Raw genomic sequence first — 60,948 nt, 5'->3', positions numbered from 1 at the left:
GTGCCATAACCGTTTATATATGTTTCTAAAGAAGCGATAATAAACCTTGAGGGACATTATATCAGATAAAATATAAAGGATATTAAGGTAACATCTATATTTCGATATGCAATCCCCCCCCCTCCCCCACACACACACATCATGTATGAATGTATGAACACTGATCAGATGCAAAATTATTACTAGTAAAATTATTACATTTTTATACGCCCGTTTGAAAAACGGGACGTATTATGGGAACGCCCCTGGCGGGCGGGCGGCGCCCACAGACTTTGTCCGGAGCATATCTTCTACATGCATAGAGGGATTTTGATGAAACTTGGCACAGTTGTTCACCATCATGAGACGGAGTGTCATGCGCAAGAACCAGGTCCCTAGGTCTAAGGTCAAGGTCACACTTAGAGGTCAAAGGTCAAATTCAAGAATGACTTTGTCCGGAGCATATCTTCTTCATGCATGGAGGGATTTTGATGAATGTCAGCACAATTGTTTATCATCATGAGACGGAGTGTCATGCACAAAAACCAGACCCCTAGGTCTAAGGTCAAGGTCACACTTAAAGGTCAAAGGATACAAGATTGAAAACTTTGTCCGGAGCATTTCTTCTTCATGCATGGAGGGATTTTGATATAACTTGGCACAAATGTTCACCACCACAAGGCGGAGTGTCATGCGTGAGAACCAGGTCTCTAGGTCTAAGGTCAATGTCACACTTAAAGGTCAAAGGATACAAGAATGAAAACCTTGTCCGGAGCATTTCTTCTTCATGCATAGAGGGATTTTGATATAACTTGGCACAAATGTTCACCACCATGAGGTGGAGTGTCATGCGCGAGAACCAGGTCCCTAGGTCTAAGGTCAAGGTCACACTAAGAGGTCAAAGGATACAAGAATGAAAACCTTGTCTGGAGCATTTCTTCTTCATGCATAGAGGGATTTTGATATAACTTGGCACAAATGTTCACCACTACAAGGCGGAGTGTCATGCGCAAAAGCCAGGTCCCTAGGTCTAAGGTCAAGGTCACACTTAGAGGCCAAAGGTCAGATACAAGAATGACTTTGTCCGAAGCATTTCTTCTTCATGCATGGAGGGATTTTGATGTAACTTGTCACAATTATACACCATCATGAGACGAAGTGTCATGCGCAGTTCCCTTCTTTAGAATTACTTCCCTTTGTTGTTACTATAAATAGCTTATATTGTAACTTTTTCATTACTAGTCGTAGGGAAAATTGAGACCACTTTTCTGTAGTACAACATGCATGCTACATCCAATTTTGAGGTGTATTTTGACCAATCTCTACCTGGTAAAGATTTTTGTGTGGACTTGCAATTTTTTTTTGATTTGTTTTAAGATAAACTTCCCTTAGTTGTTACTATAAATAACTTATATTGTAACTTTTTTATAACTGACCGTAGGGAAAAACCAAGACCACCTTTCTGTGGTCCAACATAGATGTTACTTTCCAGTAAGGAGTTTTTTTTGTGGACTTAGAAAAACAAAAGACTTACAGTGATTACTAAACAACCACAAAATTAAAATTCCATTTGCAAATACAGGTGCTAGAGTAAAGAAATTTGCTGTGACGGGCGTATATTATGACATTCTGGCACTCTTGTTTTCGCCTGAGAACGAATTTGTTTGGGTGCAAATGAAGAGTATTCAAATGCATTTACTTTGATGAGTTATATGGCTGTTGCATGAAATATAATACTGACATTACAGGAAAAGAGTGATTGAATTCAAGTTTTTGAATCCTGGTTTTTTTGGAAGTTGATGAAGTTGAATATTGGGGAAAATATTTGCATAAACCCTTTGAAGCTTAATATTTATGCTGCTATAACATGTTAAATGAGTTACATACCCGCTGTCACCAGGGTCATATTCCACATTGTTGTCCTATTTACTCTTACACTGCTCAATTTAAATAATGAATATTTCCATCTTTGAATCTGGAAATACTAACATTAACTGTAAATTTGGATGCTTACCAAAAAGATACTGACTGAATGGCAAAACAGTACAGAACATGATCAAACTGTTCAGATGTGCATACTGATTATGATCAGACTGGACAGATGTGCATGCTGATTGTGATCTACACTGATTGCAAAGGCAGAATCAATCATCTCAAGCATGATATTCAGCATCAAATGGTTTCTGATACATATTTCATTTTCACATATAAATTTGGGAAGCTTACACTTTATCTTTACCTCTCTTAATACTTGATATTTTTATGACACAGATTCAAGCTATTGTGCAAGATCTTCGTCCTCCATTAGAGTCATTAAACTCTCCAGTGACAGCTCCAGTTTCCGCAGATGTGTCCAGTTTCCCAATCCAGCATCGAAATAGTCGGGGGCGCTGTCTCCTGTGACAGCTCTTGTTAGCTGTCGTAATGTTCACTGCAAATGAATAGTCTTAATCCGGAACTGGGTTTTTCCAAATCAGTGTAGGTACACATACCGCAAATTTCTTTGAATTGACAACCCAAACTGATACTTTTACTAAAGACAGACATGTTAAAGTCATTATGTATAGGATTCATACAATAAGGTTGACTTTGTGTTCGTGTGTGAGTTTAATACTTTGACATATTTCAAAGCTACAAAGTACAATGTGTAGACTGGGTTGTTTTTTGTTTTGTACCTACAGTGCGTGCATGAATCTTGGAAATGCCAGACATAATCCGATTTCCGGCGTAAATCTCAGGGTTCCCACAGGCCATGGAAAATGCTTGGAAACGAGCTACATCTTTAAAAGTGCTGGAAATGTCGAATTGTAAAAATGTAAATTTTACTGATTCCTGTTGTGATTTACTGACAACAGATTTTAAAATGTTTCGAACTGAGTTGGCCAAAGGATTATAGATGGTGCAGAAAGGAAAATGACGTCCACAAAGCGCATTACCGAGTTTGTAATAAAACAATTAAAAGATAGTTTGATAAATGTGTTTCTAAGTAACTACACACACACAAAAAAAAATAAAAACCGTAATCGTCTCGAAAATAATGAAGCGCGGTACAAGTCATTGAAAATGCAAATTTGTCCCTAAAAAGTCCTTGACTTCAGTTCCCAGATTTCTGTATGAACCCTGAAGATTATTCTGCCCTGTTATAAATACAGCTGAAGTGCCCCAACCCATCAGTACTCTCAGTGCTTTGATTATGAAAATGTGTGTGTGTGTACTTCTTAATATGGCAAATCTGTTTCTTTTGAGGTTCCAAAATAGTATTAAAACCATATGCTTTCGGATTAGTTTATGTAGACTGTTTCAAACCCCTAGCAGAATTTTGTCTGAAACTGCAACACATTTGGGCATTTTTTCTAAAAAATATTTTTTTAACAAAAGCTTGAATTCTGCTGAATAAATTGTTTTTGCACTGGTATAAACAAAAGTAACAACTTTCTTTTCAAGCTTTTCTTAAAGGCTGATATTAATCAAAATGTTAGTTTTATAGCAGTCAAATGGGCTTTATTATAGATATAATTAAAAATTGTCGTTATAATTAAGTTTTCACTCGCCTATTTTCCAAATAAAATCCTTATCAACATGCACGTTTTAAAATCCCGCCTGATATTTCAATACAAGTAATACACGATCAATAATACTGGCAATAATATCGTCAATATACAATATTGTCCATCACACTTGACGTAAATAGACACGCAATATATTGAAGCTGAACACCACTAAACCCCGCTGTTCTTTATTTCATATAAAATTTCCTTACTTCATTTATAACGGTTTTTCGACATTTTCTAGCATATCAGATTTTTAGAGACTTATATTCCCATAAAGAACTAGATCGCTACTTTAGAAAAACAAAAGGAAAAGGGGGTGTTAACTTTTACATAAGAAAACTACAGTTCGTTAAATACAACCCGCTAAATTTACTACTTTTCGCTTCTTTCAACTTTTCTTTTCGAGACATTTAATTCTTACGCCGCCATTTTTACCTAGCATGCGATAGGAACATGCCGATTTCAATAGAATGCAAAGTGATACATACTGAAACGCGGTAGGGTAAAAGTAAGCACGTTGCTGTCGAGAAAATGCACTAGGAAAGGAAAAAAATATTAGTACTATTTATATTTGGACTACATGTGATAACTGCGGAGGCTTACATTCTGTTTGGTTGTGACCAGCCTATTGATGAAAATCAGAAAGCGCAAATATCTATTGACCAATTGTCCATGGACTCATTTAGATCTACCAGAACTTATAACTTTGAAAGGTCACACGTTCACGTTTATACTGTTGATTTTGAGGATTAAAATTTGTTGTTGCAAAATGATTACGATTATGCAATTTAAAAAAAGACATATATACAAAATTTACATGTACTTAACAGCTTTTCAAACTCAAGACCTTGTTATTTTGTTACTACATGTATGTCTGCCAAATATTGACAAAAATCAATAAAAAGACACAATATCAAATGATCATTATATTTCGACTTATATAAACATCAAAACACAAAGTTTATAGTTGATAATTTTGCATTTCATTCGCTCTATTTACTGTTTGTTATGAAGTTTGTTCTAAGTCAACATGCACATTGACAACATAAAGTGTTTTTTACGAAAACATTCGTTCAGTTTTTTTTCTCCAAACAAACGAATCCAGGTATAAATACTTCTCAGCAGGAAGATACTTTAAATAAACACCCATTTGAAACGCTTTTGTAACGTCGTACTACAGAAGGCCGGACTGGAGACTGATTGTTTTGCTTTGTCACGGTAATACGGAGCCCCTTTATTGACATGTAAATTACGGTTATCTACGAAATCTCCTTGCGTTTTGTTTTCGATAATTATATTCATTATACTAAAATGTTAATTCATCATCAGTCGAACTAAAGACAATTTTAATCTTTTTAAATTCTATTTGCCGCTGTTCCAAGTATTTCAAAATGCTTTGTCATAATAATAACAACAACAATAACAATGATCATAACAAGTAGGCTTCTTTTAAAAAAGAAACCAAGGAGAGGTCCAGTTTTGCTCCTTTTTAAGTTATATCAGAGACATAGATGACAATTGTTATCTATGTCTCAGGGTCACTGTGACCTATTAGGGGTCATAGTCACTGTGACCATGACCTAATGACCTCAAAATCATAAGTCCTCTTCAGGTTATGATCAACCTCCGCCAATCCGACTATAGGCCCAAGCATTTCCTAGTTACTGAATTTCATTTAAAGATGTCCAACAGCTTCCACTGCAATAATTGTACATTGAACTTGGTCCTGGTGAAAGCTACCAAATCAGCATGTTGCCATTTTCGCGAGAACCTCACCTGACAGGCTTATTTGTCAACTGCCCCGTTTGTTTGCCCTCAATGGAATAGCTTCCGAGAAGTTTTAGAAAAGCTTAGAAGAAAATCCCAATCGAACAGACGTTTGCCTGAAGTGACTGAAAAATATATAATTCTGTTTTTCTAATGTTTTTTTTCAGAGATTTTTTATTAAAATAAGATATTTTTTATTTAGCGTCGGTTATAACAAACATGTAAACATTAGCTAATACAAGCTATTTTCCGACATAACATGATAAACCTACATTATCCTATTGTTAATGTGCTTTTTGAAAAACGAAATTCTGAACATTTTATTTGTTCTACTTTATTACTCTGTTTGTAAAGTTTATATGTTAAATTGCCACCTTGTTGTGGCTTGGAAAAACTCTTCTCATTCTAGCAGATCTTCCGAACTTGGCAAACGAACCTGCTAGTTAAACAATAAATTCATTTAATTGAACGAAATACATTTTAATGTGATTCATTATTGTAACAATAGTATTACACTATATTTCTTTATTTTAAACGAACAATTATTTTCGTCTTAGAGGATTTCAAAACTTACTTGTGCGCAAGCGCATTGGGCCATTTTAGACTGGCTCACCGTAATTTGCGCTAGAAAGTGAAATCTATCGCCGTAAAATTAATAGATTAGTCTAAATCCTCCTAGTTTGAAAGCCAACACTATGGAGAGGTCGATGAACAAACAATGTGTCTTTTTCATGTTTTTTTTTCGAGATCTCGTTAATAGTTCGAAAATAAAACCTGAACCCATCTTCATCAAAGTTCAAAATCTGAAATTCAGCCCTAGACTTAAAAACATCAAACTCTATTAACCAAATTGCAATTATATATATTTATTGAGAAATTTTGCCTACTACTGTAGAAGACTGAATAGCTTCATCCTAATATGGCATTAATTTAACCATGTCCAGTCAAGACTCGCGAAGTGTTGACGTGTCACTGAAAAGGCTCCGTAGTTTTTTGCTTTTTCCTATAGACAGATTTAACAAAACTTTTGCAATCAGCTCTAGCGACCATGTCCTACTGTGAATGTTGTGTTTCCAAAACAGATTCAGAGCGTCATTCGATTCAAGGGGAGTGGCAGAATATTACCATAAATCCAGCGTACATTATTCAAAAAAGTATTAGTGGTTTAAAGAATCGGTTTGAAGAGTTAAAATACAAAATATGGCGAATATTCTTGGCTTTGTAGGTGTAGGAGTTTCTGGGCTCGCACTTCTTTTTTCTATACTGGCTATGGGATTGCAATACTGGGAAACTGGAGATCAAGGCATGGCTGATGTTAACATTGGATTGTGGGAATATTGTGCTGAAACAAGCCTCGCCAAAGTATGTACTACGATTGACTCGGATTCAGGTAAATATTATATACTTTATCAAATTAATCAAAAATCTATCTCACCAAATGCAAGTTTTTTTTTCTACTCAGGGATTTTGCATCAATTTAAACTGATGACAACAAATGCTACAGCAAAATAGGACACAGATTTTCATTATTTGTGGAATTAATCAGCCGCTGTCGTAGTTTATAACATTTTTCTCTTTTTTTCTTTTTTTTTTAAAAGTGCAATATGAAGATGCGAACACTAACGGATTTTAAATACGCTTCATCCATAAATATTTACAAATATTTATGGATGAAGCGTATTTAAAATACGTCAGTGTTCGCATTCGTCCATTATGAACAAGTTAACATACAGAGGCAGGCACACCGGGTGCCAAATTCATCCTCTTTCATTACAGACACAGAGCGATCTGACTAGAGCCGAGTGAAGATTAATTATATGGCCACCAACTGGGCGTTATCGTTTGAAAATTTATACATGATAAACACACTAACCACTGCAAAATGTGTCCTCTGTTAGGTCATAAAGTAAACAAATAACGTCATTTGAACTGCAAACAGTACTTTTCTCGCCTAAAAAGCAGCAAAATGTAAAATACGTCCACCCCCACCCCTTCCCCCTGATAAGTAGTATTTATGATGAACATACCTTGAATCTAATAAAAGTAAGGACATGTTACACATTCACAAGTTACAACAATTACGCATCAGGTATAACAAAATACATGTACACCATCATATTGGTTTATTTTAGATTGAATTATTTTGATATGCTCAATGTTGCGTGTTGGCTGCACAGTAAGATCTAAAATGATTGAACGCATCAGTGGCATTTACAGGCAAATTATTGTCTCTAGGTAGGACCTCAAGACTTATGTAGGTTCCGCACAAAAACGCGAGTTAAACACGAAGAAAGTATATATTTCATTATAGAAGTATGAATATATGTTATTAATGCACAAACAATGAATAATATTTGTGATATAATTAGAATAAAATTAAATAGCTGTTCCATCTGAAAACTTTTATAAACTGACATTTTTGTTGTTAATTGTACATATATTGTAAGAAAAAACACATATATATTTCTTGTATATATTACTTTTAAATATTTCTAGTTGCCAATCTTTATATTGGATTGAAAACTTCTAGAGGACATCTAAGTAGATCAATCAAACAATAAAACTGTCGTGTATATAACATCAAACAACAAAATGTTGCTTGTACCAAAATATTTTTGCAATGGGAGGTTTTAGAAGTAGCAGATAAAAATCCTAAATTACTGTATAAATTTATGTATATTTACAGATCAATAAACATCCCGTAAAAATCATTTTGTACAGGAATTACATTTTGATGCACGGCTACGATTTCTTCGTCACTATAAACTGTCACTGTACCTTCAAAAACTTTTTAACAAACAACAATAAACTTGTATGACCAAAAGCCGAGTGGAAATAAATTATATGGCAACCAACTGGGCGTTATCGTTTGAAAATGTGTACATGATAAACACTCTTACCACTGCAAAATGTGTCCTCTGTTAGATCAAAAAGTAAACAAATAACGCCATTTTGAACTGCAGTCAGCATTTTCCTCCACTTAAAAGCAGCAAAATGCAAAATACGTCCACCCCCACCCCTGCTTATTTTTGTTTGCAACAGTAAAACCAGTGTAACCTTTTATCATGGATAAACTGGGTAATTTCTTTAATTATATTTACATTCACTATATATTTTGTATGGAAATAACAGAAATTGGTCACAGCTTCACATAAATGTCAATATACAAATACATATGATATAAAGTATATGTTTAAAATGCAGATGTGGAGGCCCTGTGAACAGAGGCCTAATACAGTATACTTGAAACAAACAAACTTCTTATTACACAACGTTAAGATATACTGGTGGAGGCTGACCTAACCGCCGAACCTGGGATCAGAATTCAACGGAGATCAGGTATGCAAAAAACAGACATACAGAATCAGTGACTACGTTAAACGTTTATATATGACACATACACATTTCACAGTTCTGGAAAACAGACACTGTCATGTCCATACATCAACATGTGAAAACTGCCAATATTCCATGTGAAGCTGTAACGACTGAAGGGAAGGAAGGTGTAGGCTGAACTTGAACACATAAGATGTACCTGAAATTATAAAGAAAAAGGAGAACACAAACAAAATAAGGGGAGTGGAGGGTGGGATATTAAACATCAGCAAGTATAAACAATCGAGGATTCCTTCGATAAGAAGCAAAATCAACCCTCGCATCTATTTGCAAACGACCTTCTTCTTCCATGTGCAAAACTGAAAGGACCCAAAAGGAGATTAAATCGCAACAAGTATATTAATATACCAACAAGACATAAGCTAAAGCGGGCCCTTACAACAGGATAAGAGCTCCTTCAGTAACAGGTTTTGAATGGTAATCATTAAAAACACATTACTGAAGATAGCTTGGCACAGAAATAATAATACTAAAAAGAACAACCCAAGACAGTTGTATGAATACATTACTTTTACTATCAATAATTTTACTATAGCAAGCAATTAGTACCTAATTTCGTTTAAATTAATGGTTGGCAGAAATTGGTCACAGCTTCACATAAATGTCAATATACAAATACATATGATATAAAGTATATGTTTAAAATGCAGATGTGGAGGCCCTGTGAACAGAGGCCTAATACAGTATACTTGAAACAAACAAACTTCTTATTACACAACGTTAAGATATACTGGTGGAGGCTGACCTAACCGCCACATGTCGAGAATTTGGAACAACGTGGAAAATTCTTGACAACCGCCACCAGTATAGCGAAGCAAACCCTGCCTGAGAAGCTGTGCCTTAACAATTTTCTGCTTAAAAGGACTGACGTTTGTTTTGCAGAGTGAATAAAAACAAAATATTTCCAAATTATGACAAGTGCACCCCATCCCTGTTGAAGAGACCCGTCACGGATTCGACGATTTCTGGTTAACGAACGTATCCACCAATGTATTTAAAAAAAACAAACAACAAACAAATGAGCAGCGAAATTATTAACGCGTTTTCTAGCTCTCTCTTATGAAAAATAAGTTAATTACTCAATGAATAACAATGATACCTTGATTGTCTTCAAAAGGAAACAAGTGTAAGATTAATGGTTTAACTTGCCGCCATTTCATACCATCCTGACTCTGACACAGTATGGTCGCATTATGACGCTGCATTACAAGTTGAGAACCCTCAGCTGATTCCTTGTCGTAACGAAATACCGACTTTATAATTGAACATCCAACTATCCAAATATGGGTAGGACGCACTGAAAAGCTGAAAACAATTGTCAACAAAAAAGGGCAACATATGGCAGGTACAAAGAAACTGCTTATAGGCTTAAGATCTGAGTGACAACAGCTGACGTGAGAGGATTCTAATGTAAGATTTAAGTGCACTTGAATCCGGGGCGCAACGCCCCATTCTTGTAATATCGTAAGCAGTCATGCTGCTGTTGCAGCACCTACTCTAAATAAATGTGGTTTATATGGAATGGCAGTCAAAGATTTCTTTAGAACACACTAAACTGACAGCGTATGACGGGTAGACCGTTTAAATAAACAAACAAATAACTAGTTTGAAGCACTAGATGGTCGAACAACCATATATCTCTCTATTAAATCCAGGGGTCAAGTAGAACAATGTGTAAGGTTGTAAATAAATAGCTACTCCTTCGTCTTTTTTCTGATCGTCCTTTGATGAATGAAGAATTATGCGAAGTACACCAATACTTACAATACTAACGTCTCCCTCACATAATGCGTGACCTTTAGCACTTATATTCGAGGAGTTTGAGTTCGTGTGTACAAGCTCACATATCCTTAAAAATCAAAATGGTCAGGGAAATTACTGCTGAAAACTGTAATGCCTAAAATATAGAAGAGCAAACAGTATTTGTCACCTGTATAAGTTTACGAAGTAAATCAAGCGTTATAGGTTGCCTGATGTCAATTGTCCGATGCAACCTATCAAAACTGATAAGCATTCAACGTAACATAAATCTTTAAGTAAGATATTCAAGACTATTTATTTTACAATACAAGAAATGTCCGAGATATACAGACATGTTGTATGACGAGCTACATTCTTGATTAAAAGATGGGCTAAAAGTGCAGTAAGGTGCAAGTCGTCTGTGCATGCAAGTAAAGCTGACACGATCGCATAGAAACCACTACTAAATAGTCTAGAAAGGGAATGGCTCTGTAACAGAAATTAAAAGATCAACTTAGGCTTGCAATTTTTTTGTTTTTTTTTTTTGTTTTTGCTATGGGTATGTTAAGGCAGTTATCTATAAAACAGAATAAATCGGTCACACATTCCCTGAATTAGAGCGAGCCAAACAAACATAATTATCCAAGTAATAAAACAGCCTTTCGGATTTCCTCTTGTACCGGACCAGCTATTGTAATAAATTAGCAAACTTTTCCCAATGGCAGCAAAAGATTGCACACTCATAGGTAACGTCTTGTCAGTAAAATAATCCCCTCCTAATTTGAAGGCTAATAATTTCAAAATCATAATTATGAACCTCAAAAGGCGAAAGGCAGATTTGGTGCCAACTTTAGCCATTTCGCAATATTGCACTAATGAAACAATAGCTCCGTCACTCTGTCTAAAGAAGTGTACTGAACTGAGGAAGAAGACGTATCAATAAAGTCATTCAAACTTGAACCCTGCGGGGTTCCCTTCGGAAAGGAAAGATGGTGTATAATCCTCGAGCTACCATCTTTTTGGCCACAAGACTGATCGCGGATTGCCTGAAATTTGGAACAGGCATTTCTTTAAAAGGAACCGCAATTCTGCTTAACTGCTCTTCCTACATACTAGTAACTTTCTCATTAGCTACAGCAGAGTTTTGCCTAACGGAAATTAAAGTTTGACTGAAGTTTGGACTCTAGGGCGCTGGTTTTGTAATCGAAACCCTTTGTTAGAACCCTCTAAAAATTCGGCTGCCACTTATTTATTTGGATATAAAGAAAGATAGACTTGTAATACTGCTAAGTCAATAAGGGTTTTGGTGAGGGAATGGAGGTTTAAGTGACCCTCTTTGAGATGCCGGTTTTGGCTATCTGAAGATTCCACGAGGTCCAAGTGACGAGTACCTAGAACGATATTGATTGGTAGCTACTAGTGATTCTGAAAAATAAATAAATACTTCCTAGAGTGCTTCCCATGACAACGCGTACAGCTATGTTCGTATACACAAGCAAATTTGGTACAAATACCTTGAAAACTAGTCATAACATTTTCTTGCGCACGGTATATATAGATACTCATGTACATTAAGGACCGGCAATGAATCTATCTTTTGGCCGGAGCCTTTTACTTAAATTTTAGCTATCAGTCTGCTTCAGTAACAAGAAAACTCTGACTTTGACTGTTATTAATGTGATCTGAGCGTAACAATACTGTTTACTCTATGAATTCGCCATTAACCATCGTAATTTAAACATTTGCTGAAACGTGGTCTCCCAAGTCGTTATAAATGATCTACATCGGAGCCAACTCACCATTTTATTCAACACTGTCTGACAGTGCAGCGAATCATCAGCCAAAATGCCCCTTCGCTGCGCAAACACGGAACAATGGTATTCTGCAACAAGGCTCACCACAACCACATGTTGTTGCGGGTTCAGATTAACCGGTTGCGGGGCTGAAACGGCTGGGTAGCGTTGCGGTGTGGCTGTACCATCAGGACTGTGTTGCGGAACTTCTTGGGTTTTTGACGTTGTCTAGAAATATTCAATTGTATACTTGAAAATTTGGCAAAAAGTATATTAATATATGTAAATTTTGTCTCTAGCCCGTTATAAACTTTGAGATAGAAAGGAAAATATGACAAATTTGCAATTTGGCAGCACATCAATTCGAAATCATGTCACCAGCATACACAATGTCTATAGTGGGCATTCAGACAATAAGACTGAAATGGTCAATCATTTAACAAATGGGCTAAAATAAGTTCATCAATATACATTAGTCATGAATTCAAAATCTAATGACCATACAACACAATGAATATAATGAGCAACTCTCTCTTTTATGATAGAACATAGCCAAATGGGCAAACACAGTTCATCAATATACATTAATCATAAATTAAAAATCCGATTACCATCCCAACACAAAGTATATAATCGGCAACCATCCGTTTACCACCAAACACAAATTATATAATCGGCAACCATTTTGTTAATGATAGAACAGAGTCAAATGGGCTAAACACAGTTCCTCAATATACATTAATGTTAAATTCAAAATCCGGTTACCATCAAACACAATGGATATAATCGGCAACCTATTCTTTTATGATTGAACATAGCCAAATGGGCTAAACACAGTTCATCAATATACATTTATCATAAATTCAAAATCCGGTTACCATCCAACACAATGGATATAATCGGCTAAAATAAGTTCATCAAAATACATTAATCATAAATTCAAAATCCGATTACAATCCAACACAATGCATATAATCCGAAACCTTTTTTGAAAAATGATTGAACATCGCCAAATGGGCTAAACACAGTTCATCAATGTACATTAACCATAGAATCAAAGTCCGGTTACAATACAACAAAAGGGATATAATCGGCAACCTATTTTTTATATTTTTTTTTATTATTATTATTAAATGATCGAACATAGCCAAATGGGCTAAACACAGTTCATCGATGTAAAATAATCATAAATTCAATATCTGGTTACCATCCAACACAATGGATAAAATCGGCAAACTTATTTTTTTTTTTTTTTTTTTTTTTTTTTTTTGAAATTATCGAACATAGCCAAATGGGCTAAACACAGTTCATCGATGTAAAATAATCATAAATTCAATATCTGGTTACAATCCAGCACAATGCATATAATCCGAAACCTTTTTAAAAAAAAATGATTGAACATAGCCAAATGGGCTAAACACAGTTCATCAATGTACATTAACCATAGAATCAAAATCCGGTTACCATCCAACACAATGAATATAATGGGCAACCTTTTTTTTTCTTTTTTTTTTTCTTTTTTTTTTTAATGATCGAACATAGCCAAATGGGCTAAACAGAGTTCATCAATATACATTAATCATAGATTCAAAATCCGGTTACCATCCAACACAATGGATATAATGGGCAACCAATTTTTTTTTTTTTTTTAAATGATCGAACACAGCCAAATGGGCTAAACAGAGTTCATCAATATACATTAATCATAGATTCAAAATCCGGTTACCATCCAACACAATGGATATACTTGGCAACCATTTTTTTTTTTTTTTTTTTTTTTTTTTTTTTTTGAAATGATCAGACATAGCCAAATGGGCGAAACACAGTCATTATACATTAATCATGAATTCAAAATCAAGAACCATCCAACACAATAGAGATAATAGCAATTTTCTTAACTTTCGCGAAACACAGTAAATATACATTAATCATAAATTCAAAATCAAGTACCATCCAACACAACGGAGAAAACAGCAACTTTCTTAACTTTCTCTTTTTTTATTAGAAATGATCGAACATAGCCAAATGGGCGAAAGAGTCGATACACATTAATCATAAATTCAAATCAAGTACCATTCAACACAATGGAGATAACAGCAACTTTCTTAACTTTCTCTTTTTTTTTTATTAGAAACGATCGAACATATAGCCAAATGGGCGAAACACAGTCAGTATACATTAATCATAAATTCAGAATCAAATACCATCCAACACAATGGAGATAATAGCAACTTTCTCTTCATCCCTAAGCAGTAATCATAAATTCAAAATCCAGTTACAAACCAATACAAAGGATAGGGATGGCACTCTTTTTCCTAAGGCAGTACCGGCTGATACAATCAGACATTAACAATTGGGCTAACTATAGATTATGATCTGAAAGGCTAACTATAGATTAAGATCTGAAAAACAGTCATCCTTCTACAAATGACAATAAGTTATAACTACATTTTTTATTTTTTTTGTAGGAAGCCAACTTGTTTTATATTTATTCATTTGATTGTTTTATTAACAATATTCTTCTATACAAACCATATACATTAGCCATCAGGACTAAAAACAAACATACTGCAAGAAACGGTGGTATATTGAAAAGTGAAACTACTTATTTTCCTCACACATGCGCACTTAATTACTTGATCCGTGCTCATGAAAATTTAACTTTGCTTAATATATATGTGAAATGGAAGTTTAATTACTTCACTTTAGAAGAAAATACTTTTCAGCGAGATTAAATCTGATAAAGTTGCTTAAACCCTACTCTGTTTGTAAGCAGGTATCATGAATAATAGACTCTTCCACGTGTTTATTGTACTACATATATAGTTTAACAGATTCATGAATAACTCGCCACTTGTATACAGAAATCGTCTGCTACACTGCTAGCAGTGATGTTTACACATGTCTATGTTTAACCCTGCATTACAAAGGAATGCATTGTTATCAAAATTCGCGTGGGAAACCACATACTTACCTACATAAATTTGCAAGACATATTACCAATTTAATAATTCATATTACCTTCGTATATCGACCTGCTCTTTTACCTCTCGTTTAAGTGTACACCTTCCAGTAACACACAAATAAACACCTCAACACTCCAGGATTAAATTGTAGCAGGTCACAAATTTTTAAACAAATAGTCATTATGATAACTGCAAAGTAAAATAGAAAAGCTATTAATCAATTTAATGTTTAAATCCTTCGGTAATTACACAGATATATCCGTATAATAAATACAACTATATTAAAAATAAGCAAATAATACAAGCCTACCTCCCTGCTATATAAACTGCATAACTTACAGATTTAAATCACTCAACAAAAATCTCAAAATACTATTTAAGTATTCTCTCACAATATCTAAATGCGCATAGAATAATTAAGTCCATATATTAAACATCAGCAAGTATAAACAATCGAGGATTCCTTCGATAAGAAGCAAAATCAACCCTCGCATCTATTTGCAAACGACCTTCTTCTTCCATGTGCAAAACTGAAAGGACCCAAAAGGAGATTAAATCGCAACAAGTATATTAATATACCAACAAGACATAAGCTAAAGCGGGCCCTTACAACAGGATAAGAGCTCCTTCAGTAACAGGTTTTGAATGGTAATCATTAAAAACACATTATTTTCATATAAACAACATTGGCGTAACCGATGGCCATTTCCGCAATCTAACGTCATTTAAAACCATGGACAAAATGGCGTCAATCGAAAAAGAAACATTCAAAATTTGACGCTAAAATTTCAAAAAATCAACAGTGGATTACAGCTAAAAATATTTGTTTCTGACGACAGTATTACTGTAACAAAACGACATTGCAAACGTCCCGCTGAACATGACCAAGACCAGCGACGTTCGGCTGGACGTTTGCTATGTTGCTTTATTACAGCAACACTAAAACAAATGCCGTTATGGCGCCAAAGTGAACGTCGCCCCACGGCATATGACCAAAGACCACCAATTCAAAAAAGTACAGTAAACATACTGGGAATAAGGTACGCATATATCTGGGTATAAGGTAATGTTTGTCCGTTTTAACTGGTCAGTCATGTAAACAAACATCAATAAGTGATTTTTGTTTGTTTCAAAATTGAATGTTTTTACTGCATTTCAGTATTAATACAGTATTTCATTATGCATTATAATAAAATTGGTATATCTTGTGTGTGTGTTTAAATAAAGTTTTATCAAACGAATTTCCCCCGCCATGCCAACGATGTAAACAAGGGGTGGTCTCATTCATACGAAAATTTCTTAAATCGAGTATCACTATTTACCACCTTTGATGGACTTGAATTTTTGTTAGTTATAATTGCATCTTAGGTACGTCCAGCAGGTCCGATATACGCTGGGGCACAATTATTGTCTTGTTTGCTATTACATTTGTCTCTCATCTCTGTGTCCATCGTTTTCTATTATCATTATGAAAAATAATATAAGTATTTTTTTTATTTTGTATAGTTACCGATGATGAACTAAGAAATTACCGAGGTGTGCGCGCGACAGTATTTCTTGGCATACTATTTACCACAGGTGCTATCGTATCAGCGATCTTAGTGCTATTTGTCCTGACAACCAAGAAGGTTCTGTATTTTGTAGCGGCTGGACTTGATGTTGCTGCAGGTAAGACCGTTTTCTCCCAACACTGTGTACCAAGATTCCTTAAAATCCCAGGTCGAAAACTGCATGGCCGTTTAAATTTTAAGACTGCATTGCAGTTTGTGCTATGACTTTTCCTGGTCTTTTCTATAATATAGTTTATGCTACGACTTTTCAAGGTCTTTTCTATAATACAGTTTGTGCTACGACTTTTCAAGGTCTTTTCTATAATACAGTTTGTGCTACGACTTTTCAAGGTCTTTTCTATAATACAGTTTGTGCTACGACTTTTCAAGGTCTTTTCCGATTATTTCTATTACTGAGCTTCCTTTTAGGTGTACATGTATATACAGCTTCTGTTATGAGCTTGTGCTTTGACTTTACCGCATCTTTTCTTGAGGCATACAGACACTAAATAGAAAAATGGCGCGAAAAAAACTGGTAGTCGCATAACGGCGGATACAAATAGTCCTCAGTTTTTTGCTCTGTAGAGCTATTTTCCTTATTTTCTTTGCATTTTTTTTTGCTAAAGTCACATGACAGATCTATGCTTGACATGTAGGTAACATTTTCATAATGAAATAACAACATGACAAAATTTTTCATGGAAAATTAGATCATACACCACCAGTATAATTTGGGGTCTCACTTTTTAGCTGATTTTGCAGTTTGTGTGTTTGACTGAAATTATTTTTCTTGCATCAAACATGACCCCCACTTTTCTTTTGATTTTTAGTTAGCAATGACAATATTCTTCAAGAAAATGTAAGTTACAGAAATTTAAAATGGGTCTTGATGTGTGCTGCGGTCATTGGAAATAGGTCAGTTTTATATAGAATAAAGAACAACAACTATTTAGTGTGTTATAACCTTGATAACTGCCTTGGCCGAGTTTCTGTTCAGGTGAATAAACAGCTTATGCTATGGCTTTTCCTCATTTTTCCTTGATGATTGCCGTGGCTGAGCTTCTGGTTAGGTGTGTATACAGTTTGTGCTACGACCTTTCTCCACAATAAGCTTTATGGCTTTTTAAGGTTTTTCTTTGATGACTGCTTTTGGCTAAGCTTCTGTTAAGATGGATATAGTCTGTGCTATGAATTTGCAAGTTCTTTTCTTGATGCTTGCGATGGCTAAGATTCTGTCCAGGTTTGTAATCAGCTTGAGTTATGACCTTTTCAGGTAATTTCTTAATGATAGCTGCGTTTGAGTTTCTTTTTATTGGTGTATATACAGCTTATGCTATGAATTTCTAAAGGTCTTTTATTGAAATTGTCATTTTAACTTTAAGAGCATAGTCAGGTAATAATATTATCTTTGCAGGTCTCTTCTTGATGATTGCGATGGCTGTGTATGCGGACAAAGTGGCTCATGATGGATATGACTTTCACGCATCTTTTGCATTAGATATCATTGCCTGGCTAGCCGCATGGGCTGGCGGAGGAATATTTGTAGCAGCTAAACTTACTGAAAAGGAATAATTCAGTGAAAAATAAAACATATCTTGCAAACATGTCATGTCTTATATCATAGATAGTAGTGTTGCGTATTAACTTCGTACTATACTAGCACCACTCTGCTGTAATTTGTTACACGTTATTATTTATTATCCGTACTATGTTTCGATATATATGGTTTCAATGGTTTAGAAAATCGAGATTTAGAAAAAAAGTTATTAATTCAATCCGTTTAGAGTTGCTTGAAAAAATATGTGTTGATAATTTATCTTTTGTCATTTCCTCAGATGCAGATGTAAAATACCCGAAGACAATATTGAACAATGGAGTATCGAGATCCTATACAGATTTGGTGTCATTTTGCATAGATTTTAAAGACATTTGAAACTATTAATGCAGCAATTTTGTAAAGATTTTTTTATCCTATGTTTTCTACAGGTTCACGACAACATCTGACATTTTTGATCACTATAATAATCGATGTTCCTAAATATTGGGATAATGTTTTAACTATGTGTAACTGTTGTGCCGAGTTCAGGTCAGGAATATGAAAATAAGATGGTAATATTTTACTTTTACTATTATTTACGATTTTACTTAATATTGAAAGCCAGTAATCACTTCAGATGCTCCCAGCTTTGAATACAGACAGTTTCCGTTGTACGACATCTCTTCATGGGTTCTAATAATTAGAGACATAGTATATCAAAATAAAAGTTACAAGTACTGAAGTATAATGTGAAACAGCATTCCTAAAAAAAACTTAAAATACATTTTAAATATATGTTGAAGTTGAACACGGCTGTTTATTTTTATGTCACATGTATAGAATCCACTCATTGATAACGATATGAGCCGCACCATGAGAAAAACAACATAGTGGCTTAACGACCAGCATGGATCCAGACCAGCCTGCGCATCCGCGCAGTCTGGTCAGGGTCCATGCTGTTCGCTTTCAAAGCCTATTGCAATCAGAGAAACTGTTAGCGAACAGCATGGATCCTGACCAGACTGTGCGGATGCGCAGGCTGGTCTGGACCCCTGCTGGTCGCAAAGCCACTATATTGGTTTTCTCATGGCATGGTTCATATTTCTAGAATATCAGATTTTCAGACACTTTATTCCCATCAAGAACCTTACCGCTAGTACAGAAAAGAAAAAGGGGTGTTAACTTTTATACTGATATAAAATATAGTAAAAACTAACGCGATGCTTTTGAAAAGTAAGAAAAATGATGACTTTTTATATGTGCACTACTTATGTCTGGACCTACAAAAAATCCAACGTTTTGCCCTATAACAATTTTTGAAATAATTATTTTGAAAAAGAAATTGTGTAAGAATATCTGTAAGAGAAGATTGAATTCTGCTGAATAAATAGTTTTTGCAATTGTATAAAAGTAATAACTTTATTTTCAAGCTTTTCTCAAAAGCTTTTCCATTTTAAAGATATTAATCAAAATGTAAGTCTAATAGCAGCCAAATGGACTATATTAGAAATCTGACTGCCTAAATACTTATTGAAAATTGACGTTATAATTAAGTTTTCAGACACCCATTTTCCCAATAAGATCAGATACCCACATCCACGATCAATAATATTGTCAATATACAATATTGTCCATCATACCGGACGTGAATGGGCAATATTGAAGACTTGCTCAATATATTGATGAATCTCAGAAAGCGCAAATATCTATTGACAAATGTCCAGTAAAACGGTGCAAAACTACTGAGGCAGATAAACGAGAATGTATTGAGTTACAATAGCTGTCGTAGCTGAATCGCATTTGTTGAAGTAGCACAACATGACTAAATGTGTGTTTTCTTAAGAACCAACTTTCGGTCAAATATACTTCTATAAGAAAGAGTAGTACAAAGAAAGTATTTCTATTTGCTTTATCTATTCTATTATTTGTAAAACACCGCATGCAAGAAAAATAATCTGTCAGAATAGCTTATTTGCGTACGATATGCAAGAAAAAATATCAGCCTGCGCAGGTGCCCACGGGACAAATATTTCTGCCCGATTCGTAAACACATGACAGATACTAATGTGAAAAAGGGCAATGCCTCAATCAGGAATAGTTACAGTCCATCAGCTTGCCCAGAAATATGCGTTTGTATAAATTTAAAGGTAGATTTTGGAATAAAAAGCTATACAGTTGATCGCCAATATCAGTACTTGGTACTCTCCTTAATTGTTTCGATTACACATCAAGTACAAAAAATCAGTGACCTAATGGGGGATAACTGCAAATATTATATTTTTAAAAACAACATAAGTATCACTCATGTATATTTAACTTGACATTAAAGAAGCCATTCGAGAGTTAACGTACTCATGAGTTAACGTGCTTTGTCGTGTTGTGTAAATTACTCGTATACATGGCATTAGGGGAGGTAATCGCTGCAGGGAGTTCGTCAGATCGATATGGAGATAATATAAATATCGACCGGTTGAGGAATCAGATATGATCTAAGGGTGAACACACATGTGTTTCATAGCACCATATAACAAAAAAGTAGTATGTTAACACACCAATAAAGATATATCATAGGAAAAGCCTTTTGTAAAGGCAAAGGCTGTAGATCATCCTCAAAAATTGCGACGAATAATCTGTTCAACTTTTACTTTTATCATCGTATCTGTATCTTAATATCATATGTGCAACAGTGCTATTTTGGTTTTCTGTGCTCATGGTATTAGTTTTCATATCAGGCTAACTTATAGGGTGATATGATGAGACTAGAACGATAAATTCTGACGAGGCTCTGATATATATTAGGTAGCATATAAAATTCTGATGTCAGATGTAAAAATAACGGCTGCTAGCTTTGTATGAATCGATGAGTCATCTTGGCGCGGGAAATTAAAATCATAGAAGGGTTCCATGCTTGTTGATTGATACTCGGGAACATTTTTGCTATTTTGCGAAAAAAAAAACGAGATGGGTGGGCCCCCATTCCATTAATATCCTATAGTTCAGTAGAGGCTATTAAATTGACAAATGCAAAAATATTGGACAGTGTTCCTGCGACGGGATCATTGCAGGCTGTTCAAAAAGTGCAGACTCATGATTCATGATTTTGGCATGCTATTTTTAATGGTTGGTGTAAAGCTTTTGTTTTGATAACTGTTTTTATTCTTGCATGAGAGTCCTGATCTTGTCACTAATTAAAAACACAAAACATGCACACAATTTATAAAATGGCCACCCTGATTCTGCTCATTAGGTAAGTGCAATATAACGACACGCTACATGTAAGCCTGGCCGTGCCCAAAATGTTCGAATGCAAGTCTACCCTGCTACCTTAGGCATATAGGATTTTTTCTCTAGTATTCATTAAGTTATCGGCCGGATATGTGAACGCAACGGCTAAACCTATCATATAATTATAGAAAATTCGTTACTCGCACTGTCTGTTAATTATCTACTTGTAATGACTATTTTCCCGTTTTGACGTTTATATGATTTCAGTCTAATAAAATAGATATTGCCGCATTCCTGAAAGGGTGATATGAAAAATGTTCACCCCTCGAAATATGAATACAGACCTAGTCGCATCGGTCGATATTCTTATATATCGAGGTGAACATTTTTTATATAAATTACACACACTCTCTCCAGGAATGCAATATTTATGTAATATTCAAGATGAACCGATTCGGAATTCGCATTCACGCGAGGTATGATAAAGTAATTTATCATTTTATGTTTGTCAATGTACAAATTGTACATTTTATGTCTTGAATTTGGAGACAAACGGCCTAAAGGAAATTAAGGGTTTTGAAATATCCCCTTGGGCATACCTTCAGATCTAATTTAAGGGGATTAGGGTTAGGGTTAGGATTTGAGGGGATTCGTAAATTTTACGTCACGCTAAATATAACACTGAATGGTGTTTGCTCAGAAAATATTTTCTTGCAGGCCCGTGTCTGTGTTGACAAAGCTCGTCTTACAGCCCAGTATGTAAAATGACTAACATGCTGAAATTTATGAATGAGTGTGTATTCATACGCTACTAAAACGAAATAGAATTAAAAGTGTAACTTGGTATACGGTACGCAAGAAAAAGAATCTAACACAAACAATCTAGTACAGGTAACTGTTTCTTCTTCCCGCCTAAACAGTTAAGTTAACCTGTAGTCATACCTTCATGTAGAGAAAGATTCTTATAATCTACTGTAAAGAAGAAAAAGATAAAAATGAACGCTATATAATGTATATTCTCAACTCAAAAACGTGTACTAGCATACAAACTGGGAAATATATTAAACAGTCTAACGGCTCAGGTCATGCATTATAAAGACATAATTATAATAAAGCGAACAAAAGAAAGAAAAGGAATCACCCGTTTACTTAATTGTACATACATGCGATGAAATGTCACTTTGTAACTCCGATAATTACAGCAGGTGTGAGATCGTTTACTCAGTAATTATATTATTGTTTGCACCAAGTTTTATAAAATGTTGACACTTTTATTTTATTGATTACCAGGCTTGATTTCAGTTAGTTGACAGCAGGTTCAACAGGTATGTTATTTTACTGTTTTCGTTATTATTAGAGCAAAATCATAAATATACATACATACAACTGAATTTTAATATGTTTTCGCAGCGGATCTTTAATATTATAACTTAACAATCAGATGTAAACTAAAACTTAATAGTTTTCTTAAGGGGAAATGCCACAGTTGTGTGGGTGTTTTATAAAGGCAAAGAATGAAAAAAATTAACTAGCGGGGAGAATTTTCTTAAACTTTGCATGATCATAGAGCATCATATTAGAAACAAATTTATGCAAAAAAAAAAAAACTGGGGGTCCCGGTGCTACTTTTTGAGTTATCTGCCCCTTAATGCATGATTTTTGCTCTTTTAGGTCATTTCAAGGGCAGATAACTCAAAATCTAGCATACGGATACCGTATTTCATTTCATATTATTTTTTGTTATTACATTTCCAGTCATTATGCAAAGTTTTAAACCATTCTATCAAACAGAATTTTTGCTGTGTTTCAATAGGTAAACATACTGCATTTTTCTTGAAAAAAGGGGCATAATTGGAAGAAATTTTCTATTTGTTTGCGTAAGCGACTATAGAATAAAATCCGTCTCATAGAATTCCTGCAATTTTGTACAGTTGCAGGAAATAAAGTAACAAACACTAATCTGAAATCAAATAAAGTGTAACTAACCATTACCTTGAGTTATCTGCCCTTGAAAATGACCTAAAAGCAGGGTTGGCATGGTATTTACCGGTGCGGTAATTACCGGTGGTAATTCCCGGTAATTCCCGTACCGGGAAATACTCCTAAAAATTGCAAAAGTGGGAAATACTGGGAAATACTCAAATTTTCAGCAAAAAGCAGTTTATTTTGACCAAAAAAACCCACAAAATATCTGTTAAATAACTAGCATTTGCATGCACACATACACTATGGCAGAAATCATATTATATTCCACTGTCAGACCCCTGGTGACCACGAAAGTTCCTTCATCACCAGTCCAGTTCCTCTTTGGACCTTAACATGCGGAAGCAAAACACCAGTTTTGCTGCTTTTTTCACTCCAAGTCTATTTCTAAGTTTTGTTTGAATGCCATCATCAGATTCTATGATATCATAAAATTCCACACAGGATCTATGGGCTTTATATTAATGCTAACTGTCACAGGATGAAAAGCGGAATGAAGTACTTTTGAAAAATAAAAAGCAATTACATGTATTTTGAGAAAGTGAATAAATGCTCAGAGGTTTGACTGATGAATTTCTTTCACTGTTTTGTGAAATCACAATGGTGGGAATTATTTTACAGCAAAGTATTGTTACTTTATTTGCAACAAACATGTGCAATAGGATAGTTAAATATAGTGCTTGGGGCTATACTGTATATTCTGTATCATTATAAAATCTGTCAATAATCCACCAATTAGCAGTAACCCCTCCCCTGTATTTTGGAGTGTATAATTGGACTATTTGAAAGGAGTGTAATCTTGTCTGAAGTTAGTATGATAAAATTTTATTTACAACGAATGTAAGGCCTGAAGAGTATTCCCCAGTATTTCCCGCCGTCCTGGGAAATACGAGTATTTCCCGTCTTTTTGCCAACCCTGCCTAAAAGAGCAAAAAACTCGCATTCAGGGGCAGATAACTCAAAAAGTAGCTCCGGGACCCCCATTTTCCCCATAAATTTGTTTCTAATATGATGCTCTATGATCATGCAAAGTTTAAGAAAATTCTCCCCGCTAGTTAAAATTTTTCCTTCTTTGCCTATATAAAAAACCCACACAACTGCCCCATTTCCCTTTAATCATAGTAACAAATATGTGCATACCGGCGTTATATTGTCGTAATCCAAAGAAGTATAAAATATATTATTTTCATAGCTCTTTACGTAATCAAAGTCGTCATTACGACAAAGCATAACATGAAAATTGCACAGACACTTGAGCTTTGACAAGCTTATAATGATATTAGTATTGGTCAGCAATTTGCATATTACCGTCACAAAGACATATCTGATGAACAAGAATAAGTTCCGTAAGTTCCTACATTGTGGCAATTAAAAAATACCCTAATATACTATCAGGCCTAAATGTACTCAAAATTTCAAACTTCTCCTCATTGTGTACATGCAATGACCTTGTTCTGAGCTATTTTATTTTACTTAATCCGACACTAACACACATGCAATTGGTGTCCATAAATTCAGCACCAGATACGAAACTTTTTCATCTTCGTCAGATATGTCTGTGTGATGGTAATATGCAGAAAATTGCTGACCATTACTAAAAGCCCAAAGTGTCTGTGGAAAACTGCCTGTACTAGGCGGGAAAATGGCACTGTATGGGGTTAGTCAGTTATATGGACTGGTATCTAGCGGGCCATGGAGGCATATTCGGCGGATTACTACCATAATACTTTATCGAGTGAAAAACATACGATTTGATGAAATTCTACATACTGTAGAACTTTTTTTCAAGTGTGCAGAACTTTCTTTAATGACAACACTGTCTTGAATGTTAATTATTTCGTTTACCTATAAACAAAACTACAGATATCATATTTAACAATACAATATGAAAATGTAACTTAAAACGTCATATATCTCGTCGATAAGGTATGTATATTGTTGGGCAATTTCGTCACAGCAGCTTAGACAGACGGACAGTCGGACGGACACCTTGACGCATGGACGGACACATGTTGTATGACTGCTATAAATGCCTGTAACAAGAAACTATCCTGTTTCCTCTCATATTTGTATAAATCTGGTATAATAATGATAATAATAGTAATAATAGTTAATAAATAATAGAGACACTTGCAAAATAACGACACGACGATCGGCCATTTTGTTGAAAAAACGAAAGTAGAAAACCTATGCCGTACTTGACTGTAGACTAATCAGAATAAGATTGTTTACTGTTTTCTAAATGTGCCATTTGTAAACGGCAGCAAAGTAGCCTGCATTGTTACTGAACTGGACATTTTGGATGTTCCACAGCGTGTCATAGTAAACCTTCTTAGCGTTAGAGCATCATAGGGACTTTTTCAGTATACAGGAAATGATTTTTTCTTACATTTATTTTTTGGTTTAGGATTTAAAAACAGTGGGGTTTTTTAACTTTCTTTTTTAATGGGGGTAGGAAGTGGGGTGGGAGGACCCATATGGGTACCAAGACCGGACTAGCACCTGTCGGTACGTTATTTTCAACTAATTACTGACTATGAAATACTATACATGCAGTTTTGAATAGTGAAAACTATTGCCCAAGGTCCAACGTCAGAAACAATTTTTCATAACAGTCACTTTTTTCTTCAATTTTTGACGTTAGCCCCGCAGAATGTAGTCTTGCATATAGACAGATCATACAACACAAATATGGACCGATGATTAATGTTAGGATTTATGTATTAATAAGATAGGGATATTATGATAGTAGCTTGATCTGGGATTTTGTTTTGGCTCGATTGAATTTTGCTAGGTTGGACAACACGAGGCGCGCAAGCACCGAGTATGATCCGACCTGGCAAAATCCACGAAAGCAGAATACAGAATCCCAGATCTAGCTACTGTTATGGTGACACTTTTATTATACACATAGGCCTTCATGATGATTGTTATGGAACGAAATCTTCAATGTTTTAACAGTTCACCAACGTTATAAAAGAGTGAGTGTAGCTTTTTTGGTATGTTTAGGACATGCATTTATTTTTTTTAAGATTAGATTATCTCGTGGGCACTACATCTTATCTCGAACGCTCGACATCTTATCTCATGCGCTCGACCTCTTATCTCTTACACACAACGTCTTATCTCGTGCGCACGGCATCTCGAGCGCTCAATATATTATCTCGTGCGCAAGACATTTTATCTTGAGATATCAACATCTTATCTCGTGCGCACGACATCTCATCTCGAGCGATCAAAATCTTATCTCGTGCGTACGACGTCTTATCTCGAGCGCTCGACATATTATCTCGAGCGCTCGACATCTTATCTCGTGTGCACGAGATAAGATGTCGATCGCTCGAGATATGATGTCGTGCGCACGAGATAATTTAATCTAAAAAAAATAATTGCATGTCCTAAACATACCACCGTACTTTTGTGTGTGTTACATGTATTTATAGAAATGTGACAGGTCATGCATGTTAAAAGAAAATAGTCCGGCATCATGCACTACAAAAGGTACAATACGGATTTTTTCTGCCTGTTTGTATTTACTTGTAAAATACTAGCCGCATTTTTGACATAATTCATATAGGTATATAATAAAGTGTATTTACTGCTACAATGGAAGAAGGATATGTTTTATATATGATATTTTATTCAATTTATCAATAATAGGATTTTATTTAAGAATCGGGGTCCTGTTGACGCATACCTTCACTTTGGTCTACATTTTTTATGCAATACTAATCTTAGACAAGCTTCTAAAGCAGTAAAAAGGTTGTTGTGGGAACTTGGTCCATTTTGCGCCTACAGGAAAGTAAGCTGATAAGTTTTAAACGATTTTATAGGGTATTTTTCATTAAAATGTTCAGACACGAAAAGTTTAAATATTTTAGTTTTGACTTTATTTGTTGATTGATGTATATTTAATATTTAGGACATGTTACACTTAGAGCAACATTTCATTTTCTTTTTTGTAAAACTTTTTTTTTTCAAAATATCTTATATGCTAGAATTTCCATAATGAAAAACTACATTTTAGCCGTGATATTAACATTATTTAAGATATGTTAACACTTTAAAAGATCATAGCAACACCTGGTGACCCTCGAAAGCCGAAATTCGCAGGAAACTTAGCGGATCAATCAGTAGTTCAAAAAAATTGCACGTTGTTCAAACATTACTTGAAACATTCATTTTATATTTCTTCTCTTCATTTTAGAGTCACACCCGTACGTAAGTCATCAGCCTTCAAAATATAACCTCGGCAACATATCCAAACTAAAATGGAAGTAGCAACAACCAGTTACACTACAAACAACGGTATCTTTAAGTCTTTTGAGGACATCTTAGAAACTGTTAAATACGAGGAAAATGGAGATTCTGAAGATGAAATTGAAACTGTACTGACGTCGGACGAAGAGGTAGAAGATGAAAGCCTTTGTTTTAATTTGGAAAGCATTTTTGAAACAGAAACGGAGTGCAAAAATGAAAATAATGTTATTCGCCGATGTGAATATGGTGTAGATATTCAGCCCAATGTAGATGACAGCATCGAGTTAGAAACGGTAATAACTGTCAATGATGAGGAAAATGGAATAAATGAATCAAAACGTTCCAAAGAGTTTGAAAATAAAACAGACGTCAGTATTCACGCGACATTGAAATATAAGTGCGCTGACTGTTCGAGGAGTTATGATAGAAAGAGCAGCCTAATTCGTCATTTAAAACGTAATCCCAGTGGATGTAAAGAAAAACAATCACAACAAGTGGAAAACGAATGTGGACTTTGTCACAAAGTATTTAGAGATAGAAGAACATTGGTTCAACATATGTTTATACATACAGGAGAACGTCCCTATGAATGCATAGTCTGCAAGAAACGATTTCGTCAAAAGTCGGCTTTAAAAGAACACACAATTAGCCATCACACTTCCGGTGATAAACGGTTCAAGTGCACGCTGTGTGAAAAATCGTATAATAAAATAACTCTTTTCAATGAACATATGCAAATTCATAGTGGAGTCCGTTTCCAATGTACACACTGTGAAAAGTCGTTTTCAGTATCAAGAACATTGAGAAATCACATGAAACTACACGAAACTGGATTAGAATATACAAGAAGTCATCTGTGTAGTATTTGTGAAAAGCCTTTTATGACTATAGAAAACTTAAAGCTGCACATGGAAGTACACAATGGAACACAAAAACAGGTTTGCAACATTTGTGACGCAAGGTTCAGTAGGAAAGCCGACCTAGAGAGACATGTGTTCACGCATACTGGAGAGAAACCTTACAAGTGCAAGCTATGTCCGCGAACTTTTCGACAACCAGGCGAGCTTGGAAGACACATGGCATGGCATCGGGGAGATTACACGTGCAAATACTGTGGGCGTAAATATGCAAGAAAAGATGAACTTTTAAGACACGTCAGCAAACATGAAAGAGAATTGAATATTGAGACCACATCACCAAATAAGCTGCAATGTAAATATTGCGAAAAAGTTCTAACCAGTGAATTTAACTTACAACAACATTTAGAAACACATAAGAGGAAGGCAGAGATGTATACTTGCGAAGAGTGTGGAATCACGTTGAGCAACAACAGTAATTATCATAGACATATGAGATTTACACACAACCGGAGGTCAGACCATGAAATGCAGCCACACGTGAGCAAGTCATCAGAGAGTGTCGACGAGGGACCATTTGAGTGTGATCTGTGCTCCAAAATTTGCAAAAGTAAGAGAACTCTGACAGAGCACGTGAATTACGTGCATTTAAAGAAATTCAAACACGTATGTAGCATATGTGATCAGAATTTTTACAAGAGAAAAGATCTAAAAAGACACGAAGAGAGAAAACACAATGTTACATTGGAGTAGCTTATAAAATCCCTCTGCATGGTTTTATGTTCAAGTTTTGCTACATAACATTTTAAATCGGTTCAAATGGGCTCACTGTTTTTAAATAATCTCATATTTTTATCTTTTTTATCATATTAAGCGATATTGCATGTGAAGATTTTCCATGATTTTATTTTATATCTACTTTCATTAAAAACAAATTAAATCGCTTTTTAAAAATGAAAATAATTATATTTTTGTGAAAATGTGTCTTTATGGATGTATCAAAACAGAGAAAGACACAAAAGTATTCAGTACATTAGATTAATCGTGTGAAATGTATTGAAAAATACCTTCTTATTTTTGGAAACATTATTTTTTTATTTGATAACTGACATCAATGATTTAATCCGCACCATGAGAAAACCAACATAGTGCATTTGCGACCAGCATGGATCCAGACCAGCCTGCGCATCCGCGTAGTCTAGTCAGGATCCATGCTGTTCGCTTTCAAAGCCTATTGCAATTACAGAAACCGTTAGCGAACAGCATAGATCCTGACCAGACTGCGCGAATGCGCAGACTGGTCTGGTTCCATGCTGGTCGCAAATGCACTATGTTGGTTTTCTCATGACGCGGCTCATTTATTCATGTCTTTCAACTTTTTAACTTCCCGATGCTTCGCCAACTTTTTAGCGATATTATACATGTTTAGAATGTTTTTATGTGTATATCCACCCAGCCTGTTAAACTGTAACTATGAAAAAAATGTCTTTGTCTTTATTTCAGAATCTGAACACTGATTAAGTAGATTGTTTAATTAAATTAAATTAAATTAAAGTCGCAAACGTGCATGCCGTCTATATACCGGTGTGTCATTTAAGAAATGTTTTATTACATGCCGCATTAAAACTCGGAAGTGTTTAGATCTATTAGGTTATAAATACTTGTTAAAATTCTGATAAAAAGAAACAATTATCTTAAACGTTCCCTTGGCTATGCAACACTTTCTTACCATGGGGGTAAACTGTAACAGCATATGACCCGAATGACATATTACGCTGAAAACGTAGTACTGTAAAATGCGAGTTATTTTCTTTGTTAGAATAAATATGTTTCAATAATTTTATCAATAAGTAAAACATGGGTAGTCGTTTGGATGCGAAAAATTAAATCCCTCGTGCTACGCACTCGTGATTTACTTATTACGCATCCGAACTCCTGCCCATATTTTATCAATTGATAAAATGTAAGAAAAATTTATTATTTCTAAATCAAAATGTAATCTACTTAATTTGTAACTGATGAAATAACAATGCGGACGTGTTCCTGGTCATTAATGATAATTTCGATGTACATAAGCTGTAAACTACATGTAAATAGTAACAATAATGCTGTTTTGACCATTAAGATTAAAGTAGCACTTCATGAAATAATGTCTAAATAAAAGATAATAACGATACGTAGATAGGTATTTGCACTTTTAAATTAGCTATTGTGCAAAATTTTATATTTGCGTCAGTTAATTGCAAGTAAAGCTTGGGTATATAGAAACTTTTCAGATTTGATGAGAAAATAAGACTGGGAGCTATTTCAGGCACGTTTTAAAGCAAAGATCCCTCAGAATCCCGGCTGGTACCAAAAAGAAGCCTTCCGGTAGATTCTACACATCATGTTAGTCGAGCATGCTTTTAGTTAAAGATATAACAATACGTTACTACATGGAGGCCACAAGATACTCAAAACACTATATATATTTCGTGATATATTTTCTGTTTTTTCTTTCCAGGTTTACAGGTATCCTCAAATTTGATTGTTTAATGGCATCTTTAGAACGGTCCTATGGCCCTACAGAAAACAACTAAGCAAAATAACAGCTCTCGGTTTGATTGTGTCTATTTGCGAGAGGTAAATAAAATGGACAACACAACACACACGCCTTAATTCTTGCACGCCTTAATTCTTGCATAAGCAGAATATTTCGTTATAGGAAAAGTGAATGAACTCCATGATCCTAAAAAATATCCGCAAATTATAACAACATTGAGCATTTGGAAACGTAAATGCTAACGTTATGTGGGTAAGAGTGATCTATAATCATTTCTAACACTCTAGATTTTTTATATATATATATATACAAAGAAGAATTTTACCTTGTATTGTCTTGTCGATTAGAATACGTTTCGCAAAACGACCTACTTTTTAAAACCGCATTTTTTTCCAGATTAGTATCATTTCCTGTGAAATAGATTTTAGTTTTGCATGCTTTGTTGGCTATTTAAACATGTTGGTTTTTTTTTTTCGTTCAGATTCCTCGTAATATTAGAGTACTACGCATCTGAACTAAAAACCGTGTTTTATTTGTCAATAAAGCACACAAAACTAAAATCTTTTACCCAATTAACCATTATTGGTGTCGTTTTCAACTTGACATATATCTATAAGAGAAGAAAGTAATCAATACTTATACGTTAGACATTGAAATCTAATTACAAAATATGACCATGGCATTTAAATAATAAACTGTTTAAAAACAAAAACAAAAAGCAAAAACCGCGGGTAGTCGACGAAAATAGATGGAACAACTTATTTTCAGCTACGTCTACGGCAGGTGCTATATCTACCTACCCAGCATCCAGTCTAAGCCGATACTGCTGGAAACAGTAACAATTAAAGTAAATCGGCACTGAACACTAGTTGGGATATCAGCCACGACCGGGAATCGAACCTGGACCGCTGGCGTTGTAGTCAAACCTGCTAACCACTGCACCACTGATTCCCTATACTCAGCATCAATACAATGTAAAGGAGCTTTCTAGATGCATTGAAGTTCAAGATAGTTATATGGGTTCATTTATCTGTTCTCCACAAGTGACTGCTAACTTCTATACACGAAGGTGAAAAACTAATGATTTCAGACAATGTCTTTTATCAAATCGTTATGGAGGACATACGCTACGACTCGCCCAGGGATCGAACTCATGACACTGCGATTCTTAGATCTGCGCACCACCTATCTAGCTACACGGGCGGACTACTTCATTCTATAGTTATTGAAATTTGTAATTTGCCTAGTCTTAGTTCAAATTCCAATAATTTATGAACAAGTTTATCTAGATATAGTTTAGCATATTTATTAAATTGACTGTTATACCTCTTAAATACAAAATCAAATAAAGTATTACAACAATTTCTTATATTGCTCATCTACATAAAACATAGAATATCAGACGACCTTGATTCAATAATATATCACACAATTACAAAAACATAACGAAACTAAAAAAATGTAAAAGAATATTGCTACGGATGTATCATATACATTCTTCGTGCATAGGACGTGACTTTATGTGAACTCACAGAAGTATGACGTACCCAACAGATCTTACTTTTACCCCGGTGTTTATATGTGCCAACCTTCAGATAGAATGGCGTATCAAAGTGTACAGTTTTACCCTTGTGTTTAGAAGTGCCAACATACATATGAGCCGCGCCATTAGACAAACAACATAGTGGGTTTGCGACCAGCATGGATCCAGACCAGCTGCGTATCCGCGCAGTCTGGTCAGGATCCATGCTGTTCGCTAATGGTTTCTCTAATTGCAGTAGGCTTTAAAAGCGAACAGAATGGATCCTGACCAGACTGCGCGGATGCGCAGGCTGGTCTGGATCCATGCTGGTCGCACACCCACTATGTTGGTTTTCTCATGGCGTGGCTCATATGATACGGAGTACAATAAGGAGTTCCTGTTAATTGCCCTGGTGTATAACCGATAATTACCATAAACTTTATATTTTTTGCCCTTTTCTGCTAGGGATCCTGATACGTACCCGGAAGCTATTTCCCCTCACAACAAACAAGACAACATGCGCAACAGAAAATACAAGACAGACAGAAAACCAGCTGAAAATAGGGGCACCGCCTTGGAACGGTCAGTAGCCTATATAAAGGAGACTGCGCGTTTAGGGCATGCCAACCTCGCACTTACCCTATTTTCAACAAGTTAGAAAAAACAATGTTAATAAAATGCCAACAATAAGCAACACTATATACGCAACACAAAATACAAGACGAACAGTTAATAAATGCCAGCACTAAACAAGACTACATACGCAACACAAAATACGAGACGGAGAGAAAACAAGGTGAAAATAGGGGCACCGCCTTAGAACGGTCGGTAGCCTGTATAAAGGTAACTGGGGATTTAAATGCGTTTAGGGCATGCCAACCTCACACTTACCCTATTTTCAACTAGTAAGACAACACAATGTAATTAAAATCCTCGCTGAGAAAGGCTCTAACATTAGCGAAAAAATACCAGATTAAATAAAACATAAAATTAAGGTAATCTAAGGTGTAATTACACCAATGTAATAAATAACTTGTCTGAAGTCAGAGCACCAAGAGCCTAACTTTTAAGGGCACGACTAAGAAAGCTGCAAGACAAAATTCAACTCCCTCCGTCTTTTGTACGTAGGATTTAGGAGAAAAGCATCATGGGGTCTTACACTTTATCAGTCATTGCACCATCAAATAGGAAAGCGTAGCGATTCACTGTAGAGGGGTCAATCACTAAACATGCACTGTGCTTCACAATTTTCGCATCGTATCCTCTTGATTTGATAAACTTTTAACACATTTTACAAATATCTGATTAAATTAAGAACTATGTTTAATTTTCCGAATTTTAAAAACTGCATCTCCATAGTATTCCGGGTATGTAAGTCCAAGTTTTAAAAGCGTTTTTAGGTTAGTATTGTATTTCTCTAACAGTTCGGACGATCTGTAGTAAACTTTACTGAAAGCTTTCCGTAGCTTATGATAACGGTAACCCTGTTGTAATAATTTCTTGGTGATATGAAGATTTTTATCATTAAAATCCTTAAGCAAGCTCTTGCAAAACGAATAAGCTGTGAAATATAGACACTGTATGATGTTGCTCGAGGGACATCTCCATCAAGGTGGGGGAAGTTGACAATTTCAAAATTCAATTCGTCCCTTTTATCATCTATTTTCGTTTCTAGATTATTATTCACATGTAATGTAATACCTAGGTTTATAATTTTCTATTTTGGTATTTCTTTCGGATAATTAAGATTTAACTGTACATTTCAAAATTCAGACGAAACTTGTCAACTTTGCAGTAGCTTCAGGGTGTAAAACGTCTGTGAATTAATTACTAAGTTTACGGAAGTGAAATAATGTGTCTGCTGTGTTTACCTGTATAATCCTTTATAAACTCAATATACTCTGTGATCAGGAGAGAGGCTGCCCAAGAGGCGGGCTAAGAGACTTGTTCCCGCTCCCAAGAGCTGAAACTTAATAAGCTTTGTTAAGAGCTAGTTTGAAATATATTTATAATTAAGAAATGTTGTTAAATAGATCAGTAAACAGAACTGTTTTAAAAGACTTATTGAACATTTATTATATCTGTGAAATTCGTTTGAACATTAATAAGTAACTGTGCATTGCTGTCGTAGTAAAATAAATGTTAGAACTGTCGTAATTTTATTGAATAACTATGATACTGTGCATGCTAAGTCCATTCATTATGTTTTAATCTGAATAAAATAACTTCGTAGTAAGAAATTCAGTGAAATGTCTCTCCTTTTCTATCAATTTTAAATGTGAATGTTACGTTTTTATCACTGTGTTATCTGAATTGCGAAGTTATTATTTCATACAAAGGCACTGTTTACAAATGTTGTGTTAGAACTGTCTTTATTCGTAAATCCTTCACAGGAATATTCATATGAATATGTGATCGTTAGCTATCAAGCCTTTTTAATCTTCATAGTTCTTAATATTACGTACAAGCTTGTATCAATTTCTTTCTAAAATAGGAAAAAACAGTATCTCACACAAGAGAAGAAACGCTAGCAAAACATCAAATATAGATCTGCGTTCGTCCTCGTTTTTTCGAATGTCTATTCGAATGTCTAATGTCTATCAGATCTGCATTCGACTTAATTTTTTCGAATGTCTATCCGAATGTCTAATGTCTATCAGATTTGCATTCGTCCTCGTTTTTTCGAATGTCTATCCGAATGTCTAATGTCTATCAGATCTGCATTCGACTTGATTTTTTCGAATGTCTACCCGAATGTCTAATGTCTATCAGATCTGCATTCGACTTGATTTTTCCGAATGTATATCCGAATGTCTAATGTCTATCAGATCTGCATTCGTCCTCGTTTTGTCGATGTCTATCCGAATGTCTAATGTCTATCAGATCTGCATTCGACTTGATTTTTGCGAATGTCTAATGTCTATCAGATCTGCATTCGACTTGATTTTTTCGAATGTCTATGGGAATGTCTAATGTCTATCAGATCTGCATTCGACTTGATTTTTTCGAATGTATATCCGAATGTCTAATGTCTATCAGATCTGCATTCTTCCTCGTTTTTTCGAATGTCTATCCGAATGTCTAATGTCTATCAGATCTGCATTCGTCCTCGTTTTTTCGAATGTCTATCCGAATGTCTAATGTCTATCAGATCTGCATTCGTCCTCGTTTTTTCGAATGTCTATCCGAATGTCTAATGTCTATCAGATCTGCATTCGACTTGATTTTTTTCGAATGTCTATCCGAATGTCTAATGTCTATCAGATCTGCATTCGTCCTCGTTTTTTCGAATGTCTATCTGAATGTCTAATGTCTATCAGATCTGCATTCGACTTGATTTTTTCGAATGTCTATGCGAATGTCTAATGTCTATCAGCTCTGCATTCGACTTGATTTTATCGAATGTCTATGCGAATGTCTAATGTCTATCAGATCTGCATTCGACTTGATTTTTTTCGAATGTATATCCGAATGTCTAATATCTATCAGATCTGCATTCGTCCTCGTTTTTTCGAATGTCTATCCGAATGTCTAATGTCTATCAGATCTGCATTCGACTTGTTTTTTTCGAATGTCTATGCGAATGTCTAATGTCTATCAGATCTGCATTCGACTTGAGTTTTCGAATGTCTATGCCAATGTCTAATGTCTATCAGATCTGCATTCGACTTGATTTTTTCGAATGTCTAATGTCTATCAGATCTGCATTCGACTTGATTTTTTCGAATGTCTATCCGAATGTCTAATGTCTATCAGATCTGCATTCGTCCTCGTTTTTTCGAATGTCTATCCGAATGTCTAATGTCTATCAGATCTGCATTCGACTTGATTTTTTCCGAATGTATATCCGAATGTCTAATGTCTATCAGATCTGCATTCGACTTGATTTTTTCGAATGTCTATGCGAATGTCTAATGTCTATCAGATCTGCATTCGACTTGATTTTTTCGAATGTCTATGCGAAGATCTAATGTCTATCAGATCTGCATTCGACTTGATTTTTTTCGAATGTCTATCCGAATGTCTAATATCTATCAGATCTGCATTCGTCCTCGTTTTTTCGAATGTCTATCCGAATGTCTAATGTCTATCAGATCTGCATTCGACTTGATTTTTTCGAATGTCTATGCGAATGTCTAATGTCTATCAGATCTGCATTCGACTTGATTTTTTCGAATGTATATCCGAATGTCTAATGTCTATCAGATCTGCATTCGACTTGATTTTTTTCGAATGTCTATGCGAATGTCTAATGTCTATCAGATCTGCATTCGACTTGATTTTTCCGAATGTATATCCGAATGTCTAATGTCTATCAGATCTGCATTCGTCCTCGTTTTGTCGATGTCTATCCGAATGTCTAATGTCTATCAGATCTGCATTCGACTTGATTTTTGCGAATGTCTAATGTCTATCAGATCTGCATTCGACTTGATTTTTTCGAATGTCTATGGGAATGTCTAATGTCTATCAGATCTGCATTCGACTTGATTTTTTCGAATGTATATCCGAATGTCTAATGTCTATCAGATCTGCATTCTTCCTCGTTTTTTCGAATGTCTATCCGAATGTCTAATGTCTATCAGATCTGCATTCGTCCTCGTTTTTTCGAATGTCTATCCGAATGTCTAATGTCTATCAGATCTGCATTCGTCCTCGTTTTTTCGAATGTCTATGCGAATGTCTAATGTCTATCAGATCTGCATTCGACTTGATTTTTTCGAATGTCTATCCGAATGTCTAATGTCTATCAGATCTGCATTCGTCCTCGTTTTTTCGAATGTCTATCCGAATGTCTAATGTCTATCAGATCTGCATTCGACTTGATTTTTTCGAATGTATATCCGAATGTCTAATGTCTATCAGATCTGCATTCGACTTGATTTTTTCGAATGTCTATGCGAATGTCTAATGTCTATCAGATCTGCATTCGACTTGATTTTATCGAATGTCTATGCGAAGATCTAATGTCTATCAGATCTGCATTCGACTTGATTTTTTTTCGAATGTATATCCGAATGTCTAATATCTATCAGATCTGCATTCGTCCTCGTTTTTTCGAATGTCTATCCGAATGTCTAATGTCTATCAGATCTGCATTCGACTTGATTTTTTCGAATGTCTATGCGAATGTCTAATGTCTATCAGATCTGCATTCGACTTGATTTTTTCGAATGTATATCCGAATGTCTAATGTCTATCAGATCTGCATTCGACTTGTTTTTTTCGAATGTCTATGCGAATGTCTAATGTCTATCAGATCTGCATTCGACTTGAGTTTTCGAATGTCTATGCCAATGTCTAATGTCTATCAGATCTGCATTCGACTTGATTTTTTCGAATGTCTATGCGAATGTCTAATGTCTATCAGATCTGCATTCGACCTCATTTTTTCGGATGTCTATGCGAATGTCTAATATCTATCAAATCTGCATTCGTCCTCGTTTTTTGGAATGTCTATCCGAATGTCTAATGTCTATCAGTTCTGCATTCGACTTGATATTTTTGAATGTCTATGCGAATGTCTAATGTCTATCAGATCTACATTCGACTTGATCTTTTTCGAATGTCTATGCGAATGTCTAATGTCTATCAGATCTGCATTCGACTTGATTTTTCCGAATGTCTATGGGAATGTCTAATGTCTATCAGATCTGCATTCGACTTGATTTTTTCGAATGTATATCCGAATGTCTAATGTCTATCAGATCTGCATTTGACCTCATTTTTTCGAATGTCTATCCGAATGTCTAATGTCTATCAGATCTGCATTCGTCCTCGTTTTTTCGAATGTCTATCCGAATGTCTAATGTCTATCAGATCTGCATGCGACTTGATTTTTTCGAATGTCTATCCGAATGTCTAATGTCTATCAGATCTACATTCGACTTGATCTTTTTTTGAATGTCTATGCGAATGTCTAATGTCTATCAGATATGCATTCGGTCTCAGTTTTTCGAATGTCTATCCGAATATCTAATGTCTATCAGATCTGCATTCGACTTCATATTTTCGAATGTCTATCCGAATGTCTAATGTCTAAAAGATCTGCATTCGTCCTCGTTTTTTCGAATGTCTATCCGAATGTCTAATGTCTATCAGATCTGCATTCGTCCTCGTTTTTTCGAATGTCTATCCGAATGTCTAATGTCTATCAGATCTGCATTCGACTTGATTTTTTCGAATGTCTATCCGAATGTCTAATGTCTATCAGATCTGCATTCGTCCTCGTTTTTTCGAATGTCTATCCGAATGTCTAATGTCTATCAGATCTGCATTCGTCCTCGTTTTTTCGAATGTATATCCGAATGTCTAATGTCTATCAGCTCTGCATTCGTCCTCGTTTTTTCGAATGTCTATGCGAATGTCTAATGTCTATTTTTTCTGAAAAAAAATCTAAAACAAAGTGCCATGTTCAATATTTGATTTATAAATGCCGCATACCATAGGAAAATATCCAGTTTTTAAAAGGGATTGTGCACAACTGAAATTTATTAAAAACATTGTTAGATTTAGCACATTATGAATTCTTAATATCTGTTTCAAATCTAGGGTCTATACTTTAGCGCCTGAATACCATATTCTTACGACAAATCAGTTGACAGCCTCCGGATATAACATATACTTCTAACAATACATATTTTTATTTAATGAGTACATACTTAAATTGATAACTTTTCAATTCTATTTATTTAGTTATCAATTCCTATATTAAAGACATTGTTGTAAAGCGTCCATTATTTGGAATATATATTCATATATTACTACCTTCACACCTATAGTTCCTATTGTGGAATTACACTTATCGTAAATTTCACTAAATATAAATATATTATTACTTTAATCAGGACTTCTTGATCGTTTATGTTTATCTAAAATAGGCTAATGCATATGGTGGCTGATTTCTGCCATCTCGTTCTGGCGTGTTGGCGCGTTTGCAGGGCGCCAGAACGCCAGGACGCCAGGACGACAATTATACGCGCCAAGACGACAAACAAGGCATTTGTCGTTCTGGCGGGGGCGCCAGCACGCTAAATTTGGAAGTTGTCGTCCTGGCGTTCTGGCGTGTTGGCGCGTTTGCAGGGCGCCAAGACGCCAACACGCCAGGACGACAATTATACACGCCAAGACGACAAAATTCATATTTGTCGTTTTGGCGCGTTCACTTGTCGTCTTGGCGTGTTGGCGCGTTGGCGGGGAAGTTGTCGTCCTGGCGTTCTGGCGTGTTGGCGCCCCCGCCAGAACGACAAATGCCTTGTTTGTCGTCTTGGCGCGTATAATTGTCGTCCTGGCGTCCTGGCGTTCTGGCGCCCTGCAAACGCGCCAACACGCCAGAACGAGATGGCAGAAATCAGCCACCATAAATGCAGGAACAAACCAGCTGAATGAATGTAACTTATAACCTAAGGTCTTTTGATATATCTATTCTCCAGTCCTATTATCTGGATGTCGAATATTTTAACCGAAGCGTGCTTAGTGAATTTGCTTGCATAATGCGTCACTGTTAACAATTTTCTAAAGAAAATGGTTAGATTCCTATAACCATTGAACAATGGTTTGGTGAATTGATCAAGATAACAGCATTGTTTAATTGACAGGATTAACCCTTATCATGCCGGACACGATTAATTCTGCATTTGCGACCAGTGTAGATCATGATCTTTTACCTGTTAATGGTACTGTCCAAATTGAAAGTTGGACAAGTTCATTATAGAAATTTACCTGGATAAGGGTTTAGATAACAAATACACATGAACTTTTCCTGGTTTGATGTACTTTCTATTCACTAACTCTCCAAGGTATGAGGCTTGACTTCGTCATATCCGATAAGAAATAAGATTTTGATGACCAAACGTTATTTAGCAAACTGTAGAGAATATTTGTATTATTTTACATCGTTCTGCATGTAAAAAGTAACACGCAAACACAATTTATCAGATATTGTTAAGCGTGAGCAAAAGCGAAAAAAAGATCTATTATATTTCCGAAACAATGCGCGGATTTTGTATAACTTACGTACTATGTATCAGTTTGGTGAGGTTTAGTATAATTTTAAGTTTTATCTTTTATTTATTGTGTTTAGGGTTGTAATGAGCACATTGGTGTAATTATTCCTTAGATTGATTCTATTTTTACTCTGTATGATCCGGTATTTCGTCCTTCATATAAGAGCCTTTCTCAGCGGGGTGTGATTTTATTTACACTGTCTTGTCCACCCTTGTTATCCGGATAATACGAACTGATGTGATAATTCCAAAATGCTACAAACTGGAGGAAATGTCAAACTTGGTATGGACATTGTTTTGGTCAATATTTTCTTATTACTCATTCTGATTGTTTAAAGTATTATAACTGATTCAACATGGTTTAGAAGCTGTACAATTTGCACTAAACAATTTGAATATGGGACATATTGTTCAGTATGGAGAGCCCCAAACAATGTGTACATTTTGCTTTTGAGAATGAGTTTGGCGATTCAAAGCGTTGTCAACCTCATTTAATGGACTTTCGGTAATGAATATTGTTTTGTATTATTCAGTTATTATATAAACAATGATATGAACATGTTCAAAAGTTTTTATTTTAGATCAAATAACCCATATTGACAAATATATAAGCATATATAGTAGTCGATGGATACTGACCCAAGTGTTCATAGAAATTTCGAAGATAAAGCCCGAAATGCTATGAGGATAATAGCAAATATTGTAGTTTAAAATTTTGCATAATTATGCTGTTCTAAAGGTACCGATTGTTGTATATTGAAGAAGTATACTCATACAATGTGGTAACTAATGGCTGTAGCATGCCCAAGGTAATGTTTTATACACATGGTTAGTACCAGATGTTCCTGAAACATTTTATCAAAAGGGTAAATGTCTATATCTTTGTAAAATTCTGTTTTAGAATGTTTCAAGTCCGCTGTCAGAAGGTTTTAAAGCTTACACGCCTGTATCTTTTCTACTAGATTTTGCTAAAAAATTAAACAAGCCAGAACAGGTAATTTTAACACCTGAATCTAAATGTGCTGAGATTCCACAGGGGGAGGGGGTACACCCATATTTAGAAATTAAGTATGCTAGGGGTCCGTTAGCATTTTAAGAGTTTGAAAATAATGGCACTTTAACAGGTCAGTTTTGCTGGAATATGTTAAATACTGCTGTGAATTCATAGAAGTACATCCCCTTAATCCCTTAACTGATAATAGTTTGATATTGTACTTAATAATTTAGTACACTTGTTAACTTTTCCATACAAAGTTGTCCCCCTTAGAATGTCTACCAAAATTTCATCTACAATACAAGACTCAAATGCATTTCTATACTAAAATGTAAAAAGTTGGTCCCAGTGTATAGGATAAGATCTACGTTCATTTACTTAATATTTGTTCAATATCGCCTTCCCTCTTTTTCTGTAAGTTCAATACATTAAGTTGGTGTTATGAATTGTAATTGCGATCATTTGTTTTTGCTTTGTTCCTTAATTGGGCTATAATAACCATGGTATTTTGACTGCTGTTAAAAATCTGTGGTATGTTTTGTGGTGTTGAATATTGTGGGCATTTTTGAAGACAGTATTATACGTCTCGTAGATCTTGGTAAGTTGAAGATAATCTCCAGCCAAACTCCAAAAGCCATTTCTAAAGGAGCCAAAGATCTGTATAGGTTGACTGCCGGGTACCCCCCGCCCCCACCAGCACTGAAACAAGCGCCAATATATGGCCATATCTTTTCGGAATTCTTTATCAGGTCTTTATCCAAAGTCATCATTCGGACTATCTCTGTAATTGTAAGAATTACATTCATGGAAAGAGAGTGTTAAAATTTCTTTCCGATAATATATGAGGCAAAAACTCTTAATCTGCGATGGTTTCATATGCTCTACTTATTAGGTTGCTGTCGGAGGACAGCTGTCGGAGGACAGCAACGCTCGACTATTCAACAGCCTTGCCAACTGAATGAATACAAAAGTCGAAAAAGGGGCATACTTTTGTAAAAATTTTAAAAAGGGTTATGGAACCTTCACAGTGCTTATCAGCTCACGACTGATACTCATGACTGAGTGTGTGAAGTTTCAATCCTTTCCCATTAGTGGATACTGATACACCAGCTTACATACAAAAACTTAAAACCAAAAACTGCTAAGTTGAAAAAGGTGCATAATTTTGAAGAAATGCAAAATAGAGTTATGGGACCTGCACAGTGCATGTCAAATCATGACAGTGAACAAGTGTGTGAAGTTTTAATCCATTCCCATTAGTGAGAACTGAGATACCAGCTTACATACAAAACCTTAACCAAGAATTTCTAAGTCGAAAAAGAGACATAATTTTGTAAAAAAAGCAAAATAGAGTTATGGTGGAACCTGTGCAATGTAGGTCAGTTTATCACAGTGATTAAGTGTGTGAAGTTTCAATCCATTCCCACAAGTGGTTACTGAGATACCAGCTTACATACAAAACCTTAACCAAATCGGGACGTGGACGCCGACGCATGGGTGAGTCCAATAGCTCTACTATTCTTTGAATAGTCGAGCTAAAAATCTTTAACAAGTTCATATCATCATGTTGTTACAAACTCATTCACCAAAACATGTCAACATACACAAAACTGGTCAATGTTTAATGGTATGTAAATGAAAGAAGTCAATGACAGCTATTATCCACTTTCAAAGACAACACATCTAGGGCATTATCCATGGTCATTTTCGGCTATTATCCGTTTTTTACACAAGGATCAATATAAATGGTTTTGACATAAAATCGGCAAATGAAAACAACTTACTCTAAACTATGTCAGATAGTAAAATGGTAGAGCTGTATATACAGTGAATTACAAGCATAAAAAACAATTCTAAATATTTTTCATGAATTTTCAAACTAAACTTACATGGATTTTGTAAACTATTTTACATATTGTGCATTGTATTCACAAAAATAAAGTAAAATAGTTTGAGTTCCATGGAAACAATTCACCATTCGTTCTTTCTGCAACATCTGTTGGTTAAAATCTCTTATCAAGCCACAGCAACTTACCTAAAAACCTGAAATTTTTAGAAGCGTTCATCTGTCATTTTGTAGCATTTTGGAATTATCACATCATTTTTCGCATCCAGTTTTTCGTCACATTTAAACAATAAAATATCTACTTATAGTTCATAAAAGGAGTGTATAGCTACTGCCTACTTTAAATATATTCTCTGATATATTCTGCTAGAATGGACTAGAATGGACGTCTTGAAGCAAAAAAAAAAAAAAAATTGTTTGTGTGTTTAGAGTAAAAATATAGCTAAGAATTTGTCAGCATTTAAGTCGTATTCACATTTAACACTCAAATTAAAACTTTCACCTTTTTACCAATTTATGCATTTTTTTGTCAGATTTGAATAGCTGGATAAAGCTGCTAAATCACTGTCATTTTCATCATTAGCTGTGATATGAATGAACTGAAATATAAAATATGAAAGATCCGTGCCGTTTCCAAACTTTTTTACGCAAAATTTAGAACCAGGGTCCCCCGAAACATGACCGCTCAGTCTCTTTGTTTCATACATAAAATAAAACAATCATATCTTTTTAACACAGAACAAAAAAATATTGGTCCGGGCTACAAGTTATTCCAACTTCGGGATATTCAGCCGTTCCCACAATGTTAACTTTTATCTTTTTAAATGAACATTTTAAACTATGATTAACAAATATGTTCAATTCACCAGTTTTGAAACTTCAAATACAACCGACCCTTATAAAATAGTCTCTTGTCTAATTCACCCAGTCAAAAATTACCCCCACCCTCTTGTCGGACCGAATGACACACTGGTTGGAGCGCTTGCCCGTCAATCGAGCGATCATAGGTTTGGTGTCCGGTGCAGTCACTCTTTCCGTGACTAATGTTGTTGTTTTTTTCAATCGGACAGTTGTAAGTTACTGTGGAAAAAGAGTTGAGTGTTTGTAAAAAATAAAATGTTGACGAAAATGGGCGTAAAACTCCAAAACAATAATTATTCTTGGCTAATTCTGACTTTAAAGTTGGTCGAAATATGCACAGTCATAACGACATGAAGTTAATCCCAGACGTTAAAAATGTACGGACACGAAATAAAAAAGTTATTGCAATTATGCATTTTATAACCATTGTGTCGGGTTTACGCCGTTTCTCACCAACCTTCCAGTCTGCTTGCACAACCTGTCTTTATAGTTGCTAACCAGCAGGCACTCTCCATAGGAAATTTACAACTTTCCCACTTCATTGAGCGCTGTAGCTAGTCGGGCTCGAACTAACATCTCCGGATTCTGGGGAAAATTATATTTATGAAATAGTTGAAATGGGCTTAAACCAAATACGAAACATTATTTAATAATTCAACAAGCCGTAAAATAAAGGCTGCATATAAATCCTACAAACAGACAATGTCAAAAGAAACATTTTTTCTAACGAAATCGAATCGTAAGTTTGAATGTGGGAAAAAGACGTAACGGTTTAACTTAGCTTAAACTTCGCAATTTTCATAGCACCGTATCGTGGAAATGAACCCGGTATTCAAGGAATTTTATAATCTTATTTTAATCAAAAACAGCTCAGGAACAGTTTCAGAAAATTTTAATAAAATCTATGGAGGAGAAACCGAGCAGTAAAATGCTTGATAAGAAGTATCATTTTTTCATTACGTTTTGTGTGTGTAACATACATTCAGGTATACAAGTGTGACAATAAAAATAGGAAAGAAATCGGAAATGGCTTACAAAATAAGACTACGCTTAACATGTAATTTATGTTATTGCAGATTTTTTTGTGATTAATTCATTTTCCTCAGAAATACAAACAGATCTTTCTGAAATTTTGGTGCACAAAATCTCCGCGTTAAAATGGGAGTAGGGGAAAATTTAAAACAAAAAAGCGAAAACGAAGTCGGAGAACCTTGATTTTTTTTCGCTCATTTTACAGTAATGATAATTTTAGTTTTCTAAAAAATCTATGGGACAGTTTTTACACACTACTTAGTCATTCCGCTCGAAAACAATAATTTTGTAGAAAGACTTTCGCATGATTTTGCATAAGGTAAGCATTCCTTTGGCGAATAGTCGGTGTACACGTTTGAAAAGTAAATCACCGTATATGTTTCAACGGACCTGTTACATTAAATGAAAAAATATTACTTTTTTATTGAATGGACGCCTTGAAACTAAATTAATCGCCGTAAAAACGGCAACGTCACAAGTATTTAGGGCTGGGCTAAAACGTGATATTTCGACGCCATTTGCGTAAAAAGCATTTGACCTTTTTGATAATTGCACTTCGGGTGTGGATCAGCTTTTGCTATTATTTAAACATGTTATCAAGGATGCAACTTGTTTTTGAAATTCCCACTCATTACGCCTTCTTTACCTTAACGCGTTTTAACCCCCAGTCCCGTTTAAATAGGTTACTTACCGTTGCAAGGCGGTGCCCCTATTTTCAACTTGTTTTCTGTCTGTCTCGTATTTTGTGTTGCGTATGTTGTATTGTTTGTTGTTAGAGTTTCTTTCCTCTATATCTCCCCTAGCCACTTCGCCTTACATTTGCGCTCCCTTGCATTTGTATCCATCTCCTTTTACTATGAGTGAGTTATTATGCCCATTATAATTTTGGCCGAAGGCCGTCCTTTGGCGGTGCCCCACTGTTGTTTTTCCTGCTTTTGTGTGTGTATGTGTGTGCATGTGCGTGAGTTTGTAAACGCTGCCGACTGGGTAATTTCGTATGAATACACACCAACGTACTGGGGATACGCCTCGAACCGGGGAATTCCCCAGTTCATTTTAACAATACCACGTTATTCCTGACCTTCAAATTAGTCATACCTCGAAATTTGAGCTGATTCTGAGCGATAGAAATTTATTCCCCGGCACGCCGGTTCTGGTCATACACATATCTCACACACACACAAACAGAATTTTACGGTGTGTATCTTTCGCCATTTACTGCAGTTCCCCAGTTTACCTGTATACAACTCGTAGTACATACACACTAAGGTTTAAATTGTTTTCACTAATTTAACATAATGCTTTCGTCATTATAAGCTTATGAGTGAAAAGATTATGTTGATTAATTCATCAATTACCAATTAAATATCTTTTTACGTTCACAAGACAGTATTATATATTTATGTTACCGCGTATCTTTTCCGGCTTATTGTGTTATGCGCTTTTATTTCTAAGTTAAACTTATGTTAAACTGAGAATATTTTAATACACAGGAACACTACTCAAAATATACATTCTATATATATTCATCGCATTTAACAAACTTTCAATTTCAGGCGCGGTGCTGAAATATACTAATTCCTTTTGAATTACCGTGCTGCATTTGTAAAAATAAATGTAGTATTACCTCCAAAGATGTTCATATATTCAGCTCATAATGCAATTACCTATGTAAATTCAACAGTAATTAATACAGCAAAGCCAGAGAATTTTAATACAGTTTCGTTATTTGTAAAAAAAGAACAACAACATTAGTCCAGTAAAAATACGAATTTTAGGGGAAAAAATTTGCACAGAAATGATTTTTGGCATGTGTGATCTATAATATATCAGGAATGACATATCAAAAATCTACCAAAATCCAATGATGCAAATACCCTATTTTTGGGGTAAAATCTTGAACAAATGAAACGAAAGTGCGAATTTTTGGAATTCCATTATAGCTTCATATATACTTATCTAAACATGTCAAAATTTCAAAGGATATAAGCAGAGTCTATTACCAGTCACCGAAAATTATATTTGAAACAATATATATCCCATATGGCTGCCAAATCCAATATGGCCGCCATAACTTAAGGGAATTTCTGGAATTGATTCATAGTATGTTTTATACTGCATCTGAGTGTGTCAAACATTCATATGATAACAGAAAAGTAAAACAACGTTCATTACACATAATCCCTACAGCATTTTAATCCAATATTACATCATATATCCAATATGACTGCCTTATTTCCAATATGGCCGCCCAAAACAACATGATAACCAACAATTTTAATATTATCTTTATGAAATGAGTAACAAGTACCCTTATAGAAACAAAGGTAGCGGCTAGCAAGCCAAGCTGCTACCTAGTCACTTCTATTTTTGATACCAAGAACTAGTAACAGGAAAGAAGCAGGTGGTAGTGAGTAGATGCTATGTACCTGCTATCTACTCACTACTAGTAGAGACCCCCACTTTCGGTATCAGGAACCTGCTAGCACAGACATAAGGTAGCGACAAAGCGATTTTGATGGCACATTAAGTCTAATATGACAGCAGCTACCTGTTACCATAGCAATAAAGTAGCATTTAATATGATGTCATTGTGTAGACCCCCTAACATTTATTATGATATCACAATGTCTGTAGCTGGAAATGAAATGTTCAGTGCTTGGGACATGTGATGTAGTTGCCCGATTCAAATGTATAAAATGTTGTCTATTCTGATTTACTCAAGAGGGTGATTTTTTTTATTTTCACGCAGGTAAGAATCTCTCTGATTGTTAGTTTTTTTAGAAGAATGTCAGAAAGTCAAAAAACATTGTCCAAGTTGAATTCAAGATGGCGCTGCTATGTTGTTTCATCCAGATATTCCAGGAGCCGATGTATTTTCAAATCCGTAAAATATAAATTTAGTTATTTTTTGCTTCAGAAGTCAATTTTACAAAACAAGAGATGAGGGCATATGTTGTTCTAGTTAGGTTGAGTGATTTACATGATAAATAGAAAAACAAACTGTCTTTTGATACAAATGTTATCAGGTCTCAGTAGCGCATATCAGCCTCGACCTGATAACATTAATATCAAATGACAGTTGCCTGTTATTTTATATCAATACAAACTTTTCTATCAATGACAGATCTATGAAATAAAATCTTGATCTAGTCAATATTATGTCTCCAAATATACCAATGGTTTATATTTTGTTAATTTTCACTTCTGTTGATTTTGGGTCTGTATTTTAAGCCAGTCTTTGGAACATCTACATTTATTTAGCTCACCAATATCTCAGTGGGATCAGGTGAGCTTTTGAGACTACATTCGTCAGTAATCTGTCAGCCTGTCATCTGATCATAGGCATAGACTATTTCCTTGTGCACACTCTAGAGGCCATATATTTTTTGCAATCTTCATGGGTCTTAGTCATGATATCTAGGTCCACCTTTTCAGTTTTGAACACTGTGGGGTCCAATCTTCATGATACTTTACTATGTTACCCTGGGTGGATTAGATGACATCCACGAACTATTCTACGATAATCACAAAGGTAGCAGCTCGATAGCAAGAAAAGGTAGCAGATAGGTAGCGGCTACCAATATAGCAAGAAAACTAATATGCATACAAAACACTACCAATAGAAGCTAAGTAGCAGGAAAAGGTAGCAGCTAGCCGCTACTATAAAAGCAGGTAACAAGTAGCAGCAATTGAGGTAGCAGGAAAAAGTAACAGTTAGCCACTACAAGCAGGAAAAACTAATTTGCAAACGAAACACCACCAATAGCAGCTAACGGCTACTGGTAGCAGTGTGGTAGCAGCTACTTAACAGCTAGATCTACCTAGCTGCTATTGGTAGCGAGAGGCCAATTATTTCTGTAAGGGTAATAACTAAAAGGGTAATAACTAAAATTCACAAAAATTATATTTTAAAAAGTTATCACACTGTATAGCTTTACTTAAATACTATATGGTATTGTAATAGCTAATAACTCTACAAATACAATATCAATGCAAATAATCAAACAAGTCCTGATTTCTGAGCTTTTTTGTAGATGTAGTGAACTTTAGATTGTCAAGTCCTCTGCATGTGAACTACATTCCAAACCCACTTTTCTGCAACTACATGCTAATGTTTTACACCTCGTTACCTGGGCCCAGTTGTTTGAAACTTTAACGGGCGATTAAGCTAATGGTTGATTAACATTGAGGGTTTTATTTCAACATTTTAGAAGACTTAGTAAATCAAAAGTTATAGATTAAGGAATATAAACATTAAAATGTCCTTACCATAAAATCAAAACATCATACTAGTGTTTTCCACATTAACTAATATTTTGGATCAAAAGTTAACCGAACTTTTTATCGTTTAACCTGATACCCCCATAGAGACGTCAACAAAATAAACGAAACCATAATTTAGTTCCATTTTAGTTGAAAACGGTCTTCGGACCATTTGCTTTTTAAAGCTATGTTCAGATCAAATGCCATTTTGAAACATGCTTTATATGTTGTTATTATCATATTGTGTCATAATTATTAATGTACGAAACAAAATTATAATCCATAAGTTCAGAGACATTGTAGGTAATGGATTCTTGAATGGAACCAGTTCACTCGAATCAGCTAGTTATCATGACACAGCAGCAGTCTCTAAATATCGTTTGAAAGTCGTATAATGTCATCCAGTGTCATGTTATATTTTTACCATTTGGATCATGGAGTCCATTCAATCTACATTTATATTCTAATTCTGCTGAATTCGATTGCAGACGGGATGTAAGGGGTGTTTGCTTTGGCGCGATCTGTACTTCTAAAAGATCATCTATATAGTTAATAACTACAATCTTGAAATGTTGGTCGTACAAATCGCCTCTTACTTCGACCCCGATATTGTTACTACTTCTGATCCTTTAGGAACATGGCATGATGGCAAAACATGATTTTTTAATAATGTTTTTTTATCACAGAAAAGAATAGAAAGTAATAACTTTTAAAAGAAACTCAACATCACGTTTCAAGTTACAGTTGAAAATAAATGTGTTGATTTAAATACACGGCATCTCATTCTAAGTGTGATTCAAAGAGACATAAAGAAATCGAAGACACTTCAGACTTCAAAAGTAACAAAGTCATTGAAAGACAAAATTGATCCAATACTTGTATACATATTTATACATAGTATAAAATAAACATATGAATGTTAAATCTCTCAGGAGATAATGATAAGAGTTATTACGTCTGTAATATTCGTGAAAAGTCTTCCAAGAAGAGAGAGGTATATAAAGATAACAGTTCCGCTGCCAGTCAGGCATGTTGTGGTTATCTGACACCAGAGGGAAGTCTTTGTAGATTTCTGTGTTGATACACTACTACCAAAGCACTGACTATCATTTGAGATAAAACCCTGGTCATCTTCAAAGCTAGTGATAGAGCATATATACATTAAAGTTTCGGGACACATTCATGTAAGCAGCACAGAATATGCTACCACCATGACGCCACTCTACAAAGACCGGGGCCGTAGCCGCTCTTTCCTCGAATGGTAATCGAACGTTTAATAAGGACGGGGACCATGCAAACTTGGACAAATCTCAAACCCTCTGCAATGTAAACTGAATATCACTTTTCAGGTAAAGTTGTAAACAGCACATAACAAAAAGTTTAAAGGGATGGGGAATAATGTGTACGTACTTTGAGGTTTTTGACTTTTAAATTTACTACACATACTTATGGGCTGAATTGTAATTAACACGTGTATCTCATTGACAAGTCACTGATTTGTAAACAGCAACTGGATATGTCAGTTATCCAGCGTCCTCTGCTATTCAGAATCAACATGCTATTTGAAACGAAATATAAAATAAACGAGAGGATTCTAGTGTATCACCGTTTAAAATTGGCGCGATGATAGATAGAACTAATACAAGTTATTTGCTCGTCAGCCAACGAGCAGCCACTAAACGGTACATTGAATAACGTTTCCAATGGCAAAATAATCCAGTTACATGAAATATATTCAAAATACTTCACTAAATGCGAAAGTAATTTCAAAAGTGATACTTCAATAAATCAGGTAAACTTTTGCTTAATATAAATGTTCAGTTAAAGCTTTATATTTCGTTTAATGCAACAAGAGATGTTTAAAAGAAAAATGTGTTTAAATCTATTAAGTACTCGTATCTTTTACTTTATTCACGTTTTGTATTTCATCATAAATATTAATAATCTGACATAAAGAAGAGATTTCTCAAAAGATATTATACAATAGTAACACTGATATTTATTAGAGAATATGTCAAATTTTTTGTTTCAAAGATTAGTACTAGGCGTTAAAATCAATTATTTGAGGTAAATTTTCAAAATTATAGAAAACTAACATTTCTATCTTTAGAATATATATAGCAACGCTCAATGTTCTTATTAACAAATATAAAATACATGTTTTTGTTCTTTTTGTTGTTTAATTTATATGTTATCCGTCAAAATCAGTGACAAAAATTATTACCATACTTAGATATCACTGTTTACAAATATTAAAAATGTATGCAACTCTACAAAGAAAAACGTTCTGACAACAATTAGAATGAGTCTTTCAAGAACGTGGTAAAGATTGAACCAAAATGATTTTCAAGTGTTGTTTGATGTTTTATTAATAAAACGCCTCGGAAGCGTAGTGGTAAGTGCAGGAGGTCGTGGTTTCGCTCCCTGGCCGTGTCATACCAAAGACGTGAAAATCGTACTAGTAGCTTCCACGCTTAACGCTCATCATTAAGACGATAGTTTATTTATTTATTTATTTGGGTTTTACGGCGCACCAACACAGTATAGGTTATATGGCGCCAAACAGGACTACAAATTTTGGTTCCACATCTCATTTACATCGAAATAAAAACATGAGGTATGGAACATTAAGACGATAGTACTAGATGTCAGTATAACGTGACTTGATGGGGTACCATGTCACGTATCTACGTCGTGATATTTCAGTGAAGCTGCACTATAAAGTTGGGCTCAGTGCTACTAGTAGACACCGTTGTTTTTATCACTTTTAACATTGTTGTAAAAGACGCTAAATCCAAACATACATGCAATTTTCCTTCAAAATTCTCGAATGTGTTGCAAGAATTTTTTTAACGTACTTTTCCGAATTGACAATGCCACATAATATGTCAATGGCTCTTATGTGTAAGATATGTTTTTTTGTGTCATATCCTTTTGCTGGACAAATTTTCATTTTTTTGCTATTCATATCTTTTGTTCTGCAACAGGTATTTACTTAGCATTAAGATGAGAATGAGTTGCTTTTGGAAATATGTTTGTTATTTTTTAGACAACATGTCGGACAGAAAAGCTGTAATTAAGAATGCGGATATGTCTGAGGACACGCAACAGGATGCTGTAGACTGCGCTACACAAGCTCTGGAAAAATATAACATAGAAAAGGACATTGCCGCTTACATCAAAAAAGAGTTCGACAAAAAGTACAATCCCACCTGGCATTGCATTGTGGGAAGGAATTTTGGAAGCTACGTTACTCATGAAACCAAAAATTTTATTTACTTTTATCTTGGACAAGTCGCCATTCTCCTTTTCAAGTCAGGTTAAATATTCTTTTGGAATTTTCCTTGGAACGTAAATTTAGACCAATCGATATAAACCATGAATGTATCCAGTATCTTTATTGCTTCAGCACGCACATAATAACTGGGCATTAAAATCTTATTGATTATTGGAAAAAGTTCAACTATGTGGTTATTTTGAATATTCTTTTGTTTTATTCTGGTGAGGTAGCATACATTCATAACCTTTAAAACTTTCTTTTGCGCAATCATAAAATTTTAAAATAAATGTTTGAATTTGCCGTGTTGATTTTTTTGATTGATAGTGGAAATCTATATGTTGCTTGATTGATTTTCTTGCAATAAACATTGAATTATTATAAATAAATCAAAGGAAACTTGATATCCTTATTAAAGTGCAGATGTTTTTACAAGAAAATCAACAACATCGAATCATTGTCATTTGCAAAAGAAAATGGAGGTATGTGGCAAAATAATGAACTTTTTTCAGGTTTAGAGAAATTAAAATCCCATTAAAGCATTTTGCTAGACTTTTTCAGATGTTAAAAATAAAACCTCGCCTATAATTTTAGTTACAATAAGGATTACTCATCCCGAATATATTTTATCAATCGAACATATTTTGCAAGTATTTCGGCTGGTTGCGTTCTGTTTCCAAAGGATCTTCTTATACATTTTATTAACACAATTTAGGTTGGCAGCTGCGTTACTCTTGAAACAAAATATTCTATTAACTCTTATCTTAGACAAGCAGCCATTCTCAAGGTGGGTCCAATACTAGAATTCTGTTCCGGCACTCCATAGAGCTAAATTGTCTTGTTCAAAAAGGTAAATATCAAAGTAAGGTAAAAGACCCATGTATACTGGTTACTGGAATTCTTGAATGTTTTAAAGGCTTCATAGTAATCACGCATAAATAAAAAAAACATTAAAAGCTCTATTGACTGCTACAAAAAGTTTAACTGGGAGTTCAATTTACGTTTTCCTTTCTTTTTCGATTATTCAAGACAAATACTGAAATCTGTTAAAAATATACAGGTGGTCTAAATCTCTTTGCTGTAGCTTCAAAAACATGAAAGTGTGTCAGTAGGTCGGGGTTAAGAATATTAAATATGAGTATTGAAATATATATCAGAGTTGTACACGTGGTCCACATTTCTATGCTGTACCTTCAAAAGCAAGAAAGTAGGTCAGTATGTTACGATTAAGACTATTCAAGATGAGCATTGAAATCTGTATCAAAAATTATACAGGTAGTCCAAATTTCTATCTTATAACTTCAAAAACAAGAAAGTAGGTCAGTAGCTCACGATTAAGTCTATTCCAGATGAGTATTGAAATCTGTATCAAAAATTATACATGTTGTCCAACTTGCTTTGCTGCAACTTCAAAAACAAAACAAAAACTAGGTGAGTAGATTCAAGATGAGTATTGAAATCTGTATCAAACATTATACTTCTGGTAAAAAATCGGGCGTGTCCTTTATTGACCCCAGGGTCATGATTTGAACAATCTTGGTAGAGAATCGCTAGAGCATGCCACCCACCAAATATCTAAGCTCTGGGCCTAATGGTTTCAGAAAAAAATATTTTAAAGGTTTCCCTATATAAGCCAATGTAAAAACTGTTGACTCCGGGGCGCAGTCAATTTTGACTCCAGGGTCATTATTTGAACAAACCTGATAGTTGACCACTAGACAATACTACCAAATATCTAAGGTCTGGGCCCTATGGCTCTGGACAAAAAGAATTTTTTAAACATTTTCATATGTAAGTCAATGTAAAAAAGGGGACCCCCTTGGCGTGGCATATATTGACCCTAGGGTTATGATTTGGACAGTCTTGGTAGAGAACCATTAGATCATGCCACATACTCAATATCTAAGCTCTTGTCCAAGAATTTTTAAAATGTTTTTCCCTATACATGTCTATTTATATCATGTGTCCCGGGTCAGAGCCAGTTTTAACCCAAAGGGGGATAATTTGAACAATCTTGGAAAGGGACTACTACACCATGCTACATACCGAATATCAAAATCTAGGCCATATGGTTTTGTACAAGAAGATTTTTAAAGTTTTCCCTATATAAGTCTTTATAAATCATGAGACCAACCCTCATCTCCCCCTCCAAAAAAAAAAAGGTGAGGCTATATTTGACCCTAGAGGGATAATTTGAACAATCTTGGTAGAGTAGAGGACCAAGATCTTATGGTGATTCAAGTTGTGTGCTAGTTTGATTAAAATCCAATCATAAACGAAACCGCTTTTTTGCAGACAAGACCAAAATAGCCAATTTCTGGCCCTTTAATGGGCGCTAACTCTAGAACCCATTGTGGAATATGGCTGGTTCAAGAAAGGAACTGAGATCTTATAGTGATACAACTTGTGTACAAGTTTGGTTAAAATACAATCATAACTGAAACTGCTGTTGTGCAGAATAGACCAAAAAAAGCCTGTTCCTGGCCCTTTCAGGGCCCGTTACTCTAGAACCCTTTGTGGAAAATGGCTGATTCAAGTTAGGAACCGAGATCTTGTGGTGATTCAAGTTGTGTGCAAATTTGGTTTAAATCAAATCATAATTGAAACCACTATCATACAAGAAATTGTAAACAGACGGACGACAGACATCAAGTGGTCAAAAAAGCTTACCTTGAGCCTATGGCTCAGGTGAGCTAAAATAATAAAAACCGAAAGAACTACATGTATATGATCATGTATTCAACGTCCTTGCAGAAAGCAGCGAACAAGAGAAGCATCATGAAGGCCAGGCAGCCACAGTGGGCTTTTAGAACTGTCTATCATGGAGTTTTTAATATGCACTGTCTGATGGAATTAAAGCTGTCAGCGTGGCGTTAAGCTGTAAAAGGCTGAATTCCAAATATGCTTTTTTGCCGCAAAAAAGTTTGGTTCTCTAAATATTTTTAATAATTTTACAAAACACTCGAAAAAGACTATGATATATTTTCATTCATATTAAAACCTCGTTCTTATTTTAAAAAAGTCAAAGAAATAAACAATAAATAAACAAACGGATTTCGTTATCATGCAGGAACTTCATGACAAATGACTTCTTTATCCTGCCATATCTTAGACAATTAATTAAATCTAAACACATCTGCGGATGTCTCTAAATTGTTTTAGGTGCTTGTAACATTATGAAAGTGTTGAGTTCTGCTCAACCCGGGGCTAGAGGGCATGGGCGGTATTATGAATTTCTACTACCGTCCATGAACAAGCTCAATCAAACCGAGCCTGCAATATTTTCATTTTTGTCGTGCAGAGCGACCTGTGGAGCTTCCACTTTTTCTATCTTATATGTGATAGTATAACAGAAATAGGTCAACATCTACTTCTCAATAGCATTATAAGTATCATTTACACGTTTGTCAAAAGATAAACGTTCAAGGGTATTTTTAATGGGTAGCAGCCGTAAAAATATACCATTGCGTTACTTTACTATATTTTGATATTAATTTAGTGCATAGTAGAGACGGCACCTACCAAAGAAGATCTAAGGGAAACAACTAAGAATTGATCAACACACTGAAGTCAACATAATACAGTGGTCAAGAGTGAAAAAAGGTCTGGTCAGGATCCATGCTGTTCGCTTTCAAAGCCTACTGCAATTAGAGAAACCGTTAACGAACAGCATGGATACTGACCAGATTGCGCGGATGCGCAGGCTGGTCTGGATCCATGCTGGTCGCAAAGCCACTATGTTGGTTTTCTCATGGCGCGGTTCAATTGTAAGATGTCTGTTAGCGGGTAACTTAAGAAATTCACTCTAATTTTCAACTTCTATTGAGAAAAAAATATTTTTTCATTTAGCATTACATCAAGACGATCCATTATAACAATTATCACATAACCTGCGTTGAGTGCATTCACGAGTTGAACAATATTGATGGCAAATGTTTACATTATGAAATATTAATTGAATTCTTTCTTGTCTAGTCTTGGGGAAATTAAAATTTAATAAAAGACTTAAAGAAGAACTGTAAAGGCTTTTTTCAAGGGTTTGGAAGCAAACTTACACTACACTCTATTGAAATCATATACCTGTGGAGACTTTTGATATAAACTATAATTGGTGAAATCCTACAATCAATGAAAAACTGTCAATACAGGAGTTGTCAATTTGCTTAAGATATTTTTAGATGGTCATTTTTAAATGTAGTGTAGTTTTCATATTACAAGTAGGTGTTGAGGAGGGGATGGTTCATGATGGTGTATTTGGAATTGCATTTTTCGTTTTTTATTACTATCTGGGTTTATAAATATATAATTTTATGTGCAGGATTAGAAGTGTTAGCAGCTACCCTCAGAGCATATTGCAATGTGTATTTTCTCAGCGTTTGTAAAGAGAGGATTTATTTGCTTCTACATAAAACCGTCAATAAGCGATTTTCTTAAATATATTTCCTGTAGGAAACACGCACCTGCAATGACGGTAAGGTCGGGCTTATTATGCCTCAACTCAACCGTCGTTATCATTATCATTTTCATTAATTAACACATGGAAATTTATGTTTCATATAAAAAGTATGTCCATCTTATGATTAAAGGCAATAAATTCCTATTTTATTATTACATATTATAAATCGTTAACAAGCAATAGCTTTCTATATACGTAAATTAACAAGATGTATATAAATGTATATTGTAAAATATTATGATAGTACCCTAGTGTACATATCCGTATCACAAACCCATTAGAACATACCCTGTTGATTATAGTTTCATTATCCTTTTTAATGAATGGCTATTTTAACAACTGATGTTTTTTTAAATGTATTTTATATGTCTATGAATGATAAATGGATGAAACTTCAATAAATGAATAAAAACTCTTGACTTCATTTACACTTTGAGTTAATCACTATCTATCACAATCTGAAAAGCAAAATTATACATAACTGACTCCATTCAAATTAAAATCATCGAACTGTTTACGATTGATCGTCTAATGTAAAAAGTTTGTATTGATACTCTATAAACGACATATTCAGCCCATAAATTATCTCTTTTTATGAACTAGATGTATGGTTGTTATGTATGAAGATTGATTAAATTTGTTTACCTCTGGTTGCTAAACCACGAGTCTCACAAAACTATACACTCATTTAATAAATAGAGCGTCAGGTACTTTAAATAGAATTCTCGTACTACAGAAGTTTTTATACTAATCTATTTTAGCTGTGATCAAAGCTTTTAGCTTATTTAGATACCGGTATTGTGAAAAAAAATTGGTTTTTACACGAAAAGAAGTAACAAAACGTACAATAACACCTTCGTTAGGTCAACGAGAGAAAGAAAAAGTTAGTTTATCTAACACATATTTTAAGAAAAGTGGGGTTTTACACCTTTTGCACATTTATTAAAGGCTCACTCATCTAACGCTACTCGGAGAGACTTGTAGTAACTGTTGTAAAAATATTCATATACACTATTCTGTCAATGAATAGGACGTCCAAAATAAAAAAAAATGGAAATTTAAAAAAAAATACTAGTCAAACATATGCAAACGGTTATATTTTTCATAATTTTAAAAGTGTCTTTGAATGAAGTTACATGTTAAACTTTTCAAAATATTTTTGTCTTGAATAAGTAACAGTGCTGAAGCTCCTGTCGGAATAGTTAACTCGCATGGCACATTCAAAAATGAAGTTGGAAATAAATGTTTTACAGAACTTCAATTTTTCATAAACATGTGAGCGAGATTTTTAATAATTCACATTAACTTATTAATTCGTAGCGTATGACTTTCATTAGAAACAAATCCAAGTGATTCCCTAATTCGATTTTGATGTAATTGTCATAAGTTAATAATTTTCTAAAAGTTCTTTTTCTTGTCTCAGTTATTTACAGTCAGTCTTGCCATAAGACACCAGACTAAGAAACGGAAGACCAGAATCTTGACTGTATCCGTATCATTTTGTGTTCAAAATTTATATGTAAAGAATATTGGTGTACTGAGGTCAAAATGTCTCACGTTCCAACAAAAACAAAATATATTCCGAATTGTTTTATAATAAGATTGCACAAAGCACATGTTAATAACTTTCTATGAATATCAAAATACTTAGTAAAGACATAAAGGTTCACCTCATTTGTTAACTACAGTCAGTCTGGATTTGAGTTTGACTCAAACATCCACGTGCTTATCATATACTTTGTACAATTTAAAGCATTTCATACCAGAAAGAGTTTTGTGTAGGATTATAAAGAGAGCCTTCAGTGTTGACACACTAGTAACAGAGCACTGACGTCATAATGGATCAAAATATTGTCATTTTTGACCTCGTCACAGAGCTCAAATACAGCACAGGTTTCGAAAGACATCCGCGGAAGCAGCACAGGGCATCCTGATTAACTGATCCTAGTAATCATCTGACCGTTAGCCTTCTTTGACCGATCTGAACCGTTACGGTTCTTTTTTCCAAGTATTGAACCTAACGTTCAACATAGAATGTGATCATAAAAAACTGTTACTCATTTGTGACCACTTGTATCACCGCCCACGAAGAATTCCATTGAGCAAAGTAAACGGTATAACACCATTCGGGTTTTGTAGTTTACATGACATAGACAAAGGCTTCATAGGAATATTATGTATATTTCTGAAATATTTAAGAAATAATATATCTCATTTAGTGATTTGTCGCTGAATAAATCATTGTTTGGAGTTCAGATGCGAAGGAATTATATCACGAGGGCGCAGCCGTATAATAATACGCATCTGAACGACAAACAATGATTTATTTATTCAAGAGCAAATCACTAAATGAGATATATTATTTCGATTCTAACACTTTATCAAAGACTTTAAAGTACATTCTTGATGGCATTCATTAAATATTTGCCCGTTTTCAATCGGTTTCTTCCAGCGCGCCGCTATGCCGTTTGACGCTATGACGTAATAACTGTGAAGTCAGAACAGTGAATTGTTGAATAATAATTCACTGTTTTCAGCCTTCTTTGTTTAATAGGAAAATGAATCGGGTCGTGTTAGAATTTATTCCAATCAACGCATGTAGCCCTTTTACAAGTTACATATTTGAATACAGCAAAATGATTCGTTTCATGTTTATCGTCTTGCTATTTAATCATGCTCTTTGAAACGATATATAAGTTAAAAACATTCTGGTGTATCCAGTGTAGATTTGGCGCGATGATAGATTTAACTAATACAAGTTAATTCCTCGCTAGCCAATGAACATTGAACATTTACTAAATGGCAAATTGCATCACGTTTCCAATAATATTAAAGTTTGTTTAGATGAAACACTACGCTATTTTTACTGTGATACTTCAATAGACCAGGTAAACTTTTAAATAATTTTAAGGATGTTAACACTTCATATTTCATTTAATGCAAAGAGATTTATTTAAATGAAGCAAGTTTATAAAACTATTATGTACTCATTTTTCCTTCTACTTTAAGGTTTGTACTTTGTAATTTATTTAAATAAACTTATATGAAACATATCCCATTTTATTGATTTCATCTGCTTTCTCTAATCGTGAATTATTGAGATCGAAATTTCTATCATTAGAATATGTATGTTACGTTTAAAATTATAGTTCACAAAACGATTTCCAAAAAAATACATTTTTGGGTTAACGACACTGCACTGCAATAAACTACTATTAATGAAATTAATGAAAATAAAAACAAAATGAATGGATTTTATTCATGCATTGTAACACTTCAATTCAGATATTACATATAAAAACCTAAGACAAAATTATGACAATGCCAGATTAGCTATGACTGTTTATAAATGTTAGAAATGCATGAAAATTTTCTACCAACATCTAAAATGAGTCTTTCAAGAAGTTTGTAGACTCGAATGCGTATTGTCACGTAATTATTACGGTAATATATTTCCGACTTTTATATTTATTTTTGTGTCATATTTAGATTACTTGCTATGTACAGATCCTCGGATAAAATTTCAATGTTTACCATTCATA

The 60,948-nt window shown here is 34.7% G+C and overlaps 2 protein-coding genes across 2 annotated transcripts; both read left to right on the top strand.

Annotated features, from left to right (window-relative positions):
- The first annotated feature begins 6,346 nt into the window (after window positions 1-6,346).
- On the top strand, window positions 6,347-19,166 carry LOC123545468 (uncharacterized). Its single transcript, XM_053551495.1, has 3 exons — window positions 6,347-6,687; window positions 16,699-16,860; window positions 18,157-19,166. Exons 1-3 carry the CDS (start codon window positions 6,498-6,500, stop codon window positions 18,312-18,314), a joined length of 510 nt encoding a protein of 169 aa, XP_053407470.1. The 5' UTR covers window positions 6,347-6,497; the 3' UTR covers window positions 18,315-19,166.
- Window positions 19,167-27,698: 8,532 nt separating this feature from the next.
- Window positions 27,699-29,720, top strand: LOC123545469 (zinc finger protein OZF-like). Its single transcript, XM_045331792.2, has one exon. The coding sequence runs from the start codon at window positions 27,759-27,761 to the stop codon at window positions 29,355-29,357; it is 1,599 nt and encodes a 532-aa protein (XP_045187727.2). The 5' UTR covers window positions 27,699-27,758; the 3' UTR covers window positions 29,358-29,720.
- The last annotated feature ends 31,228 nt before the right edge of the window (window positions 29,721-60,948 follow it).

Source organism: Mercenaria mercenaria, chromosome 1, assembly GCF_021730395.1.
Source record: "Mercenaria mercenaria strain notata chromosome 1, MADL_Memer_1, whole genome shotgun sequence".
Lineage (NCBI taxonomy): Eukaryota > Metazoa > Mollusca > Bivalvia > Venerida > Veneridae > Mercenaria > Mercenaria mercenaria.
This window is presented reverse-complemented; position numbering and strand designations above follow the sequence as displayed.

Coding starts and splice junctions, on each gene's coding strand:
- LOC123545469 (XM_045331792.2), top strand. CDS start 27,759: ATGGAAGTAGCAACAACCAGTTACACTACAAACAACGGTATCTTTAAG.
- LOC123545468 (XM_053551495.1), top strand. CDS start 6,498: ATGGCGAATATTCTTGGCTTTGTAGGTGTAGGAGTTTCTGGGCTCGCA. Junction 6,688..16,698: donor TACGATTGACTCGGATTCAG/GTAAATATTATA, acceptor TATTTTGTATAG/TTACCGATGATGAACTAAGA. Junction 16,861..18,156: donor TGGACTTGATGTTGCTGCAG/GTAAGACCGTTT, acceptor TTATCTTTGCAG/GTCTCTTCTTGATGATTGCG.